The sequence below is a fragment of the Maylandia zebra genome, linkage group LG19 (assembly GCF_041146795.1).
Source record: "Maylandia zebra isolate NMK-2024a linkage group LG19, Mzebra_GT3a, whole genome shotgun sequence".
Classification (NCBI taxonomy): Eukaryota; Metazoa; Chordata; class Actinopteri; order Cichliformes; family Cichlidae; genus Maylandia; species Maylandia zebra.
This window is the reverse complement of record NC_135185.1, coordinates 12,696,463-12,768,520: the sequence shown is the minus strand read 5'-3', so window position 1 is coordinate 12,768,520 and position 72,058 is coordinate 12,696,463. Positions and strand designations below refer to the sequence as shown.

The following is a 72,058-nucleotide window of genomic DNA, read 5'->3' as shown; positions in this document are numbered from 1 at the left end:
AGACAGCTCACAGACTGCAGGGTGGCTCTTCTTCATAAGGGTTGAACGGGATGGCAGTAGGGACCTATGAGGACAGGAAGGGTCGGCCATTTTAGGTCACTTTAAAACAAAAAAGCTTTGCTGTGACTTTTTATTTACTGGTAAACTTTAAATGTAATTCTCATCTAAATAAGATGTTTATATATATATATATATATACATACATATATACATATATATATATACATATATATATATACATAAAAAAAAACACCCAGCACGCCCCTGCGGGCGGTTTATCCTTCAAGCTCGGGTCCTCTACCAGAGGCCTGGGAGCTTGAGGGTCCTGCGCAGTATCTTAGCTGTTCCCAGGACTGCGCTCTTCTGGACAGAGATCTCCGATGTTGTTCCCGGGATCTGCTGGAGCCACTCGCCTAGCTTGGGAGTCACCGCACCTAGTGCTCCGATTACCACGGGGACCACCGTTACCTTCACCCTCCACATCCTCTCGAGCTCTTCTCTGAGCCCTTGGTATTTCTCCAGCTTCTCGTGTTCCTTCTTCCTGATATTGCTGTCATTCGGAACCGCTACATCGATCACTACGGCCGTCTTCTTCTGTTTGTCTACCACCACTATGTCCGGTTGGTTAGCCACCACCATTTTGTCCGTCTGTATCTGGAAGTCCCACAGGATCTTAGCTCGGTCATTCTCCACCACCCTTGGGGGCATCTCCCATTTTGACCTCGGGACTTCCAGGTTATACTCGGCACAGATGTTCCTGTACACTATGCCGGCCACTTGGTTATGGCGTTCCATGTATGCCTTGCCTGCTAGCATCTTGCACCCTGCTGTTATGTGCTGGATTGTCTCTGGGGCATCTTTACACAGCCTGCACCTGGGGTCTTGCCTGGTGTGATAGACCCCAGCCTCTATGGATCTTGTGCTCAGAGCTTGTTCTTGTGCTGCCATGATTAGTGCCTCTGTGCTGTCTTTCAGTCCAGCTTTGTCCAGCCACTGGTAGGATTTCTGGATATCAGCCACCTCCTCTATCTGCCGGTGGTACATACCGTGCAGGGGCCTGTCCTTCCATGATGGTTCCTCGCCTCCCTCCTCTTTCTTGGGTTTCTGCTGCCTGAGGTATTCACTGAGCACTCGGTCAGTTGGGGCCATCTTCCCAATGTATTCTTGGATGTTCGTTGTCTCATCCTGGACTGTGGTGCTGACACTCACCAGTCCCCGGCCCCCTTCCTTCCGCTTAGCGTACAGCCTCAGGGTGCTGGATTTGGGGTGAAACCCTCCATGCATGGTAAGGAGCTTTCTTGTCTTTATGTCAGTGGCTTCTATCTCCTCCTTTGGCCAGCCTATTACCCCAGCAGGGTACCTGATCACGGGCAGGGCGTACGTGTTGATGGCCCGGATCTTGTTCTTACCATTCAGCTGACTCCTCAGGACTTGCCTGACCCTCTGCAGGTACTTGGTGGTTGCAGCTTTTCTAGCGGCCTCTTCATGGTTCCCATTCGCCTGTGGGATCCCCAAGTACTTGTAACTGTCCTCTATGTCTGCAATGTTGCCTTCTGGTAGTTCAATCCCCTCAGTTCTGACTACCTTCCCTCTCTTTGTTACCATCCGACTACACTTCTCCAGTCCGAACAACATTCCAATGTCATTGCTGTATAGCCTGGTAGTGTGGATCAGTGAATCGATGTCTCGTTCACTCTTGGCATACAGCTTGATGTCATCCATGTACAGGAGGTGGCTGACAACTGCTCCGTTCCGTAGTCGGTATCCGTAGCCAGTCTTGTTAATGATCTCACTGAGGGGGTTCAGGCCTATGCAGAACAGCAGTGGGGACAGAGCATCTCCTTGGTAGATCCCGCACTTGATGGTGACTTGTGCTATGGGCTTGGAGTTGGCCTCTAGTGTTGTACGCCACATCCCCATTGAGTTCCTGATGAAGGCTCTTAGGGTCCCATTGATCTTGTACAATTCTAGGCATTCCAGTATCCAGCTGTGGGGCATTGAGTCATAGGCCTTCTTGTAATCAATCCAGGCAGTGCACAGGTTGGTCAGTCTGGTCTTGCAGTCTCGGCTGATTGTTCTGTCTACCAGTAGCTGGTGTTTTGCGCCTCTGGTATTCTTGCCAATTCCTTTCTGTGTCCCGCTCATGTATTGACCCATGTGCCTGTTCATCTTAGCCGATATGATGCCTGAAAGGAGCTTCCATGTAGTACTGAGGCAGGTTATTGGTCGGTAGTTGGAGGGGACCGGTCCCTTCTTGGGGTCCTTGGGGATCAGGACCGTCCGGCCTTCAGTTAGCCATTCCGGGTGTCTCTCGTTAACTAGCAGCTGGTTCATTTGTGCTGCCAAACGCTCGTGGAGTGCAGTCAGCGTCTTCAGCCAGTAGGCGTGAACCATATATATATATATATATATATATATATATATATATATATATATATATATATATATATATATATATATATATATTCTGCTTTACTGTGATGAAATGGTTTTTAAACTCTCTATAAATTCAAGTTTTTATGTGTCTACTAGTGAATTTTCTGTGATATCAGGACTTTTGAGACAAACAGAGATGGTAAATGGCCTGTATTTGTATAGCGCTTTGCTAGTCCCTAAGGACCCCAGTCATCCACTAGAGGTGGGAATCACCATACATCCCACGATACGATATTATTGCAATTTCTTAAAATATTTTGCGATATTCAGATTCTGTACATAAAGGCAAACTTTATCAATATTCATTTTATCTAATATCAAAGTCTCACACTCAGTCTTTCTCTCATTTCAGTTTTATTGTTGACAAACTGAACGGTTTGTATTACAGTCTAGTCCAACTTAACTGAATGCAACCATCTGGTACAATTATAGCTATTCTGAACTATGCAATTTATGATAACTATGCAGCCCATTCAGCAACTGAAGAATTTGAAAGTAAATTAAAACAAAATATAATTTTACATTAAATAAAAAGTTTTAAACTTAATTAAAATAAAACATGTCTTAAATTAAAAGAAGTAAACTGTCATGTTTATTGCTGCCAAAAAACAAGTTAAACACATTTGGACAGTCAAGCAATGTCAGGATTCTTGCTCAGAAAAAGGATCAACATGCTCTGAAGTCAGAGTTCCAGTCTACAAAAACTTTTTTTGTAACAAAATATCAATTTCTGCTGTCCCTGTATCGATACATTATTAGCAAACAAAATATCACGATACTACACAGTATCGATTTTTTCCCCCACCCCTATCATCCACCCATTCACTCACACATTCACACACTGGTGATGGCAAGCTACATTGTAGCCACAGCCACCCTGGGGCGCAGTGACAGACTGCCGGACACTGGCGCCACCGGGCCCTCTGACCACCACCAGTAGGCAACGGGTGAAGTGTCTTGCCCAAGGACACAACGACCGAGACTGTCCAAGCCGGGGCTCGAACCGGCAACCTTCCGATTACAAGGCAAATTCCCAACTCTTGAGCCACGATTGCCCCATTTGGAAACAAACAGAGATGGTAATCTCTGCAGTGCAATCCCAGCCATGTTACTGCAAATACTGAACTGCCAGCTGATGGAACGCGTCCGTATCGCTCATTGAAGGAATTTGCGACTGTTATCTGAATCAACGCACTGATTGGATTCCTACATCAGCTGATGGGACTGTGGCTGTGGTAAACGGATGTGGATAGTTAGCTTGACTGTCCTGTTCACATTTTACTGGACATGCAGCTGAACACTCAAAGTCGTTTCAGCTCCACTGCCACACAGACGGATACAGAAAATCTTTACCACCTCATCATTTATAGTTAAGCTCCTTATTGTAACATAAACAGGTTATTCATTGTATCCTGTTTAACTGAGCCCCTTTTTGAGTGACATTTTTTTACCTTTCTGAACTGTTTTACTGTGTGATAATTATGTATTTTATTGACATTGAACCAAGTTATTTTTCATGCTCTGGCTGCATAACAGCTTTTTTTTTAAAAATTGGGACATCGAGTTCAAGAAGGGATTGCGTATGAATTCATGCTGTGCATGCAGCTGATTCCCTTTCACCTTCAGGAGAAACTTACTGGTTTTAAAAAATAAGCATTCCTTAAATCATGGTTAGTAGTCATTTTTATAAAGAATTTGCATGACGATCTTCACCACAGTGGACTCTAAGACTGAAGTGAAGACTTTAAGCTTTAATATGGTACGATTAACAAAAGTACAAAAATGGAGCCATGGGTGCCAGGCAGTAGAAGTAAAGCTTTTGATGCTGTAGAGATAACACATCAAGGACTAGACTTTATCCTCAAAGTTTCAAATGAAGGCACCGCCTGCCTTTATCACTCACCTGTGTGCGTGAATGGCAGTGAGTGTGCCTAGCTGACGTCTCCTTTTCACTTGTCCACAATAAGCAGCAGGTGCTGGGCTTGGCAAAACTCCCCTCCAAGCCTCGCCAACGCCATACATGTGCAGCCTGAGAGCGAGACATGAAGAAGAGATGAAGTCATGAGACCAGAGTGCACAACATTTTCACCCTTTGTCCTCCTGTAACCATTTAATGGTTTATAAAAGTGAACACAAAAAAGACGTGGCTCATAAAAGAATAAAGTGATACATAGACTCATCCCTACTAAAACCCAGCAAAGATACGAGACAGAGGAGCAACTGAAAAAAAACAAAGAGAGAACACACAACCATGCAAACACTAGAGTGAAATCTGCGATCTCGGTCTTGAGTGTTTTTACAGTTTGGCATTTCCTTAGTGCATCAAGATATTCTTGCTGTGTTTTACAAGTTTTACAAGCAGATGGATAAACCCCGAGCCCACTGAGTTCACATAGCATCTCCTATTCAGCTTGGTTATGTTTTGAACTTTTTGCAAACTCTATTCCAGTATATCTGAGAATTTAACTACCAAATATAGTAAAATATATCAATTCATTTGTGTGAAAACCTTAGAGAATTTAGTTGTGCTCCTGTAGAGAAAAGTCTAGAACTAAGGCACTTTTGGGAGTTTTCCTTCAACCTCATAAAAGTACAGAAAAAAAATGTAGCTTCCTTTTCTATTTAGAAGGCTGGGAAAGAAAATACAGGATATTTATCCTTCATATGATCAAGCAGACTGATAGGTGAACTGCCACTGTGAATACTGAAGGATTATAGACAGAGTTGTAGTCTTAACATAGTCATAACAATCTTAATGACATAAATAAAGCTTATTGACTACCTAATAAAGCTAATAAAGCTACCTGTGCATGATAGCTGATATCTGGATAATAGTTTGGGATGACAAATAATGATATATGAAATACTCAGTGGTGTAGCTGTCTTGGTCTGACCTTCCTACCTGACCCAAAATCTCATGGTACATCTGTGTTACTCTTACAGAGAACAAATGATTCAGCCTGTAAAACCGCAAACCTAAAACACAGACGTGTATCTAATATTAGCCTAACCAAGTTGTTTATTCTGTTTACCTCTGTCAGAGATCATTCTGACGTTCATGTCAGAGATACCAGCACACGAACAGAGACAAACAGGTTACCAGCTGGATGCGCTAATCTCCCATCCTTACCTTCTCCAAGCTGCCCACATAATGTTTCTAGCCGGCCCTAAACTTATCCCAGATGTAATTTATCTGGAAATATGGTTACCCGAGTCCAACACGAACTGCGGCGTGGTGATATACTCACCGTGATGAGAGCTGAGGAGATGGTTCATTGAGCGGACACAGGAAAATGTGACGGCTCCGGGATGTAGACACACCATTGATGATGATGCTGCTGCTGTTTTTCTGGGTCCTGGCTGACTAACGGCCCGTTAGCTTAGTGCTAACCTGCAGCGAATAAGAAGAAAACACGTCGATATTTATCGATGACTTCAGCTGCTGCGTTTTAGCTTATATGTTGATATTCCAATAACCAAACGCAATATGACTTTTAAAAAAAAACCGAAAAATAAACCGGGAAGCATGACACTTAACTAGGCTAATCACTTAAATACCTGTACGAGAGCATCCATGTTTAAAATTAATCTACACGGCAGTTACAGTTAAATTACCGAGAAGCCAGCTGGCTTTTTTGTTTTTTTAAGGCACACATAGAGCGATTATGACACACGCAGATTAAGAGAAAATGTCAGCATATTATTTACAAACTGTCTTACTGGACTAAACAACAGCACCTTCTGTCATTAAATGCTCCGCAAGACAGGTCAGTTAGAAACCAGGTCAACAAGCAGAATAAAAAGCAGGCTAAAACGCTCACCGGCTTTCAATAACAGCGAGTACAGTGACCTTGCTAGCAAACGAAACATTAGCCGGACAATAGCGACGACTATAGCGTAGATTTGAAACGCCCAGCGTGAACAAAAGCACTTACAAAACGAAGCAGTTTCACAAAATATCCAGAAGCTTCTAATAATGGACGAGAGCCTGCGAGGGAGACATGTTGCAAAAAAACGTCAAGTTAGCAACGTAGGACATGATGACTACCGGTCACCGTCTTTCCAAAATAAAACTGCTGAAGACCCATGTTCCGGTTTAAAAAAATGAAAAGAAAGACCATTATTCGCAAACTCAATGACACTATGTTGTTTTATATGAGTTTTGCTTAATTTAATGATAATCACTTACTCAAAACTGAACAGCACCTGTTGTGTTTGAAGAAATGTTCTCATTTCCAATTTGACCACCTTGTGAATTAGGAAAAAATGTGTTGTATCTGATGTATCTTGAAATTTAGAAATAGTCAGTAAGTCAACAATTTGAAAGAACTCAAAATTTCAACTTCCCTCTCTCTGCAATTTTTTTATTAATTCATTTAATTGTTAGAAACAAGTTTCCATTTTCTCGTCCTCCTTTACCTTTGGATATTTATCCATAAGAAACACAAACTCAATTACATTACAGACCATTAATTACAGACCATTATAATGGCTAACTGGTTTGATTTTATTTGACGACTTGCTCTTTTTGCATATTTAATTTAAGTTTCCTCCTGTGCAGAGCAACACAGTACAAATATATAGGAGTTAGCTCATGGCTTAGATGAACAAATTGTAGCTTTAATATCCCACATAACCAAATGTAGATTGTTTAATATTTATTTCTTCAGTATGTTTTCCTATGCTTATCATCTACAAAGGGATGATCATGTATTACAGACTAAATCTACCCACTGATACAAAAAAGTAACCTGAGCCTGAACAGCTGAGGTATGTCAACTTTTAAAAGCCAAAGGATAAGTGAATGTTTTTTGTTTTGGTGTTTTGTTTTTTTGGTGTATTTTGTCACATAGGCCATCAACAGTCACCTCGAGTCGCTTTATATTGTAGGGGAAAGACTAGGGATGTAGCTAGCAATTATTTTAGTGAACGATGAATCGATAGATTATTCCATCAATTCACTGAGTAATCCAACAAGAAATATTTTTGTCTTATTAATGAGCAATCATAAACATTCAAAGGAGAAAAAACACAGGTCTTTCAAAATGAACTGCTCGTTGTTTTCCATTTTAGAAATTGCAATGTTTTCACGTTTAACTACATATAACATCTGTCAAAAAAACACAAAAAACAACTAAACCCCTTTGATTGTATGTACATGTCATAATAAATTAGATTTTTTTTAAAAGAAAACATTTTCTTAAATTGTAAAATGTATAAATAATCTCAAGCACAGTCAAAAGTCACAAATAAAATAAGATATATATGCAAACTAAACTAAGGCATAGAAATGCACCTTTACTCTGTCTTCTTGGAAGGCTTTCTGACTTTAATAGGAAGCAAGTGCTGCTGAAAACAGATGCTATGTTAGTGTAGATATTAATAATAATTCAGTGTCCAACCTAACAACCATCAGGTCAGTGGACCAGAGTTTAATAGCCCATTTATATTTTTATTGGCTTGTGGAAAAAATCTTATTTCTATATTTTTAAATATTAATGGATTTTAATTAACACAATATTTGATATTATTTCACTTACAGTGTTAAAAATCTTACAAAAGCCTTGAAATTAATAAGGTCTAGGACACCCAATGCCCCCCTTTATACTCACCCCTGTTTGCTGCATATAAAACAGGACGGCTATTGTCAGCATTCAGCACGCTGTATGAATAACATTTCATCTGCATATTTTAATACAACTTCTGGACTCTTACTGCAGATTTTGACTGCGTAAAACAAACGGAGCAGCGGTGGATGGAGCAGCTACAGCGTTTGCTTTTGGTCGTGTCAGTTTGTTGATCAGGTGCTTTGACAAAGGACTCCACTAGCCTTTTCCCAGTAAAGGTTTTAATGGTGATCACAGGAACAGCTGCTGTTTTTTTCACTCTACCTGAGCTCACTGTCTCAGTAACAGCTCCGCCTCTTTGCTCTTCGCGGTGTGTAAACAGACTCCAGCTCCACGTTAAACTGTGCCAGCGTCATCATTTCTACTGCTGTGTTGTTATCAGTGTGTGTGGGCTCAATATGGTCAGACTTATTATTCACTGATAATAAATACGTGTCTATTGCAGGTCTGTTTTTAGTGGGTGTGCGTGGGAATGTGGGGGAAGATGCTACAATAATACAGAGAGAATTTCAACAATCAGATGACCACTCTGAGCAAGTACTTCACCATCGTCATCATCATCATCATATGTCCCTTTCTATAGATTTTGACTCCTTAGGGTATGTCTATGGTCTCCAATAGATGCTGAAAAGTTGTCATAAATCACCATTCTCCATATCTGCGGGGCATCTAGCCCTAACAGTCAGATGACTTAACAGTGGGATTATAAAACTGAAACAGATGATTTTTGTCCTTAGAACTATTGTTGGATAACAGACTCACATTTGCCAAGAAAACTGAAGGTAAAAAGTGGATTTTTGTTCAGAAGCAAATCCTGCTTTTCTTCTGTTAGTGATACTGTATGCATGCATGCTTCTCCCTCCATCCATCCATACTTTTCCATTCACATTCCACTGTGTTTCCTCACAACTGACACCTTTCTACCTCAACATTGTGTCTTATACAAAACAATACATAACAAATTTTAACTTAGTTCAGGTAAATTGGTACTTTATATTGTAAGGCTAAAAACCAGATCACAGAGCAATCAAACGTCCCCATTTGGCGATGCTGGGAAGGAAGACCTTTCTAAGAAGAAATGACCTTCAGTAGAACCATGCTCAGGGAGGTGCAGCCATATGCGTCAACTGACTGGGTGGTCAGGAGAAAGAAAGAAGGAAAGAGTTAATGGCAGGTAGGCTATGAACACAACGAGGACAAAACTCAACCGACAGAGTGATGGCATGCAGTAGTAGCATATAAGTACATCAGGAAAAGAGAGGAAGCGAAAGGCTCAGTGCATCATTGGAAGCCGATCCTGCAGCCCCAGTCCCCAACCCCCAGGGTTGGTTCAGACTCACCTGATCAGCCCTAATTATAAGCTTAGAAAGTCTGAAGGCTCTGCCTTTTAGATATAAGCCAGTAGTCTCAGACCAAAATGCTCTATTAAGATAATTTTGTACTATGTGGTCTTTGACAAATGATAGGGCTTGAGTGTTTAAGACTGTGTATGTATGGACTTAAATTCACGTCTGGATTTAACTGGAATACAGTTCATTATAATACATGAGTGTTACCATGATCTTACTGTGAATTCTTCCTACATGATCCAGAGTTGAGCAGCCAAACTTGCCAAACAGGTAAATTTTGCAGGTCTCAGGTCTCTGGGGGTTCTTATCTGTATTATGAAATCATTGTTGCATAACAATCACTGACAATAGGCTAAAATTACCCAGCCTTAGCATGTCTGCACCTGTAACACCTTACAAAAGCGTCCATCCATTCAGCTGACATGGGGCAAAAGGCAGGGTACACCGTGGACAGATCACCAATCTGACACTGGGCTAACACATAGAAACAAACAAGCATTCACATCTATGACCAGTTCAGAATAGCCCAATAACTTAACCCAAAGCAGGCCTTTGGACTATGGGAGGAAGCTGGACTGCAAGTTGAAAACCCCCAGACTGGATTCAAACCTGGGACCTCCTTGCTGTGAAGCATTGGTGCCACCTCACCCCCCCTTTGCATCGAAACATCACATTATTTTAATTTCACAACAACAACATCAAATTTATATGATTTTATGCCACCTATGCTATCATGAAGCCTTCCACCTATCAACTGGCCTGCAGAAAACCAGTATTCAGACAAAACCATAAATAAACATGTGATCATGCACACAGTTTTTTTTTTTTACCTTTAAAATAACTTATTAGAGAAAAACATGTATTTTAACTTCCTCTGTTAAAAAAAACAACAACATTTTTTTCCCCAAACCTAAATGTCCTGCTATTTGTTTTGTATGCAGGTTATTTCATATAAAATCTGTCAAATTGGAAAAAGGTTTCGACTCAGTCCCCTCAGAATCGATTTCACTCTGGTAATCTCAGCATAAGTAATACAATATACTATTTTTCCAAAATACAGTACCTACACAGGGTTGCACTAAAATTTGGGACCTTTTTCAAGAAGCGTACCTTTTCCAGCCCTCACAATGTCTTAAATAAAGAGGATATCCACATGGAAATTTCAGGGCTGAAAAACAGATTTTTGTTCTGTTCTGAGAAAATTTATTTTACCCTTAGTCCAAATCTTTGTTTGGTTTGTTCAACATGGAGAAAACCTGCAGTGAATATGGGTTCCCTGTTGCTTGTACTCTGATAACAGAGGCAGGCAGAAAATGCAAACTGTTTTTATGTTTTTATTATTAAGCACACTGAGTTTGCATGTAATGCAATGTACTATAGGAATGAAATTACAAATGCCAGTGTCACACCAGAAATTTAAGGAGCTTGGAAAGAAAAGCATCTGGACTTCTTTAAGTTTCTTGAAGACATTTCACCTCTCATCCGAGAAGCTTGGTGGAGAGTCTCATATTTAAGCCCTATGGGAGTGTCTTTCCACCAATTCAAGAAACTTAAAGAAGTCCAGACGCTTATCTTCCCAAGCTAAGATTATAATGACCTCGATGACTGAGAACCTTCACAGACAGACCGAACAGAAAGTTAACACTTATTATGGAAAATCACACTGGAGGATGAGACGGGCAAAAAGCAGGCTTTTCCTATACTGTAAACTGTTTTGATTAGCCACCTATCGCACATGGTTACACAAACTTGAAAGGTTTATCCAGATCAAAGATCCAGGCTGATTTCTGTTAATCTACTGTGTGTCACAATCATTAAACAGGTTGAGATAAACTGCTGCAATCTGCTCCCAACTCTGTTTGATATACTATGATTCTGCTAAGCTGTTTGCCATCTGAGGATATTTGCATTAGTTTCCACAAGCTGTCCGCATTCAGGGTGTGGCGTTTTCTCTCTTAGTTACTCTCTTCAACCCCCAAACACACACACACACACACACACACACACACACACACACACACACACACACACACACACACACACACACACACACACACACACACACACACCAGGCTTTCTGTTTGACATAGCTGGATGTTCTGTCTTCCTTCTCAATGAAGAATTTGTGTCTGTTGCTTTACTTATTTATAACGTGTTAGGTTACATGTTTTCTAGGGAGTGGAGTCTACGCAGCCGATGTTCATGTGTGCGTCTGTCATGACGTCGCTGCTGAATCTGGTTTGGCAGGCGTTCTGAGGAAAGAATGAGTAGACAGAGGCAGCAGGGGAAAGAAAGGAGCTGAAAAGCTGAAAGTAGCTTTTCCCTTCAGTGCTTAGTCTTCGCCTGCTGGTGTCGGCACACGGGGTGTTTAAGTGGCGTTTCACTTCCAAGTAAGTTCCTTTCTCTGTTTGGTTTTCAATAATTTTACTGTATCCTAAAGTCAGGAGTGAGCGGTAAACATGGAAACTGTATTCAGGAGTCTGTCATTTTTCCCCTGGCCAAGCTAAAGTATGTTTTTGTTCTTTTTAAAAGTAATGCAAAAGGTGAACACGAGTTGTTTATATGCTAGAAAAATAGGGAAACTCATTTAAAATAATAACCAGCTATGGAACAAACATTTCCTTTTGTTATGACTAAGTGTTAGAATATGAGGGGAAAAAAATGGTGGTCAACTCTAGGTTCATCAAAAAGACCGAGGCGTGGTGGAGCGGGGTTCACATTACAGTAAAAACTTTCCATGTAGCCACCGATGATACATAAAGTTTCTATTAAAGTGCCTCCTTTATGTCTTTTAGGTTTCCTCTTTGCTTTAGTCTCTTACATGACTGTAACCAAATATATGTCTATGGTACAAAACACTGCTGCTGAGGATCCTGGGATGGCTCGTTTGTATTTCTTTTGGTTCTTTCCTGCATCACTGACAAACTGTCAGAATGCCCGCCACCAACGATCAGCTGCTTCTCAGTCCACTACTGTTAAACTAGACTGTACAAGCTACGAACAAAGCACGTCCACAGTGGCATTAGTAGAAACCACTACTGATTCCTTTTATTAAACAATAATTGTCCCACAAAAATTGGGAAATCCCTTTAAGTTTAGTCTTAGCACAGACTAACATTACAAGCTGTTTGCTTCTGTCCTCTTCTCTGTGCTCATATAAACTTAAATACAGCTGAAATCCCATCAAAGCTGTTCTCATTTATGTTTTTCTGCTTCTGTTGTCCAACAGCACAACAGGTCCCAAAAAGCTTTCAAACCTTTCTTCACTTCCGCACAGCTAAAATACTGATATCAGTGATTTTGTATAACAAAAATGGTTATACAATTTTTAAATACAATTTTTTCTTTTTACAATTGTTAAATAAATTGTGTCATTTTAGCTACAATTAAATGTGAAATGATCCTTTTGGAGAAAAAAGAAGCAACAGAATTTCATAAAAAGTTAAAAACGTTTTCACTCTGGGAATGAAATTTGGCTACTCTACATGTCATAAACCTACTGGACCCTCAAAAAGTCAGAGCAATGGTTTAGCTAATAATGGCTGTGTGTTGGTCTTACGTAGAGCCTATGGACAGCTTTGCAGATTGTCACCTACATGTTATAACTGATTAATGCCACCAGGGGGCAGCGTCACAACCAGCTGCATGTCAGCTGCTCTCTTATGCTGTGGTTGATCGTTCAGCTAACTGTGCAGACGACAGAAATGATAACATACAAGTAGCTCAAGTGAAAAATGTCCACTGAAGAACTGTCTGTGCTTTTCGTGCTGTTTTTTTCCTGTTATTTCCTGTTTCTGTCCACTTTGCTGCTCTGAACATCTGCATTCCCTGCATTCCCACGCATGCCACTCCCATCCACCAGGAGTAAACCATTGGTGTTAAAGTGGTTGAACTGGAAGTTTTGGTGAAGGTGTCTTAGTGGCATTTTACCTGTCAAACGTTTGATTGTAAGCAGTGTTGAGCATCCAAAATAATGGCCATACCTGAGTTCATGGTCTCAGTTGGGTCACCGTTTTGCTGGTCTGTGCTTGTCAGAGGTCGACCGTACACTCCCAATGACAATACGATTTACACATGCATTGTATTATCGACTTTTTTGTTGCTTAGTTTGAATCTTAAAATACTTTTTGCCCCGTTTCTACAAAGATTTAACAGTTTCTTTATTTTTAAAACAATATTTAATTTGTCTTAAAAAAAAGGAAATTCATCCTGGAATACTGCCTTCAATTCAAAAATACTGACCCCAACATAAACAGCCTCTGCTGCAGGAGTTAATCTGGAGTTTAAAGTGTTAACAGAGAAAACTCCTCCAAACTGAGCCAATGCTCTTTCGTAAATTCCAAATATTTAACTCTTTTCTAAACACTGACTGACCTTCTACTGTGCCAGAAACCACAGAGGCCTGTGCGTGTTACAGAAACCATATGGATTTTATTTCCTTCTTCTGAACGACTGCAGTACTTTGAAAGTTCATCCTTTTCTCTTTGAAAGAATACACCCACGCCTTCCATTTAAGCTTCTTCTCCTATATTTCTGCATTTAACATTTGCCTGAAGCACATAAAAATCTAAGCAGAAATGTAGCAAAAAGCATCAAAAGCATGTTTTTGTCTTTGCAAGCTTTGGAAACTCTGAGAGTTCAGAAAACTTCACTTTGATTGCACACACTGAACAGTGTTCAGAAACCATAGCCTCGTAGATAAGCTGGGGTGCATGTCATTAGGGTGTTCACTGATAAATGTCATTCAGCAGCAGCAAACATGCAGACAGTTGATACTGACAGATAACCTGTGAGCACATAGAATCCAAGAGCACAGTGTTAATAAAAGACTCTCTAGGTGTTAAAATCACACAGACATACAGTCATGTTGTGCTCAGATTATATGTGTACATATTTAAGAAACACCTTCAGTTATTTACAGCTTCATATTTCTATTCTTGGACCGTAGTAGAGTAACTTTGGAGGATTCATTGCTCAAAATAAGTCTTATTCGGCTTATCCCAAGCCTTAAGGCAGCCTCTGAATTTATCCTCTATCTGAAACAAGCCATTTCATCTTTAAGGTTTTAATGCCAGAGCAGTGTGTCTGTGACGATCGTATTGGGTATATCCACTGCCACTGACATCATACACAGTCAAACTGAGAAGAGCGTGAGTCTTTTTCTAATATGAGAAGCTCAAATGTCTATAATAAAAAAGCATTAGCACAATAACTCTAATACAATTCAAGATTTTCACAAGCTTCCCTGCACATTTGTGTGTGATGCTTTGTTTTGTCCTTAAGAAAGATGCAATAATCCATTTTGCAAGAAAGAAATGTGTTGGTTGCATTTCAGGAGTTAGAGCAGGTCAAAGATTTACTGGATGGTTAGTGGTTTGATCCCTGCTCCTCCAGTCTGCATGCAAAATGTCCTTGGGCAAGATACAAACCCCAAGTCATTCTCCGATGCATCGATCGGAACATGAATGTGAGTGAATGTTAGCTAGAAAGCAAAAAACAATGCTTTTGTGAATGAGGCATGTTATATAAATCACTTTGAGTGCTCCATTTACATTTTGTAAGGTAAACAAGTGGTTAGATGCTCTAACCAGCCCAAAAACATTGCTGAAGGACATGTGACCATATTGCTTTAACACTTGCTTCATAAACAAGCTGCTTCTGTCAACTGCATGCATTCAGAATCAGATACTTGTTCTAATACTAGAACCAATAAAACTGGAACACAGACTTGTCAGCTTCAAAAGGCACCAATATGACAAACGACAAATGAGATAAAGAGCGTTAGCCACTTGTGCAGGCACCCAACTGTCAACCAAGGGAACCACGCCCACAATAATACATAACTTTAAGCCTTGTATACACTGTAAATGGGTGCGTTAAACAAAAGTTAATCTCCTGTAGATTTGTTATGAAAAGAATAAAATGAGCTGGCCTTAAGTGTGCTTGTTTCTGCTCCAAATTTGGGTTTTTAAACTAAGTCCACTAAGTTTGGCTGATACGAATGAATTCATGCAAGCCCAGACATGTATTTATGTGACCCACATTGCAGCTGATCCTTAACGATAGCAAGACCAAATTTGAGAATAAGAATAGAATGCAAAGCTAAATCTAAGGGAAGGTAATTAGTATTTTTGTTTTTCTTCACAGAGCATTTATCTCCAAGGCCAGTCCAGCAGCGACAGGGATGAACTGGTCAGGATTGGAGAATCTTCTGAGCGGAGTCAATCAGTACTCCACGGCGTTTGGGCGGATTTGGCTGTCCATGGTGTTCGTGTTCCGAGTGTTGGTGTTCGTGGTGGCAGCTCAGAGGGTGTGGGGTGACGAAAACAAAGACTTTGTGTGTAACACCCGACAGGTAAGGCTGTCACTAACCCCACCTTCCAATGTTTTTCAGTGACAGGGAGAAATAAGAGTTGTTGAGAATGTTACAGCACTGGTTCATAAGCCCTTCAGGGAAATCTGGTCCACTGATTTTCTACATTTACACTCAATATAGAGACGTTTTTAAAACTGGAAAGTTAACCTGCCCGAGTCACTTCAGAGGTGGTGATGGTGGTTGTGGTCTTGGTTTGAAAGAATGTGCTTTACAGTCCAAAGCATAGATAAATGAAAAGAAAATGGGCTGACAATTAATGTCAGCTGTCCTCAAAAGTTGAATTTGTGTTGGTTACTGATGCAGAAAACTATCACCAACCAGCAGTTGATTAAAGAAAAAGATTCAGCTACCAAATGACTTATTCACACATACAGTGCCTTTGGATGGTCTAATTGGGTCATTTTGGATTATAATAAAGCTTCTGTGAAGAAATTTAACTGAAAACAAAGATGTTAGCCCAGAACAGCTTCACTCCTCCTCAGGTTTGATTCACCAAGTCTTCCACATACAAGGTTGTTTTCCACCCACATAAACATCGTGCCTGATGGTTAATTACCTGTCAAAGCATCCTGATGTTCAGCCAAAGCGCTTCTGAAACCGATGTAGCCAACACATCTCAAAGTGGCAGAACATGTCTGTGAGCCATGGCCACACCTTGCCATCATATGAGACGTTAAGGTCACACAAATCGAGCTGTGACTGCATCGCTCAGCTCGCTCTTAGCTGTTTCGTCTTCGGGACGAACTTGTTTTTTTCTGTCCTTTCATCTCCTGACGACTCACAAACATACGCTGACATGTCCTTGCATATTGGGAGGGATCCAGGGTTAATTACCCCGTTACCTGAATGGACTGAAGAAACCTTCCTCATTTTCAGACGGCCTCTCTGCTCTTCATCCAAGTTTAATGAAATGTAAAATATATTAAGTATCATCATAAATCTAATGAAGCCTCTATTTCACCTCTACACTGACCTTGTATTTGACCTTCTCGGTAGCAGGAAATCTGTAATCCTGCATATTTTTTAAAGGATACAAAATTTTATTTAATTATATTATCCCATAAGTTGAACTTTTAATTCTTTCAGAACGTTGTTAAAGTACTATGACTCAGTGAATGCATCTAACTTTTTCTAACAAAGGTAACTGCAAAAGACGAAATTCCCTCTTAGACACAATATGTTGGCAGGCTGGGATCTACATAAATTCAGTGCAGCTTTCTGATATAATGTTTCAGTCTTCTCTATACAGAACTTTTTATTCTAAATTTGAAACTGTTATATAATGAAGAACGCTGAAACTTTGTCATATGAACTAAAAGATGAAAAATTGCCCAGCAGTGACTTCGGTCTGTCAGTGCAGCTTTACCTCTTTGGTCTCGTGTTGTGAGCGTTTTGTTTTGCATGTAGTCTTTATGTCATTTGACTGTGTTGCTCTGTGTGTGATGTGCAGCACGACACAGTCGAACACTGCGATGAAAGTCAAAACAACAGACAGATATCACATCGAGACAACACGGTTGAACCGAACATCAGGAAGACACTAACGAAGTGATCGTAAAAAAGTTCAGTCGACATGAACAGCGGTCGTGAACAAAACAAATGTAACTTCATAAATATGACTCACATCGTTTTCATACTGTTAATCCATCTCTTGTGTTCCAAGAATCACCGGACGCCACTAATGTAGTGATTTGATCCTTCCCTGTCAGAGTACAGGTGCGCCGAAAAATGCCACCAATAGGACAGGTTTATGAACTTTCACCTTGTGGTCTGTTTATCCTTACTGTTCACACTAATGCACGAGCATCACAGCCACTGAACGTGACCACAAAACGATTATTGATGACTTTTCCACACATCATAAAGGCAAACCTTCCTTTGCTCACTGTTCCTATTAAAACAGGAGCCAGTTTTGCAGCTTTTGTGCGCTGCGATTTATTTGTCTTCCATTTAATCAGTGGGATCTTCTCCTCTCACGATCAATACAGAACCTACCCAGCATTTCCAATGCCTGCCTTAAACCTCGACTGAATGTTAATTCAGTTGTGCACTTCGGTGAAAGCCTCTGCAGTCACTCGTTTATTTGAGCTTTTCCTTTCATTTTACCAAATTAGATTGTAAGACTGAATTAGTGTTGGTGTTACATTAAAAGCCTTGTATTAAAAGCATATTGTGTACAGCATATTATAATTATAGGATATCTTCTCAAATAAATGAAAGCAAGCAAAAAGTAAAGAAAAGCAAAATACTTCATGTCTCACTAACCTGGTTCTTTTTGTATCTTTTGTCTTAAACTTTATTTTTGTTTTATATTTATGCCCTAAAAGCAGAAACTGGTTTCAAAGCATCGTCAGTTTTTAGCGTCATACAGAGGCATTAAAACCTTCTGCATCAGCTTCTCATTCTGACACCACAACAGTCCCTCTGTTTGTATTTATCATCATATGACATCTGCATTAGCTGTACTCTAAAATAAAAATACAGCCACTTTCTTTTCTCCAAGTTTCTCTTTAATGCAAAAATCCTTTGCTCTTGCTGATTTTCTCCATCTGAGACGTGAGACGAGCTACTTAAGCGAGTTACGACCCCGACTTTGTTTTGCAGCCCGGCTGTACCAATGTCTGCTACGACCACATCTTCCCCATCTCCCACATCCGCCTGTGGGCGCTGCAGCTCATCTTTGTCACCTGCCCGTCTCTGATGGTGATGGCTCACGTGAAACTCCGTGAAGGAAAGGACAGGAAATATGTCGAGCTGCACCAGGGCTCGCACCTCTACGCCAACCCTGGCAAGAAGAGAGGAGGCCTATGGTGGACGTATCTGCTGAGTTTGATCTTCAAAGCTGGATTTGACTCAGCTTTTCTCTATATCCTGTTTCAGTTATATCATGGATATGACCTGCCCAGGTAATGCTGGTAACTTACTGTTATTAAAATGAACCAGTGTTGTTCTGAACTCGTTAAAACCTGCTGTACTCTTTTCTGTCAGGTTGTCCAAGTGTCAGCTGTCGCCGTGCCCCAACACCGTTGACTGCTTTATCAGCCGTCCGACGGAAAAAAAGATCTTCATGCTGTTCATGGTCATCTCCAGTGCGGTTTGCATCCTCATGTGTATCCTCGAAATGATTTACCTCATCGGCAAGCGCATCATGAAAATATTAAAGATCCGACATGAGAACGAGAGGCTCGTCTTCGCTGACCAGCACGAGCTCACTACCATTGCTCCAGCCCGCTCTCAGTGGAGAAGCAGGAGAGATCCGACAGTGACCGACAGCGAGCTGGAGTTAAGCAAGAGGAAGGATGCTAAAACTACAGTACTCTAGCATTCTGCAAGCTGCAATCATGGCTCGCCAACAGGAACAGAAAGTACCCAATAAGACTACTGAAACTGATCAAAAAGGGTTGTAAGCGATGGGTATTGTTTAGGTTTTATCCGATACCAGTACCAAACCGGTACTTTTGAAACAGTGCCGGTGCTTAAACGGTGCTCGAACCGGTGCTTAAAGAATGGAGAACACAAAATTGGTCCAGAAACCTCTCATGTTCAGCTGTTTTTTTGTAAAAAGATAACAATGTTAGAGTTTTCTGCAGCTATAGGGGATTTATAGTATCACTCTTGGCTGGAAGCAGTGCTTAAACAATGGAAAAAACAATCTTTGTACAAAAACCTCTCATGTTTAACGGTTTTCCACTTTTTCTTTGGTCATTTTAGCCTTTTTGGCCAGGGTGAAGGGAGTATCTGCCATCAAACAAGAAGACAGCCGCATGTAACTACGACGGTGTTTGCTAGTTCACCCTACATGCATTAATGTAATAACGTGGTTAGCCTACTCAACGTAAATTACACACGAACAACATTAAGCTACTCACGCAGAGAAGAACGGCTGCTGCTGCATCATCATCCGTCATCATTTCTGCTACACTGGCAGGGCTAGGGGCCAGGACTCTACTCTTCGGGTTTTTGGGGGATGTTGCTAACTCCGGGTCCAATAACAGGCACCACACCCGCAGTAGATGTGCTCGGTGTGAGCTCTTGCAGCAAGCTATCAAATACGGCGCATTTCTCGGCTTTTAACAAAATGCTGTACGTCGCCAGGTGTTTCATCAGATTCGAGGTGTTACCTCCTTTGCACAATATCAGCTTCAAGCACTTGTTGCAGGCTGCTGAGTTTGCATCTTTTGCTGTGAAGTACAGCCAGACTTTTGACCGCTTCGCCTTGGGCATTTCTAATCTGTAGCTCTGCTCTAAAAGAACGTACGTACCTGGGCCCACCTACTACGCTCGCAAAGGTAAAATGATTGGCTGGAATCCAAAGTGTATGACATCTCAGGGAAAAAAAAGCACCGAAATGTGCGCTGCTTTTCGGTCTGGTTACTACCGTTTATGACAGAACCGGTGCCATAATGGCACCGGATACCGGTACCCATCCCTAGTTCCTGTGGATTATGATCCTCTCATCCAGCTGCATATGAAACGTTCATGATGTCAGCTGCGTTAAAGAAATGGCACCTAGAGCTGCTGACCAGAAAACACTGCTGAAGAAGAGGACTGTCAGCGGTCCGACATCGCATTTTTTCACTGTTTATGTCACAAAGATGCGAGGACAAACATTCAGGTTATTCCGTATCAACAAGATAAATTAAATGGAATTTAATTTTAGGTTATTGATTTAAGAATCTGCAGCAAACGACTATTTAATTAATTGTCTCACACCATTGTAAATATTGCAGATTACAACACTTGCTATCTAAAACTGCACTGTTGAAACTGCACTGTGCAGTTTAACATCTTTACACTGACAGAAAGGGGTGTTTGGCTGGTTCGGACACTTAAGATGTGTCACAGGATGTGAAATGAGTTTGAGATTCCTGCTTTACACTAAGATACACCCGGCTTGTTCTGATCTGAGGTCTACGGTGCATTTAATGCACAGTTTTTGCAGTAAAACTGCAACCCTGACAAAGATCTAACAATTTTGTATACAATTCTAAAGATTAAAATAATATTCAGTGAAATGTGTGTTAATTATAGACACATCTATTTTTATCGTTTTGTTAGCGCCATCATCTGGTGGTTGAATCTTGTGCTTTAATAAGGCCACCGTAATGTCACGGGGCAGCAATGGAGGCAGGAGGTCTGTCCCCAGTTAAAAACATCAGGTGTGGTTTTTATTTCTGACTTTTCTGATACTTAAACAGAAAAATATGCCAAATGTAAACAAAGCTGTTGATTTACTGATCAATCTACACTCCCACCATCATCTATGGTCTCATCTATGTCCCAAAAATTAGATTGTGGAAAAGGCGCCTGGTCTCTCCATTAGACTAAAGTGCCAAGTAGGTGCCTTCTAAGTGAGGAGCATGAGATAAAACCTTGGGGCACACTGGTGAGATTAGAACAAGGGAAGGGACAGGATGGGCTCCTCTGGTTAGCTTGGAGCAGCAGATGGATGGATGGATTTTTCTCCTGTGCTTGCTCTTGATTATCAAATCTGGTGGTACCTAAATGGCAACAGATGGGTGTAAAAACTGTGCCTTGGGCCCTTTGACCTTCAGGCAAAAATGCCGGACTGCGATATCCAAATTGTGGCCACTACTGCAGTTGGGTCCAAGAGTTAAGTTAAGGCCACAGAATTTGAAATATGATCCTTAAGTCATTTTTTTATCCCACTTTTGGAAAGAAGTCAGTCGGAGTAGCTGTCAGGTGGTGGTAGCAAAGTTTTACAGTAAAGAAGAAAATATCCGACTCTCACTAACCGTTTTCAGAGCTGAAGTTTGGGAATGGTTAGAAAGCAAACACAAGTGATCTGCTGGACACCTGGGAGACATGTTTTAGACACATTTTTGCTGTGTGGCCTGTTAAGATGAGCTTTAGTCACCAGGTTTTAAAATTTACCTTTAATTACGGTTATTAGATTTTTACTATTTAAAGTGGAGAGTGTGAACCTTAGCTACTGTCTTTGTGTGATTTTTACGAGACATGTCTACTTTAATCTCTAGTTTAATCTTCGCACTCACTTCTGCTCTGACTATGAGTCAGCTGGAATGACATGCTGTGGTCCAAGATTATTTTTTATATAAATAACAGGCTGTTGTTGACATTACAGTGATATATTTATCTGCTTGTAATAAAAAAGAAACTGATTATAAACTGTTTGTGTAGACTGTCTTTTCTTTGCAGGAATGAAGCTGTATATGTGCAGTATTATCCTACAATGCTGCTGCGTTGTTGCTTAAACAGCAAATAAAGGTTTCATTTTTCATTAAAAACACAGAGTACTTCACAAATACACCATTTGTCATATTTATCTGACTGAAACCTGAGCAAAAAAAGTCAAAATGTGGAACAATAACAGTTTAAACATGTTACCACTAGATAGCAGCATTCTCAAAATTGAACAAATGTGACATTTATTTGCATATTTGCACACTTTATGAACATTTAAGTTAAAGTTAATATCAATAATGCTTCAAATTTGTTTGAACTACATACAGTTTTATTTGTATGTCAGGCAATGCTTCAGTATAATTGCCCGAATAAGTGACCAGCGGTATTTCATGATGATTGTGAAACTTTTAATTCTATTTCATGAAACACAGACAGCTCATGAAGTTAAAAACTCCAGCATGAAAAAATAAATTTTAACATCTTTTAAACTGTTTACTTTCAGTATTTAATATCATTGCATCCACATGAAAATAGACACATTACATGTTTTGTAACTAAAAACCTGTCAGGATTTATAAATTAATTACATTTATTATGTTTTTACTCATCTTTAATGTTGCCAGACCCAATAAAAGGAAAGCAATGCATTTAAAAAAAAAAGAAAAAGACATGACTTCACTATAGTTTTAGCACATTGCTAAGACATCCAGAGGGCCAAATTAGACCCTTTGGTGGGCCAGTTCTGGCCCTCAACCCTGATGTTTGACACCCCTGTTGCACAAGGAATTTAAAAGACAAGAGTAATGCGGTTTTCATCCAATTTTTCAAAGCAGTTTAACAAAAAAGCCAAAAAGGGCGACAGATCTTTTAAAAAATTTAAATGTCTCTTTACTTCAAGACGGAACGTGTTGTTAAAAAAGGATCCGAGTCGAACTGTCACACGGAATAATACCCATTTCAGGTTTTACCTACAAAACATTCACTGCGACGAGGATGGGATTCGAACCCACGCGTGCAGAGCACAATGGATTAGCAGTCCATCGCCTTAACCACTCGGCCACCTCGTCTGTGAACCCGCACGAATATTACTGAGTCTGGACATCAGCGGGACCAGTATGCAAACATGATACATAGATAAACGGTGGGCAGCGTTTGACGCCATGTTCGCTTTTGTTTCTGCGCCACTCTAACAGTAAATACGGCTTTCACTGTAAAAAGTCTGCAAAAAAACAAAAAAAAGTAAACGTAACAAAGTGGGCTGAGTTAAATTTAACTCAACTTAGCAACTACCAATAGGAGCGAAGGATAATCTTGATTGACATATGAGTGGGTGGCAGCCACTGTGTAGACTCGTCGATGTTCGACGAGCTGATCGGTTTAAATCTGTGTGTGCGTGTGGTTAAAGGCTTACCAAAGCTGTGAGGAAAAGGAGGCTGCAACTGCGATTTATCATCAAACACCAACAACGTGTAAACGAAACGTTCATGATTAACCGGAAGGCAACAGGCGGCACAGGCACTTGCAGTACAGCAGTCGCTCCAGCAGAGGGAGATAAAGACCACCAATTACAACTAGAGGGTCGCCAAATAAATGGCCTCTAGTGCCTGCGTATCCCATATGTTGCGTCCTAACGTTAATTAGTTATTAGGATATATGTATATTTATGCTTTGCTTTGCTACACGTGACTCAGCATGCTTTATGACCACATACTGGACCAGATGAGGTCGTGCAGCTCTTGCATTAAGGTTATGTTTGCATGACAATGATGCTTTAAATCTTTCCTTTTGTTAATAATTTAATTTCTCAGGGTGTCTACTGCTGTCATGACCTGTACATGCACACCTGATATTTATTCATGTGGTGTCAATATGCCATCATGTGTTTGAATCCAGTTTATAGTATCCCATCTATATGTGGTACTGCAATCAGTCCAGATTGCAGGTTTAAGCAGCCAGATTTTCCGGTCTTGGCGAATCACAAGGCAGAAGACAGACAGAGGGGATCAAACATTTATTTACCCTTATTAATTAAAAGTTACAGTAAAACCATTAACATCTTCAAACGATAGCAAAATAAAGAGAACCAAAAATATTGGCCAAAACATATTTACAGAGACAGTTTGCAGATAAAAAGCTCACATTTTTTTGTACACAATCCCAACCCCTGCGCCATAAATTCTGAAATGTGAACACTGCAACACTCAAGAAGCTCGAATGTGGTTTTAGCCAGAAAAAGAACCAAAATGCACGAACAAAGACATCTTTTTCCACCTCCCCTCCTTGATGTTCTCCTCCCTATACATGACAAAATACTTGAAATTTGGGGGTAAAACATAGGAATGTAGAATTCTAAAAATTAATAAGATGATCTGAAAGGTTTATGTGTCCATATATCAGTCATTTCGAGTGAAGGAGATGGTCTGCCCCACTCCGCCGACGGTGACAATTTTTAGATCCCAAAAAAAGATGAGAAAGAAAAATAAGATGTTATAGGGCTGCCACGCTGTTTAAAAGGATGCTTCTCCATGAATTGGGAAAATAAGTCAGTATTCCTGATTCGCTCCACATCCAATCCATTACCTTCGCCGCACGCCAGTCCCTGTGTGTACCATGAGGGGGCAACGCCAGCCAACGCTTTCATCATGAGAGGGCCCGGTGAGTTTCCGTCTGTCGAAGAACTAATAAAAGGCAGTGAACTGGTGGTTGAATCAGCAAACGTGATATATCCTTTGTCTTCTTTTGTAGTTTTGTTTATAACTTTATGAGCGTGGCACGAGTCTCTCATATATATTTTTATATACTTTAATCTTGGAAAATCAGTTCAGGTGCCGTGCTGGAGTGCAGTCACTCTGCCTTGGCCTCGCCCTCGGAGGCTGCGGGTGTCGTGTCCTCGGCAGGGGCCTCCTCGGCGGGTGCGGCCTCTGTTGGTGGGGCCTCCTCGGCGGCCTTGGCCTCTTCCTCGGGTGCAGGAGCGGCCTCTGCGGCCTCGCCCTCTTTAGCCTCGGTGGCCGGCGTCTCCTCTTTGGTTTCCTTGGCTGCATGGCCGTTCTCCTCGGGCTTGTCCTCGGTCGTAGGGGAGGTGGCCTCCTCCTTGCCCTCCTCGCTGCCCTTCTTGTTCTTCTTCAGCGAGATGCCCTTGAACTTGAAGGAGTTCTTCAGGGAGAACTTCTTCTTCTTCTTGACCTCCTTGGCAGCCTCGCCCTCCGCTTTGGCTGCCTCGCCCTCGGCCGCAGGAGCAGGCTCGATAGCGTCTCCGGCGCTGGTCTCGCCCTCCTTGGCTGGCTCCGCGGTTCCATTTCCATCCGCGGCCGCTGCTTCCCCGTCGGGTTTGGCTGAAACATCGCCGTTGGTTTTGACATGGCCGTTCTCCTGCAGAGAGAAAGAGTCATAGATTAAAACACTGGAGGTGGGTCAACGCAAACACACTGCCTGCGGAAACGAAGAATTATTTATGCATAATGAGATGAGCGCACTGTAAACACATTAACATTAGCCCATTTATGCCTACAGTTAATCCATGTTATTCTTCAGGAGAGCAGCTCTGACTGTGGTGGGGGGGGGGGGGGGGGGGGGGGGGGGGGGAGATTTAACAGCTGTCTGTATTACTCTGAGCTGGCACACGGGGGCAGTAGTGCTACATCAAAAACATCAACACTACCAGCAAGTTGGGGAACAAAGGAATCCCCGTGAAACCTGCTCTGCGCTCTCATCCTACATCTACCAGCTCCACGCAAGAGCGCAGACAGCTCACATCAGCTTCAGCTCAGACAAAGCCACAATCAGTCCACGCACTCGCCAACAGCAGCAACAGGGACGTTTTTACATGTCTCGAAGTGGGTCACATGAGTTCATCTGGGCATCTCTGTAATAACGCGTATCCTGACCGGATCAGTCACACACCACTAATCGAAACGCACAATTCACTTCTAACATATTTAAATTGTTCAAAGTTTACGCGGAAACCCACTCCACAGTGTGTGTGTGTGTGTGTGTGTGTGTGTGTGTGAGAGAGAGAGAGACTGTGTGTGGGTAACAGCCGGGGGGGAAATGGGGTCAGAACTGGCGCCTGCACGCGCTTTGTTTGCAACTCCGCAAAATGCGCCTCCAGCAGAGCGCATTTGCATCCTTTGCGCCGCTCGCCTCACATCTTTTGTTCGACGCTCAGAGCGACTATCCGCTCAACTCATGACAGAAAACACGCTCAAAACTCACACGGGGACCCAAATCCGACGCTCTCGGGTGAAATGTGCGCGTAAATCTCCCCAGTGGGACAGCAGGCGGAATTAACAAAGGCAGGCGGGCAACTGCGCGCTGCTCGACGGCTGCCCAGCCGGAGGTCTCCCGATGCCCTCATTTTAGGCTAAATTCAGTTTTAAGTGTTTTCCCCCCACAGCTATGAACGAACCCTGACACGAAGGAGCGACCGCCAGCCCCCCATCGCGGCACCCATGCCGCCAGTGGGCGTCGGGTGCCATGTGGCTCCCCGCTGATGCTCGGGCGCACCGGGCCCGCTTTACTCACCTGGCCGTTGGCTTTAGCAGCAGCAGGGTCGGCGGCGGCTTTGCCCTCAACAGCTACTCCACCCTTGGACAACTGGGCTCCCATTTCTGTCTTTCCTTTAGTTTTTATGAACAAAAAATAAAATCGAAAAAGAAAACCCTCGAGTTTTTGAGATTTAAAAATCCAGTTCTGGGATAGGTGAGAGCTTTCCGCCTAAAAAACAGAGGTGAAAATCCGACAGGATCTCCTTCTCCCTTACAAAGGTTTGTCAACGAGAAGACCCCCCCTTAAGCGTGTGTGAACCCCACGGAGGCTGAGCTCAAATTAAAGGATGTCAGGGAGACGGCTGTGAGTATTTCAACCGCGCCTCAAAATCGACCGGAGACCCCTCCCCTGGGCGTGGCGGCCGGGCTTTGTCCAATCTGCAGCGGGGGGATGGGCCTCCTTCTCCGGGCTGTCACTGCCACAGTCTGCCACTCAGCTGGAGAATGAGCAAGACTTTATTTTCCAGCTGCTTCAGATGTCTGGAAGATTGTGGACACATTTTAAACTTTGTTCTCTTGTGAATTGTTTATAATTTGGCACAAATTGAAAAATTCATTCATCTGTTCAGGAAAACAAGACAAGTTTTAGAAGTCTGACCCGAACAGGTGAGCAGAAAAGTTAAGTGAAGGTAAGAACAAGCAGTGGAAATAATAAAAGTCCTGAGTACATGCACAGCATCACTGCTATACATAAAGGAGTTTAAAGAAGTGCATCAAAGCATTTTAAAGAAGACGTTTTATCTTTTATTTGAAATGAAAACCTAAATGTGCACGTGTCTCTTGTTTTGATTAAAAACTCTAATATATGACACCCATTGGATAGAAAATTATATTCTCCTCAAATAAATAATGTCTAAGACGTGATCAGTAAATCATAACCATTCAATAAACTGTGAGAAAAAATAGAGGTAGCATAAAGGTCAACACTAAAAGTATTTTTTATCAGTGTTTGTGTGCCTGAAGATGAAAAATGAACATAAAATATGTCTTAAGACAAAACACATGAAAAACAGATTCAGCTTTAACAGTTAGATGAAAGAAGAAACGAGTAAACATATAAGCACGAACATGTAAACACACTGCATTTCAGTCATTTTATTCCATCACAAGCAAGTAAAACTGTTCCTTTTCATCTGTAGCGGTGATGAGTCGTTACAGTTGTAGCTAAAATGCAGACGTGGACTAACAGTGGATGTTGTCAGTTAAGGATAGAAATATGGAGTTGAAGCAGTTGTGTTCACTAGCATACTGAATATCTGGTAAATAGAGTAGTAGCCCAATGGTTGAAGTAGTAAGCCATTAGTTATGGATAAACATTTTGAATCCCTCTAAAAAAGTTCGATCATTCCAAACCTAGGACTTCCAGCTCTCTGAGGTGTCCCACGTTAATCTGCTGTTCAGCCTCCCGGCAACATCCTTTATCTCAAAGAGGCCCTCCGCAGAACTCGATGATCACAGAACAACAGCACATCAATGAGAAGCGAGGAATTTTAATGGCCTCCTCTGGAATTTGAGTGACAGGGCCCGGCTTTCCAAGAGAAAACCTGTTACATAACACGCAGCGCACTCAGAAGAGACTTTGAGATGGCACTGGGGCTGCTTTGTCACCAACACAGACACCGAGACAGTGAATCAGACTGTCGGCTATTAATGAGGTCTCGTTGGCTAGAACCGTGCATCCCACGGTCGCTGCAGTGACACTGCGTTTTTTTTTCTCCGAGAGGTCAGGGGTCATGTGTTTTAAGAGTTATGAAAGCCAGTGGAAAGCTTCTATATCCTGCATACATGCTTTTGTATACCAGCTTCTTCCTTTTAAACCTAATTGTCAAATTTCCTTTCCCATCATTTATCCCTCATGGGACCCCACGTTAACAAAAACACGGCGCCGAGCCCCCTTCTCCTGCTTCATTAAGTGCAATTTATGATTTCCTCCTTCTTTTAGAGCATCCCTACGTGGGTCCGTCTCGTTCCCCCTGTTCACCCACTAGAACAACCCCCCTCCACACAAACACACACACATGTCACAGCTGTGGTATGCAAGGCATGCATACACCACCCAGAGAATGATCCCCAGCCATTTGCGGGCCAAGCTTCCCAGAGTGGAACACACTCCGAGGGGTTCAACATCTACACCTCCCCACCCCTCCTGACCGACCTCCATACATTCTCCCAAACTGAGTCAAGAAAGAGAAACACATGATGTTTTTAACCCCCCCGGTCTCACCTTTCAGTGGATTCATGGCTCAATTATGGTTGTGTGGTTCCTTTCAGTGCTCTGATATGGAACACTAGGATAGGTGTACCCGTGAGGTGGTGCTGTGGGAATTATGTTCAGTCTGGCATCAAGCATTTGGAACCAAAGGGAGTAAAAATTATATTAACAATAAGAAATTTCTTAGGTAAGAATATTAAAAATGAGAAAGACACTGGGAAGAGGCCCTGAGTCCTCGGCACAGGAACGATATCCAAACAAGTCCCTGTCAGGCAGCTTAGCGGGGCGAGGTCAGCCCAGATTTATTTCAAAAGCAGTGAAGGTCAAAAAGTCACTGGCTGGAGAAAAAAAGTGTTTTACTGGGTGACAAACTTAAAGGTCAACTTTAATTTGAAAAAACTCAAACAAACCTCAAATTTCCAGATTCTTCTGGCCTGATTTTTGCAAGTGGGTTTTCTGAGTACACAGGAATGCTTTAAACTTTGGGGATACTTTGATCTGTAAACTTTCAAAGATGGTGGGGCGGGGGTATAAAGGCAGGTTAATTGCCCCTTTGGGCCTCCTGCTCTCACACCCCCTCGCAGTCTTGCCTACATCAGATTGATAACAGTGTCTTATCAGCAGTGGAAGCAACAACTATTGTTACAGCTACTCCCATTATTGTAATGATTATTTTAATTAACATATATTTAACCTTCTTTTCTCTTATAGAGGGCGCATGCCCCTTAATGAGTATTTTATTTCCAAGTATGAGACGTTACTCTTACTTAGTATGTAGTACACAATGTAATCCTGTTCACTATTTATAGAATCAATATCCAATATCTGAATGTTTTTTCTGCATTTCTGTAGCTAATAAGATTGTGTAATTGCAAACTGTTACAGGAAAATAAAACAAAGCCGTATTTAATAGAGGTTGAATGCTTTCAGTGTTGTTTGTTAAACAGAAATATAATCACAAACCAACTTGTGTTTCAATCCAATGCTGAGGTGGTTTTCTGATCCCTTGAAGCGTTTCCCAGCAGACTTTGCATGTCACTCTGGCCCTCCTCTTTTTGGTATCACATGACAAACCACTATGACCTGGGTATTAGAAGAAAGTGTATACAAAAGTTTAATATTACGTTAATACAGGGATCTTTCTACTTGTATGTAGATGTACACTGGACATGCATGTGCAGGTGAAAAACAGGAAGCAGACTGTTGATCGGCAGTTTTAAAAGTGACATAAGATTATAAGGCGCTCTGTACTGACTGGGAGGCTTTTCAAAGACTGCAAAGTGACATCTTAGAGCTGTACTAGGAGTGTAATTGATTGCCAGAGAAAGCCTTGGCAATGAGAAAGAAGAACCCACACAAAACGGCTGAAATCACTAAAGGTTCTTGAGAGTAGGTGTAATATTTTGGTTCCTAGTCAGGAACCAAACATGAGCATTATTGCTTTGAAAAGACTCAGTGTTAGTGGGTCTTATAACACCAGGGTTCAGCTTTAAAAGAAATAGTTTTCTCCCTCTAAAATCCTCTGCATGCTTTCTTTTACACCTACTTGGCCTCATTGCCCCCTTAGCACTTAAGGCTTTGCTTAGCCTACATCTATACCTTTGTCCAAAGGTAAAGGTCCCTGCTCACAAAAAAAAAGAAACAATAGCTGCGGTTGCATGATGAGAGTTTAAGGATGTGGGTCCTTATGAAACCACTTGTGCAGAGGTAAAACAGGACATAAATTATTAGGCAAATTTAAAAGTGACATTGGAGTGTTTTCAGGGTGAAGAGAGCTGCGCTGGCTGTTTCCCCACTTTTTAAAGTGCTCGTCACTCTATATTGGTTCGCAGGTTTGAATGTGGAATCAATCGTCTCATCTCATTCTCAGCAAACGGAAAAGAGACACAACTCCCACAGGTAATGAGGTGCAATGGCCTTCCCCAACCACCCATTTAAAAATGAAAAATGGTGCCGTTAAGAGTGCAATAAGCACAAAAAAAGCCAAGGCACTGACATGGAAGCCTTACTATTTATTAACTATGCAGAGCACACATGCACACTTGTAGGATGCACACTGTGATGATAACAAGTCCTGATTTCCTTGAGAAAAACGAGAATGTGGCTGAAGAAATACCCCTGGTCTTGACCTGTCTGCTTATTTCTGTCACGTTTAATGTGGTGCCCCCCCCCAATGAGCCGGTCAATGCCCCTGTTTGTGCTGCTGGCCATTTTTCATCCCCTGACATGGGATGAGTTCTCACCAAAAAGCCCCCATTGTCTCTCTCGCTCCCTGCAAGCCAACTGTGCATTACAATTAGAAAGAGAGAGGGATAAAAAAAATAAAAGAGAGAGAGGAGGACTGGAGCGAGGGAGCAGCATCAGAAACACGTCTCTGGAGTTCCTTTTGCTTCTGGGAGGAGAAAAAGTTATCTTTATGACAGTCACCTTGAACAGATTACTTGAGCAGATCAGCATGATGAATATGTAATTTCCCAAGGTTCCTCAGCTTGTCAGCAATCCATGCATACAAAATCACAAAAACAAGAGTGCAGGCTGTTTCCTGTGTGCTTTCCTTTGGTTTTACTTCACGTTTGTCTCACAGCTGAGAGCTCGAGTACCTAAATAACTGATGCAATCGTACAGCACCTTTCAGAGTAGAAAATAATATTATTTAAAGCATCGAAAATGCTAATGCAACACTGAATTTTGCTCAAAAGTGGCGTCCAAGCGGCTTTGTTTATACGCCGAGTTGTAAATGCGATTTTATGTCTCTCCTAAACACAGCATTTGCATTGCCAAGCACCTAATTACAAGGACAATCAGGTGCACAGCCCTCTTCACTGCCATGAATACGAGCGTGTCGACTTAAAAGAAAGCCCATTGTAATGCTAATTATTTCGATCAACTAGCTTATTGACTGCAAAAAGGCCCTCACCAGCAGGCAACCACAAAGCTGCACATGGCAGCCATCTTGGCCAGGGGCTTGTGCAGGGTCTGGCAGTGGCTCTCAGAGGAGACGGAGGAGGAGGAAGGGATGCAGGAGGGATGTCCAGTGCTGAGCCAGGCTTGCATGTTTGACTCGCCTCATTGATAAAACAGTCGTTCACATCGCAGGGGGAGCCTGGAAAACAACACAAGCTCTAAAAATGGAGGGAAAGAAACAGTGGATGTGTTTACTGTAGATTTCCCTTCAGACACACACACACACACACACACACACACACACACACACACACACACACACACACACACACACACACACACCTCCCTGCCTAAGGTGGCAGACATGACGCGACAAACTCCCCCCCCTTCCCAATCCACCCTACATTTCTGTATGCGTGCAGACAGGGGGCCAGAGTTGGTTACCATGGCAACTGCTGCTTCTATCAACATTTCTGGCCGATGTTACAAAGGCACACAGTTCAGTGGAAAGGCAGGAGAAGGGAAGGCCTTGGCGTTCTGTTTGTTTGTTTGCCTTATCATTTTGCCGAGGTTTGCTTAACTGAGATGACTCCCACAATTTAAGCAGGCAAGACTCTCAGCCTCTCTGTGACTACAGGGAAATTAAGCGTGGTTCCCTTTTAACATCTACCCTCCCCACCAGGCTTTATTTTGGTTTTCCTCATCATAAATTCTTTCTGTCTTTGTTGACTCCTGTTCATTGTCTCCCTGTGTTTGTCTCTGATCTCGAGGCTTGAACAGTTCTTGGCAAATTCCACCAACGGTGCCTTGTTTCTGTCTGTTGTCATAACATGCAGGGCAGGTACGACGGGAGCGAGAGATAAAACAGATGGTAGGACAAGTAAGAGGAAAGGGTGAGAGGTTAAGGAGAGCAGAAAGGCTTGATGAGTGAGGCAGAGGGAAAAATGGCTGTGTGTATCAGACAGGGGCGTACAGTAGTAGTAGGGCAGCTTACCCCCACTGGCAATGAAGCTGCTGCATTACTAGGTCAGTGTGCCATCATCTCATTCATCATTATCACAACCTGCTCTTCCTCCTCCGCTCTGCCTCTTCATCCCTCCCACATTATGGTTCGATTGTTCTCCTCGTCCAAGCTTCAGAGACAAAAGGAAAATCAGCCTAAACAGACCAGGTTGATCATTTCAGAGTCTGTAATTAATTTTTTATTAGTAAGTAATTTACAAAAGCAGGACGTACAATTGATACACCATAAAGAATACGGTTTGGTTTATAAGATTGCAGATATTCACATTTATGCTGAAGCTGGCTAACTTCAAAGAGATGTCCACAAAGGAAGCATGTGCATTGCGAATAATCCAGGCTCGGGTTGCCTAGTTTACCCTCTGGTGTTTTTGCCTCCCTGTCATGTGTCAATCAGTATGAGCTCTTATTGGTAGTTGCTTAAACTGCTCAGGAGGCGCAGAGTTAACTGTTTATTCATTACGATGCCGAATGTCATTGACATTGACAAAAAAGCCAAAAGAAAAACAATTGACATTGACACCAACACCTGGATGATTTACCGTTAAATCCTTGCAGTCAACTTAACCGGATCCATCCATCCAGGTGGGCTGGGACCTATCCCAGCTGTCATAGGGCGAGCAGCAGGGTTCACTCTGGACAAGTCTGCAATCTCTTGGAGGGCTAAAATTTGTCAGTTTGTATGCTACTGTGTTGTGATAAGAAATAAATCTTAGCAGGGCTATCACTGCAAACTTGAACATATGAGCACGCTAGCGTTATATTTTAGAGTATATTGGTAAATGCTGTGTTTGTATAACTCCTGATTCTGAACTGATTAGACAAAAGCACCTCTCCAAAAACTACTCAGTGATCATTCTTGTAAAGATACATGTATATGCTGTTTAAAACTTTCAAAAGATTTCTTTACGTTTGGGATCTGAAGTAACCCAAACAATGCAGGGACATAATAGTTTCTTCCATCTTCATTGTTTTATTCTTTCTATATGATGGTGTTTGTCTTTACCATGGATGTTAGCTGAGAGCAGTTTAACCCTCATCCTGCATTACTGTCCCTGTGTTAATATGTTTATATTAGCCTAACCATAGACCTGTAGCTTATCACTGTGTAGCAGATAATACATCAGCTAACCGTGTGTCAGCTACATGAAGTCCCCATAAGGAGCTTGGACGGATGGTCATGAGAACCTTTCCAGACTTTTTGAGACAGCCTTTGGGTCTTAGTTGATGTTTTTCTTTTGGCTTTTTCCCCCGTGATCTTTTGTGATGTGGGTTGCACTCGGAGTGGCTGATCACTTTAATTTATGCCATAATCCAGTGCATCACGTCACACACTCCAAACAACTCCTTTTGGATAAATTATCCATGCCAGCGGCCCTATTTGATGCTGTGGATATGTGCATAATCAGCACTTCTGTGACTGATTATGGCTTGTTTGTCACATAATCTAATCATTGTTTTAGTGCCCAAGTCGGACCCAGTACCATACTCATGTCTCCTTTGGCTTTCTTGCAATTATTTTAATGCAATCTGAGCTTTTGTTACGACTTCAGCAACATTTATATTTACCCTGTATCAGCGACTTACATACTTAAAAGTGGGCTTTCTTGGAAAGTTGAAACCCCTTTTCAAGCAGTAATCAGCATGAAAATAGGAAATAAAGTTCAGACATGAAAACCATTTCAGCTGAGCTGACAACCATTTAATGTGTCAGCCTCAAGTGTGAATAAACACCCTGCTCTATAAATGTCACAGTGCGGATCTTATTAGAAGGTCTCACCTACTAACAACAATTTATCACTTTAAACACTAAACAATTTAGAATGAATGAAGTTCTAGTGACAGGCATGCAAAATTATTATGTATTAAAGCTTTGACAGCATTACATGTCATCTTTTGCAGTATAGGCATTACATGGCACAAGCCTGTGATGTCTAGGCTTGTGCGTTAGATGTTAAAAAATTGGGCTATTGTGTTTTTTTATTCTTGTAATGGCCCTTGTGTGTCTCAGAAAAGCTGTCAGTGTAAAACAGGCAGAAGGCAGCTCGATGAAGCTTTTGAAAAGTCAAATCCACACCTCCTCCTGTCAAAACTGCAAAATGTCAGCTGACCTATGACACTCAGAAATCCCATGAGCACAAGCATAGACATGCTGACACACTGCTGAAAGTGGATAAATAAAACATGATAAGCTATATTATGTGACAGCTTTCGTGCATATCATAAAAAAGGGCTGCTTTTGATACAAAATCAAACGGACATCTTCCCTGCTGCTCAGGAATAGCTGACAGCACAAGTGCAATTTGTTTGCTGCACACAAAGAAATATATATGACAACAACCACTTGCGTGCAGCCACATGCAAATGAATCTACCCCCAACTGCTAGACACCCAACACACACACACAGATACACTCATTAGCTCAGTTTTGGGTTAACCGCTATGTGGGGCTTTTTTTCGACCAATCTGTGAGATCATCACTCTCTCTGAGCCCACCATCAGTTTTTTTTCTCTTCGTCGGCTGCTAAAACCACCCCCACCTCCTCCTTTCCTCTCTACCATCTTCATTGTAATGCAGATTTAAGAATCGGGTGGGGGATGGTGAGAGAGGAGGTTTGTGGAGAAGCTGTGGTTAGTGTTAAGTATGACCTGGCAGCCCGCTGTGCCTCAGCGGGCTGCCCGGCGTGGGCTGGGGGGAGGGGAGCCCAAGAGAAGAGAGAGAAAAGAGATGAAGAAAGAACTTTGAGGGTTTCCCCCTCAGCCTCTACGCATGACTCAGACATTAGAGATCATCATTTTGAAATAAAAGATGGCAGACACGCCCCTCCTCGCATCTCCATGCAACACTAATCTCATCCAGAGAAGAATAGGATGTTCAGCGGCGTTTAGTTCTGTCTAGACATAATGAGCTTAATGTCACTGAGGTCATGTTGTTGTTCTCTCTGTCATAGACTAATACCATGTCAAACTAACTGGAAAATTAATAGTGATCGTTATTTGCAAATGGCTCTTTATTAATCCGTGTGGAAGCCGTAAAACATCAAGCTCATCAATGTCCCCACAAAAACTGTAATACCGAGTCTGCTATGTTTTTCTGCAGGTTTGCCAAGTGTGTGTGTGTCTGTGTGTGTGTGTGTGTGTGTATGTGTAGCTGTTGTTACTGCAGGTTCAACTATGGCCACACTCACAGGGGCAAAAAGTCAAATCGTGCTGCCCACTTCTAACAATATACCCCACCCTTCTTACCACACACACACACACACACACACACACACACACACACACACACACACACACACACACACACACACACACACACACACACACACACACAGCAGGAATGGTAGAGATGGCAGAGTGCAGAAAAAGGCCTGCAGCAAAAATAAATAAATGTCTAGAGTCGACCCTGGGCCATTGTGCTTTAATGAGCCGCGTGTGGTCGGATTCATTGACTTTGCACCTCTTAAAATAAAAGGAGCTCACTTCTGTTGTTGACTCCTCATTCGCCGTTTAATCACAATCAACTACGCTCTTAACCCATAAGAGGAGGTTTGCCAATTGAGGATTATTACCACTGTTAACTTTCATAAGCCAACATTTGTAAAAACAGGATTAATTATGTAAAAATGTGCCTATCCCGTGTGCCCACCCATCACAGACATCTAAGTGTGGGTACAGTTACGGTGACTTGGTGGCATGCTTTCCTCCTCTTTTGCTTGCTTGTTCCACTTTGGCACGGTTCATTATTTGGTTGTCATTTTGCTCCACTTTTCCAGTTTATCCATCTGCCATTGCAGCTGGGTTGTCATGGAGCATCATTGCGGCGTATTTGTGAGTGACCTATTTATAACCCGCCCCCTTTATCTCTTGCCCCCAATTCCCTCTCTTGTCCCCGTCCAGTTTATCAAAACACGGTTACATAAAAGCACATCCCTGTGAACCGCGAAAGTCCTTGTGAGTTATTAAATAATTCAGGAGAAGAAGTGAATTGTTGAGTCTGGGTTATTCACATTTCGGTCTTAGTTTATTCTGAGCATATGACTTTTTCCTGGTACGTACACGTGCGTTTGAATTATTCCACTCAAACAGAAACTAGAGTGATGATGCCTTTTATGTTATGTGCTTCTGAAATCAAACATAGGAAGCTTCTGCCAGCTAAGATCTGAACATACACCTCCTACAGTTTGATGTTGTTCTAATGGCTGCTTCAGTGTGCCAGCTTCTAAAACAGACTGAATGAACTGAAAAGGTGCACCAAGGCTCAGTGTAAGCCAGAGAACAACGTCTAATGGAGTCCAAGAATAGAAATATGGAGCTGAAGAGGATTACATTAAAACCAGTTTAAATGTCTGGTCTATCTGTAGGTTTGAGCGATTGCTCTTAAGACCTCAGATGTGAGTTGTGTAAATGAGGTTAGAAGTCTCGAGCTTGAAGGATGTAACAGTGTACGGCTCCCTCTCCTAATTAGATTAACGACTCCGAGGCTACAAAGACAACGGCTGCCACTTGTCAAAATCTCACCCTGCCTTTTTGCTTTGACCTCAAGCCAGCCTTCACAGCTCTATCATCAGACTGGAAACCCAGTTGCATTAGCTCCTGCTATACCAGCAGACATCTTCCCCCTCGACTCGTGAATTAATCTAGAGCCGCCTGGCTGTGCGTGCTGATCTCATCTGCACTGGCCTGCTGAGGCAGGTAGCATTGATCTGTGCTAGCTTGACCAAACTGCCCAGTTGAGTCTGCATTAACTGTCTGACAGAATGGTTAGCCTGTAACTCTTTGCTCGTCCTGTGACAGCGATTGCGCGTGATTGATCGGGGATTGATTGGTTGAAAGAGGGGACAGGGAGGAAAGTGTAGTGAGGTAAGAGAGTAGGTGCAGTGGGTCATTATTTAAGTTTGGGTATCATTGGAAAATGAGTGAAAGGCTGAGTAAGATTTACTGTTACTGCCCATATTATTCTCTCATACATTCGGTCACTGTCAGAGGCTGAGATACCATCCATAAAAAACAAAATGGTGTAAGTATATCTCCTTATGACAAGCACAATATGAAAGACACCTGCTTCAACAACAGCAGAGGGAAGAAAAGAGCATTTGACTCCCCCAAAGGGAGATCCTGTCTTTGTGTGATGTCCCTCTGGGGCTTGCTAACTAGGTTATTATTGGTCAGTGATGAGCTGGGAGTGGAGATCAATGGTTAAGCATTTAGAAGACCCTGAGCGTCTGTCCACAATAAAGCTCTTAGCATCAGGAGAGACAGGGGTGACAGCAGGTGTGGTATTTGGGCCAAGGGCACCAACTGCACCATTTGATCAGGCGCTGCGTAACCCAACATATAAGCAAATCGGGCATCACTCGGGACTGTCAGAAATATAATCTGCTTGAACATAATAAAAATGATTGACACCTTTATATACGTATACCTACGGAGAGTGAGATAAAGATAGAAAAAAGATAGAAAAAAGCTCATAATTTGATGAGATTGTCAGCTCTTTATTGATGTCACGGTTGGATTTTGGCCTCTAGATGCCTGCAGCGATAAGCACATGTCACAAGGAGATGATCAAACAGCAGGGGTGGATTTGATCGCCGTGCATTGTGCGCTGATTTTTTGCTTATAGCACCCTCAGGGTCAGTTGAACTGCTAAGGCTATTTGATGATGGATGTCACTCTGGCTAATGGTGGAGCGGCTCCTCTTTCATGCGCTTAAGAATTTGCCCCGAAGGGACTCATTCCTGAAACATTCCATGGTGTCAGATTATCTCCCTGAATTTAAAAGTAACCAAAACCATAATACTTTTATGATGCAGTTGTGTGAGAGTGGGCAGAGAAAGGAAATCAAGCTGACTGACACCAGTTGCCGAGTTATGTTTAGCAGACAGAAGCGTCTTCAGTGCAGCGGAGCCTGGGTTTATGCTCTCTGGGATTCTTTTAGGGAGATTTATGGGGGTGTCATGGGAAAGTTGCCTGGGTGGAGGCGAGTCGCTCCTCGTAATGGGCTGTGTGACCCTGGTCTCGTCAAGGTCAGCGTGATCTGGAGTAATTAATGACTGGCAGCAAAGCGCTTTGACTGGCTTTATCTCGGTCCCAGTGCTATCATTAAACGCCTCAAATCTTCAGAGGGTCCTGCTCGGATCCAGCTCAATACAAAGACTCACTACGCACCTGTGTGTACCCCCCTCACACATCACTGCACTAACACAGACACACTCAAGGTTGGCCAAGGACACTTTCTTCAGCTTGATTGACGAGCGTGTCATTTGCACGGGTGTTTCTGAATTTGCTGTGTCAGAGTGTAACAAGAGGGTGTTTCAGGGCCGTAATGGCTCGCCTATGGGGAGAAATAAAACTTAACGAGCTGAATATCTCAGCATTTAGAGCTGGACACAAACAAGAGCTCTCAATGATGGGTGTCTTTCTAACGTCCCAACCTATAGACTCATCTTCTTCCCTGTCCGACCAGAGACTGAATCACCTTATAAGGGCTGAGAGAGTTTGGAGTCTCGAGCAGTTTGGCAGCAAGCTAGTGACTGCTAGGCCTGATGTATGGCCTTGTTATTCCAAATAGAGAAGAGGGAAACGGCTGATTATTGATATCTGCTAAGTGTCCAGGATGAGTAATGTGGCTGTCCAATTGAGCAGCTGTTCACCAAGCTTTTGGCAGGTGGGAGAAATCAATAGCAAGATGCACCTTTCAGATGAGGATAATGAATGAGAGCAGAGTGCCGTAATGGAAAGATACCTGTCTTTGCTTTGGCCCGAGCCTCTCGTGCAGTTACGCAGACAGTCATGTGGCAGTGCTGATGAAAGCCAGTGTGGGAGTTGTGGGATTTTAAACAGACTACATGTTTGATCAGTGGTGTTTGTAATGGTGTTGAGGTTTGGAAACAGACGCAGCGGTTTTACATATTGCCTTAAACCCAGAGTGTCGAACTTGGTTTGACTAAGGGCCACACTGGGAAATGAGAATCACATCAAGGGCCAGACATAGTACGCTGCAGTTTAATGACAAGAAAATCCATTTCACACTTTGCATATATAATGAAGTCCACAGAAAGCTCTCAACCAATCAACAAAGCTGCAAATCCATCATAACTTTGGTTTTGACTGTCTGAATATGACAGTTACTAGCATTACGCCTTTTCATCAACAAAGATATAAATTTTGAACTTTGATCTTGTAGAAAAATCTTACAAATTAACATAACGAATATTAAACAGCGCAAGATTGGGAAATATTGTTTGTTTTTCTGGTAAATTTCCAGTAAAATAGTAATATAGTAATAGTAATAGTCATGGGCCATATTATAAAGTGTTACCTAAAAACATAAAAAGGAGAAATTTGCCTGTCTCATACATCCTGGCCTTTTGCCATAAAATTTATTGCACATAAAAATCCTTTTCAGCCCCATCACTGTGAGATTTAGCTTGCTGTAGCTGCATGCCTCTTTAGCTCAGTGACTTTTTAAGTCTCTGTTCAGTGTTTATGGCTGTATATCTTGGCATAAATTCCCTTCTTGGAAAAAAGATATCTTGTGGGTCCCACTTTACACTCTGTTATCAAATACTGAGTCTCAAATCGCTCTTGAGATTGTCTCCCTTCAGCACCAGCTTTTTGGTGGCATTCTAGGTTAACAGGCATGTTAACTTGCAGGTATGTTTGAAGTGTGCCTGTCATTTTGGTGCATGGGACCTATGTGACTGTGTGCTGACAGCTAGAACCTAAATTGAAGGGCTGGCTGGAAGGAAATTTTTAAAGGGTGTATTTTGCCCACAGGCCTCGAGTTTGACACGTGACAAAACCCAGACACTGTCTGAAGTGCAGCATCAGTGTTCGGCTTATAGGTTAGTTTCATAGTAAAAGAGAGAAGCCTGTGATGCAAAATGAAGCCAGAGCCTTTTAAAGCGTTTTTCTAGCCAACACAATTAAAAGCTACCACCTACGTGATGTGACCAACCAGTCAGTTATATTACGGGGCAGATAGAGACATTACGTAGGCAATGCTAATGAGGGCATTTTCTGTGCAGCTTTAAAACGTCGCAAAACTCACAATTAAAGTCCATTGATATGGACATTGTTGGAACATCACCAACACAGGCAATAGGTCATGGCACTAACAACTAATTTCAAGCTAATGTTTTGGTTATTAATTGCTCGTTTACTTCCACACTTCATCCTGACACTGGAGGAAGACAGTGTGTGGGATAAGTGTCTGATATTTGCTTCATACCCCCAGGTCTCTTTGGAATTAGAAAGAAGTCATTCATTAGTTTATCAGTCCCAGCGTGTCATGAGTTCATATATCCATTTGTGCACCTTGACAGGTTTTTTACTCTTTGCTGTTTTGTAACTATTGCGACATTAAATGATGAGCGTGGTGCTTTTAAATGGTTATGCATTACAGGCTGTTAATTGGGCTTAAGGGGTTGTTGTTTATGCTTTAATTTGTTGTGTAACTTGTGAAAGTGTACAAGCTTAGATTAATTATATAGAAATGTCTCCTGCTTTGCTAACTTCATTGCAAATTATTGTGCATCTTATTTATAACTTCCGGTTTACTGGCGTGGAAATGCAAGAACAAATGTGTACGTAATAATATGCTCTTGTATCTATGCCATATGCAAGTCACATAGCTGTTATTACATTTATAATCAGCTAGAATTAATTTGGTTTAAATGCCTCTCTGTTATAGCTGATTCTTTTTCTATCTGGCGCTGACCCCACTGAGGTGACAACCCAATTAAACTCCTCAAAATCGAATCAGCCAGTGTAACTTTTTCTCTCCAGTAGCCTCATATAGAAAAGACAGCTCTCATCACCCTTGACGCGCTCCCTGCAGGCATGAAGCACATTCGCGTTTCACTTTTTCATCAGCTTGCATCATTACATGTCATATATCATCCACTGATTCATCAAAGAGCAGAGGCCATGCAGGCCTTTGCACACACAAACATCTTACTTACTGAGTTAATAATTGTTTGTGTGTAGAACATTTATGAGCTACGACTTTATTTCTGACCGTCTGCGGGTGCACCTTACTCTCTCACAGCCCTTTTCCTTTCCCCTTTCTCTAGATGTTGGTCCCTCTGGTCGCTCCTCTCTCCCCTCCGCTGCTGTGCAAATGGATTATTCTTGTAGCTCCCGGTCTGAGGGGAGGGAAGAGTGGCGTTCTTATGTCACGACACAAGTGAAATATGCATATGAATGTGTAGCTACATTTGTGAGCTGTTGAAAAACTAAAACAAAGCCAAAAAATTAATATAAAAGAGATTTGTTTCATTATGAGATTGTATGAGTAAGAACTGGGAGCTGGGGGGAATGCAAAGAAGTAACAGGAAAGACAATTTGGCTATAAGAGCAAGCAAAATTTGATTCTGTTCATGTTTCTGCATTATGAACGATGAGAAGGAGAAGAATGAAACCCATGTAACCTGCATGATATAAGCTGAAGTCCATAATCCGGACATTTTCTGCCCTCTAAGGCAATCCTTCTTCACATAGAGTCCAAAAATAGAGTCATAATCATTAATAAACCATGTACCTGCTGTGCATCCCAGCTTTTTTCCAGTATTCCTGCAGGGGAAAGAGGTGGGGACAACATTCATGTGAACAGAACAGGATCTGCATAAGTCACTAGCATGTCAGCCAGTGCTCGCAGGCTCCCTACATTATTGAAAATGTTTTAATGGTCAGCTCGCATCAAATATTTACTCTCATCTTGTCATTTACTGTAAATCTCCCAGAGTTATTTCCGACTCCACATTTTCCCCCTTTCGACCTCCTCCTGCCATCCTTTTGCATTTCCCCCAACCTCAACTCTCTGTCTTGTGCTCACTTTCCCTGTTGACTGAGCAGCAGCGTCAATGACAGGCATTTAAGTGGTTGCCAGGACAACACCATGACGACAGTGATGGAATTCATTCGGCATGGGGATCACATGAATGGAGAAGTTTCAACCTGATGAACTTCATGTCTGCTGGCTTTGAATAGATGGGCAAAGTAGACCAGCAGTCTTTCAAACAAACACACACAGATCTCCATCATGAAACTTCCAAGCTGAGGTTGACTCACGGTCGCCTACTGAGTCACAGAGTCAGCATTTTAACTTTCAAACTTTCTGTGGCTTTTCACTGCAGGAAGGCTGCATCTTCATCTGGAATCACAGGAGGTTTCACACAACTTTTTTTTTCTAGCAAAAAAAGTGTCTTTTTGGCAGAAGATTGTTTTTTGTGTTGGAGTCTTGCCGCATCTGTTAGCAATATTGTAAGCTGAGTGCTAATGATCCATTTTTCCTGCATAAGAAACTTTGCCTCCCATCTGTGCAGATAGCGGTGGTAGTATCATGGTTTAGGCCTGTTGTACTACATATGGGCCAAGATGGCTCAACATAAGTAAAGAGCTACAAATTTTGAATAGACCTGCAAATTCAAAAGGAAAGTATCAAAATACTTGTCTGTGAAATAAACAGTGGTTCACAAAGAGAGACAGCTGCACTCAGCACACGAGAAAAATAATGAGGTCTCTTCCTCGGGTGTAGTTTAACTCTGTTTTGTTAGATGCCCCCTTCTTATGCACAAAGTGTCCTTTGGTGTTGGTGTCATGACACAGCAGCTACAGCAGTAATGGCTTTGGAGAAATATCTGTCATGTTAAAGGACAGGAATGCCACCAGCATTTTGGAGATTCAACACCAACACCTTCAGGTTTTGTAGATTTTCACATTTTCATTTTTCACTCCAGTCTTTATATTAACTCAGAGATGCTTTTTTAATATTAATATAGGGAGTGGTTCCATATTGCAATGGTTTGCTTGCTATGTAAAAGGTTGCTGGTTTGATACCAGCCAGAGATGCAGATCCGCCTTGGGGTAACCAAACTATCTAACTACTAGCTATGTTGCAGCTTCAAAATGCAGAGTCAAATCTTTTATATTGTTCATGGTCAGTACAGAGACCAGATGACACTTTCTGGATAAATAAGAAAACATGGCAGTAAAATGATGACCTAGGAAAGAGAGCAGAGTGGGATAAAGATGTTTTAGAATATTCAAATCAAAGTGTTGACCACAATATAACACAAAAGGTCAGGAAGGATCCTAAACAAACAGTTTATGTGAGGAAACCAGCAAACATCTTAGAGCTGAAGCTGTTCTGTACAGAGAAATTGGACTCATTACCTGCTGCTCAAAACATTTACGTGCATTAGGCAACTGGGTCTAATCCAATACATAACATTGCATCACTTCCCTGCATCATACACTTTTTCCCAGTTACCTAGTTCAGAGTCATGGTTTGGGTGGAGCCTATAAGTCATGGGATGCATGGCAGGGTACACTTATTAACCTTACCCTAACCATGCATGTCTTTGGACTGTGGGAGGAAGCTGGAGCACCTGGACAAACCATCCAAACTCCACAGCTGGATTTGAACCCAGGACCTTCTTGCTGTGAGGTAATAGTGCTAACCAACCGATCGCACAACCATGCACCAGCATGCCATTTACACTTCATGTTTTTTTTGTTTTATTTAAATTTTCCATTAACATAGGAAATTCCACTTGCATCTTTATGCAGTAGTACTCTAAAGTATTTGATGTTTACAATTAGTGCACCCCACCTTAAAGCAAAGTAACAAAGCTGCTTGGCTGTGATCACAGTAACATGAACACGTGAGTCAAATATTTCTTTACATTATGATCAGCAGAACTCTTTACTTTGAATATAAATTGTGATTTAGGATTTTCTATGATGACGGTGTCAGGCTTAAAAATGAAGGATATGATGAATGCTGCAAAGAGACACTGAATGGGACAGCTACGATGTTTTGTTCTTGTTAAACAAACAAATAAATAAAAAAACAAATAAATAAAAGAAGAGGCAAAAAGCTGTGGATGATATCTATGCTGCAGACACTCACCACTCATTCTGCCACCCTCCCTACTCTCCTGCAGCTGACAACAGATGAGGAATCATGGGAGGTTAGAGTGGGCGGGAACTGTGATATGATATCATATCCATTATGGCCGCCACAGGCTCCAGCTGCCACCAGCTGTTGTACATTAAGCAAAGTGCAGCAGGCGGATTTGGCTGAGCCTGTTATGGGATAACTCAATAACATTACTGTGTTAGTGGCTGCCTTTAGCTCTTTATTTCATAATGCATTGTGGTTTTACCGCGCAGCCCGCCATTTGACTCTCAGGCGCTGTCACAAACTTCTAAGCTGATTAACGCGCCCCGCGCTAAGTTTATGGCTCATTATGACTGGCTTCTGCGCATCAGTCAAGTCTTACCACACCTCTGAAAACAGTACTGACAGTATACTAAAGTAGGCATGGAAGTCCTGCATCTCATCAAGCAGGACCAAAAATCAAACCTGGTTTTTCCTGGCCTCTGGCTTTTCGGGACTCCGCTTTAATGCGTTCATGAAAGTAGGTTCAAGCGCCCCACAGCATGCCTGTAATTATCAGAGCTGCCACAAGCACCATACAAGTGCGCCTCGGTAAATCGATGGAGTTTACAGAAGGTTTCCTGGGCTACAGTGAAAGAGGGTTTAAAAAGTCAGCAGTTTATAAAATGTGTGGCTTCTTCTAGAAACCGCTGGAAGAATCCTGAATGGAAAACTATGGGAAAATTATGTAATGCCAAACTGGTTGATGCATAACACAAAAGTCATTTCTACCCCCTCAAAAACCCAACAGGGAAGGATCTAGCCAAGCATGTTACTACTTAGTGTAACAGTGAACCTTACTTTGGGGCAAAGTTACTAAACATTTATTTTATTTATAAATTGACTGGTGACTCTATAAATGCATGTTTTATGTCCCGGGAACCCTTGAAATTGCCGTTATGGCTGTCTCACCATTCTTTTAAATAAGGCCTTGGTTTTGTGTTTGGCCAGGGGCATTACAAAAGTGGCTGCCAAGTGGTAAAACTGCCTGAGGGTTGCTTTTTCTAGAAATGCCAACATCTTTCCATCCTCTACTGGTTTGTTCTTGGTCTGGGTTTGTGCTTGATGAGCGTGAGCAAGAAAGGGTGTGCAGTAAGTTACACGGGCTTCTGACAGTAATTATTTAGGATGGAGGTGGCAGCTGTGGGAGAGCTCGGGGGCAGAAAAAGGTGATAGTTTGACCCTCTCCCCCCTCTGAGCTCTGCTGAAGCCATGTCAACAATAATGGAGATAAATTGGAAACAACATCTTTTTCTCTGCATTTTGGCCTCCATCCATACAAAACAGACCTCCACCACCACCAAATACAAAGCCTCTCAGAAAGATTCACCACAGGGAATGCATTAAAAAAAAACCCACTCTACACAAGGAAACCTTAACTTCTTGAAAATACTTACTTACATTCTGAAACCATCACAGACATTGCTGTATCTGTCTGCATAGCAATCAAGCTGCCTTGAAAACTTTGTGTCCTCTCGAGCCCTCACTTATTAAATCCAACCAGGCTTATCTTAATGTGTGCTAATATGCTGTCAGATTTTTCTCTAAGAGCCCCACATGAAGATGAAACAAAATCAATCCCTCAAAGCCACAAAAATGACACAACATTACATATTTGATATTATTTTTGACTTATTCTGTCAAATGCTTATAGCTATACTAAATGTAGAGCTCCCTATATTCTCCAGCGAATGGGACTTTGTTGTTATTTGCTGTCGCAGTAGTCAAACACCAGCAGTAAATCAGCTGGGGAGGTGTGATTGGAATGCAGAAACTTGTGAGCAGTGTTAAAATAACACGAAAGGTAACATCTACAGGAATAAGGGCTAATAGTAGCAAAAACATCATAAAAATAATGCTATTGCAATGGGCAGACAGCATCCTGGGAGCAGCGGAATATTTCCAGGACAAGCAATAGTAGAGCAAGCAGGATTGAGCCAAAGCAATCCATGCACCGAGTCTACTCCTCCTTATTAATATAGTCTTTTGAACATTTGAGTTAATTCTGCCTTTTATTTTATTTCTAATATGTGCAGGATAAGTTCGTTTTAGTCAGTTTATGCTTGTATGTTATATAATTATAGATGTGCACCTAGTAACCTTTTGTAAAAGCACCCATAGCCTTAGCTTATGACAGAGACAGTTTGAAACTTTGACATAGACACACACTGAAGAAGAAATATGCTGTGCTTCATTTGAATTCAAGTTTTTCAACTTCTTATTAGAATGAATCGAGGGGCGGGGCGATCATGGCTAAAGAGTTAGGAGGTCGCTTTGTAATCGGAAGGTTGCCGGTTCGAGCCCCGGCTCGGACAGTCTCGGTCGTTGTGTCCTTGGGCAAGACACTTCACCCGTTGCCTACTGGTGGTGGTCAGAGGGCCCGGTGGCGCCAGTGTCCGGCAGCCTCGCCTCTGTCAGTGCGCCCCAGGGTGGCTGTGGCTACAATGTAGCTTGCCATCACCAATGTGTGTGTGAATGGGTGGATGACTGGATATGTAAAGCGCTTGGGGGTCCTTAGGGACTAGTAAAAGCGCTATATAAATACAGGCCATTTACAGCTTGCTTTTATCATCACCGGATATTCATTTATACCTTTTATTGGTTATTTGAGATGCTATTTTTGTGTTAGTCGTCTTTTGGTATCAATAAGTATGCATGCATAGGCACATGTCCTCTGGAACCATGGCTGAGCAGATTTTCAGCCAACAAAAATCAGGGGCATCTGCTTACCTTATACACAAACAGAGTTAGCGTGCTTAAGATGTGATTTCACTACTGAAAGGACTGCATTTAGATGAGCGTGCTGCCTGGATAGAGCATGAATGAGGCAGGAGACATGGTGACTGCTCCTCTGTTGCGAGGAGCAGTCACTAAAAAAATGATCAGCACTAGTGTCACGTGGAGCTGGCAGGTTAAACAACTTTTAATGTCCAATCACATGATGTCAGCCTAACCAATGAGCCGTTTGTTGGTCAGACCCAGTATACCAGGAGCTTTCTTCTCAGGTAAACATAGTGGCTAAGTTTATAAGATAGCCTGGTTCCCCTCACATATATACAGATACATTCAACCTGAATTATTGTTCACGTCTACCTCTAGCTATCACTCACCTGGAGGCTTTTTTAGGTGCAGTTTATGTTTCATCACAAAAAATGCAAAAAAACGTATGTTTCAGTTCAACTAGAACTAATTGCAGTTTCCATTCAGCATGTGTAGAGGGAGCCTGGAGTGATACAGGAGTAGTTTGTTGTGAGCTGCGCTGTTTTTGTTGCTTTCACTCTTCTGTGATTGTCTGGAGCGTCCTCATTGGTTTCAGCTGTCTTTGATTGTTTCCAGCTGTGTCAGATTACCTTTTCCATCCGCGTGTGTCTGTCTCTCATTTCTTATGCTTCTCTCGCTCTGTGTTTGGATTTTTATTTTGTTTTACTTCCCCCCCTTTGCATTCATTTATAAAAATGTCCCTATTCATTTAGTTCTTCCTGCCTGTGTGTTCAGCATTTAGGTCTCTTTTCCAGCACGCCTTAACCACAACCTATCCATTTCATTAACTGCTTATCATTGTCATAATCGATACAAAACTCTGATAAATAGACTCCCCCTCTTTCTATCCTAGTTGCTTCACTCTGCAAAGGATTCTACCCCCCCCCCCCCCCCCCCCAAACTCTACCACCTAATAAAATAATGCATATTTACCTCTCTAACCAAAATACATGTTGTCACCTCTTTCACCTTGCAGTTAGAATTTGCGCATCTATGTGGCTGCTGTACTTTTACAACGCAGACATGCAAGTTCATGCATGCTTGAGGTCCATCTGATTTAAAATGAAATTTTCTCACACTGTTTCCTGTTTCCTTTGCACTCCCCTCGCCAAACAGTTCTTGATCCCCCACTGTGCCACCCCATTTAGAAAATCCTTAAAACATCCCTGCTGAAAATCTGAAAGCAGGGCTTCATCTCACAGGAATTGGATGCTGGTTGTTACTCATTATTGCCATCTACTCAGAAGAACAGCTCCTTCTGTTAACTCTCACCACCTCCCTCCACTCTGTATCAGACAGCCTTTACTTGCCCTTTGCTGCCAGCTGTTACACGATGCCCGTCTTTGCTTTAAGATCACAAAAGCTTCTTCAGGCGCCTAAAAATTTCACCCTTGATGTTTCCATCTCCACTTTTGATTGCATACCGTCTGGTTCAGCCACCTGGCCTAATACCTCTGCCTCGTTAATGGCTGAATGCTTGTTAGTCTGCCTCGCTGTCTGTCTCTTGACTCAATAGGAGGGTATAAATACCTTCTCCAGGCTTCCTCCAAGTATCTTTCTTTCCTTTTCCCTCATCCTGTTCTTCACATCCTTCTCTAAACTCGATTCTTCTTTTTTGTCTGCCTTCCTTCCTTTCAGGTCTCTTTTTATGCAGGGGGTTGCACAAAGGATAATAAACATGCTATATATATTACATGGCATGTTTTTGTGTGTGTGCATCCTCAGAAGCAGACTGCACAAGTTGACATTTATGTGTCGTGTAGCAGCTGTAGCATGTTGTAGCATGTTGTAGCATGTTGTAGCATGGTGTAGAATGGTGTAGCAGCCATGTGTGGATGACATTAGTGATTACGGTTAGTTGTAGACAGTGGAGTAGTGCACAGTGAGGGTTTCACAGTGATAAACTCACTATAAGAACAAGTAAAAAGAGGCGAGTGTGTGGCTCACATGTGGGCCTGGGGGCCACAATCCCTTGATGCGGGTGGAGTGGTTTTAGGGGTTGGGCCAGAATCTGCTTACAGCAATCTGGGTCACTCGGCTGGGAGAGAGAGAGCCCCTTTAACTGGATGACCTCATTGTTCCTGCATTATCATTATTTTCCCGGTCAGTCACGATACATGGAGACTGTGCACCAGGAAGTACATCCGATTCCCCCGCGACGCACACACACAAACATTAACCCAAGGGAGAGGAAACGTAGTTAAGACAGCCCAGGTCAGAGGTTACCATTACAAATGGCTCACTCTCACGTTCAACAGGCAAACTAATCACATTCTCTATTACACACAGACATATGTGACCCCGAAACCCTCTCTGCTTCCATGCTACAAGATCAAACATCTCATGGGTGGAATTTCATTTGTGCTGCGAAGAGGGCCCCATTTTCTCACCATGTAAGTGTTTCCACTCTGCTCTCTCTTTGCTCTGTATCAGCAAAACCCCACAGCCATCAGCGAGAGAAGAAAAGGAATGTGCTATATACTCTAAAGCATGTCAGCTTAGATTTCTAGGACACAAACTAGCAACCTTTTCCTCTTTGATTCACTCACTCACTCTCTCCCTTTCCTTTTTTGCTACCTCCATTTCTCCCCAGTCCATCTCTGCCTTCAGAGCCCGGAGCTCCTGCCAATGGCTGTCAGAGGAATCTGATTTGTGTTGATTACATGAACATTCTCCAGATGTTCATAGTCAGAGATCTGACGCCTCTGTCGCACAACTGTCTCATCTTGGAGAGCAAAGAGATGCAGGGCTACATCGTGGCAGCGCTGTGAGGGAATGCTGTATGTCAACAGTGTGAGCAGACACATGAGATGAATGTGGAGTGGGTTCAAAGGAAATGAGGTGTGAGCTTTAAGGAGAAATATAGCTGCAGTGGACGAGAAGGAAAAGACAGAAGGAAACTGGATACAAGTGAGGCAAAAAGTAAATGAACCTCGTGAAACAAGCATATCAAGCTGAACAGAAATGGTGAAGTGAAACTTTGATCAAAGGAAATGTGAGTCTGCAAAGAAGAACAGCAGAAGAGCTTCAGTTACAGTGGAAATTCATTTTCCTGAACTGTGTCGAGTCCATCTGTTTGATCTGGCCTTTACAGGGTTTGGCGTTTTTGGTGCTTTCTGGATGGCCACAGGAAGTGGTCCACCCCCCCTTCCCCTGTCCCCTGGGTCATCAGAAGGAAACACGATCCCCTTAATATGGTCTGATGACGTCCTTCGCTCAGTGCTGGTCCTTCGCACTACATGGGGGCTCAACAGGGGAGCTGAAGTCAACATTGGAAACAAAGATAAAATGTAAGAGTTAGAAGCTGCAAAATACGACTGATAGCTGCAAGATCAGCAGTTTAGTATACTGCATGGTTGAAAACAAAAAACCTTATTAATAGATAGAAACATGAAACTATTCCAGCCTAAAATAGATATGCTTTTAATGTGTTTGTGTAATATTCAGTCTAGTATAGGAAGTGCTGTATTTACAGAGTGTTCAGAATAAACTTTACTTGCTCGTTTGCAAATTTCATGATATTTATTCCAGTAGCTGTTGAAACATTTCACTCAGAACCACAAAATGACTATCTCATGGTGGCACCGGAGATCATTCAAAGTCACCAGTCTCATCTGATAAAACACTAAATTCTGGCTAAAACTTTGTGCCAATCCATTGTTTAGCTACAGAGATGTCACAGTGTCTAACCTTGAAATGCTAATAGAGAAAAGGTTAGAGGATCACCAGATACAATAAATTTTATTCTCCGAGTGGAAAAAAAGTCATGTACAGAATTTTACAGACTGTGTATAAAAAATCAACACAGCCACCTTGATGTCACCAATTGGTTTAATATTCCACACTTTCAGACACAAAATGTTTAACAGACTAATAAAGAAATTCACCCACCAAAACCGGGGCACAAACTTCATGGAGGTGCTATTAGCACAATTAACCACCATATTATCTGTCAGATAATAACATTTAAAATGCTCGAAAGCATCAAAGGTGAGGCTCTAGCAGCCTGTGTTCAGACAAATGTCAAGTGCCAGTATCCATTATCCTGATAGGTAAATCCCATCTTGTAGATTTCTTATAAAGCTGAAGATATCCACAGTTTTTGTTTTGTTTTTTTAAGCAGGTTTTAAAAATGCCTTTTAATCTTGTAAAGTTGACCAGCCACAAGTGGCCACTAAAGGAACTACAGTTTATTAAACTGCAAAGGCTTCACTTGTTGGAGTTGTTACTCATTGTTCTGAACCAAAGCCAGCGTTGGCACACCAAGAGCATTTCTCCCACGTAAGGAGGAGATGAGACTGACCACTCCACATAATCTTAATAAAACCACTTTCACTGTTATCTTGGACAGAGATGCAGGTGACAATGAAGATGTTTGATGAAATCAGATCACGTTGGATAGCTCAAATATATGAATGTTGCAGATAATAGTTCAGTGAGTTTACTGTTAGCTTGGGGTGCATCATGTGGAAAATATCCTGACTAGGAAAAGCAAAGGTTTATGAGAAAATAGCTAATTTCCTCTTTTTCTAAAATCTCTGCACGGGCAGTATAAAAAGGGGAAAATAACTAAGGTTGGCAGACAGTTCACTGCATAGTCCAATGACTGCATGCATCATCCTCACTGCTGCAGCGTGCAACAATGTCAAATTTGTTCTAAGCAAGAAGCTAAATTTAGATTCGGATACAGATGCATTATGTAAATAGGCAAATCACCAGATGTTCTTTAAAAGGAACTTTTAATGTAGACGTGACACTGATGGAAATGTTTATTCTTCCTTCCATTACTGAGCTGGTGGTTTCATTTTTCATCATATTCAAGTGGTCAGGCTGTAGCGTGACATTACATGCACCGTCCTTAATGACATTTGGCATTTCTATAAAATGAGGGCCAGACCACTGTTTTAGAAGCTCAGCATCTTTTACATGTTAAGTTCCAGATCAGAGGTTTAGTCTTCCCAAAAGGTGCCACTGATAGTCACAGTCCGCTATTGTCCCGTATGCTACAGAATCTTTTTTTTTTTTTTTTTTCGTAAAATGGAGTTCAGTGTGAAAGAAATTGGTAACAATTTGAATGCATTACTGGGAAAAGATACGAGCAGAGCTAGAATATGATATGATACACTGAAGCTCAGAGTTTCTGTCATACTCATGAATATTTTGGAAGGTACTGCTCTAAATATGATTTTTTTGGGGCTTTTGGGATTTCAAGCAGCTTATCGAATGGTGAGAGGGAACAATTACGCCCATTTAAAGCTTCTCTTTTCCAACTTGGATTGGACACAAACATGTATATGGGTTTCTGTGGAGTCCTGTGATCTTCAACTAAAACAGTTCTACTCCCTCCTGTGCACAGAGAATCATAAAGAAGCAAAACTTAAAAAAGGTTAATGATGGAGAGATGATGATTAGAGAATGTCTTTGAGAAGGGGATGAAGAAAACTCTTTTTTTCTGTTAAATGTCTTCACTATCCAACTCCCAGCATTCCTCCAGCTTCATCTCAAGATGGAGGAGGACAAGCAGAATCTGTATCAGCTGTTTGTAAACATGCAAAATCCGAGGAATCTGAGTTATGAGAGGTATGAGCGAGGTGCTGTTTAAACATGCATGCAAAACGCGCATAAACTCACCACACCACTGATAACATTGTAGTGCAAACAATCCAACACTTTTTCCGGGTGCCACTTTTCATAGAGGACATGTGCGTGCCTGACTGCATTCTTCCTCGGGTTTGAGTCAGAATGAGGGTCATTTGTGGCACTTCCTCGCTAAGATTGGAAATCTGTAAACTTCACTTACTCAGTGAGGATTTTCTTTTACAGCAAAGAGGAGTAACCATGTAGTAATTATACTGTCCATCTGTAAGTGCATTCTTTCTTTCTTTGGAGTTGCTGTAGATGACGCCCGAATGAAACACTCACAGTTTGTAAACAGTGGAAAGTGGAAACTCCCTTGACAACCCTGAAATCCTACATCCTACTCTTAATCCCATTAATGTGCAAAAAATCACCTTCATCATTTATTAGTTAGCGACCTTTACCAAAGAAGAAGAAAATGAGGGACAGACCTGAGTTTGCAAGCTTTGGCAGGTTAAACAAAGGAAAAGGAGGGGCAAACTGTAATGTGTCATTATAAGCCACATGAGGGGCAGGGATAGCTCAGTAGGTAAAGTGGTCGCCCCATGATCGGAAGGTCGGCGGTTCGAATCCACTTAACGGCTACCCTGAGGTACCCCTGAGCAAGGTACCGTCCCTACACACTGCTCCCCGTGCGCCTGCTTAGTGGGCTGCCCACTGCTTCACTGAGTGAATGGGTCAAATGCAGAGAAAAACAAGTAATTTCCCCATGGGGATCAATAAAGTATCCATTATTATTATCATTATGAGCATGTTCAGTGTGCTTACTGGTCAGATGTGTCTCTGTGGGGACCAAGTAAAGGAAATACAGGAAATACAAGAAGTTGCTGTGCTCGGGACTTTTGGAGAACATGGAAAATGTAGGTTTTATTTCACCGCTAGTTACTAGACCCTAATGACCTTTGCTATGGGACGGTGTATATAGCTTAAACCTGCAATGTACACCTGGTAGTTGGGTTGGATCGAGGAGTCACACCATACACAAACTGCACCGAGACCCTTCAGAGGAGGAGGTTATTTTGGTCCAGTGCAATTGCCGCACACTAAACTGCACCAAATTCAGTTCAACGCACCAATCATTGCAGGTATGAAAACTCCCTTTGAGTCAAGCCAGGATATGGATCCAGGAATTAGTGCAAGGATCTTTTGTACATTTGGTGCCATGTCTACACAATAATCAAATAGAAAAATAGAAAAGGTTACAGAGACAAGCGCAGCCCACGGTGCCAGTTAGTGATTACACAAAGAGCAAAGTATATAAGCTTCTTTATCTTAGAGTTAGAGTTGTTGCTGCTTTGCAACCCAGTTCCTCCTTCTCGTGAGTTTGACTAAATCAGTGTTTTGTCTGTTGTCACTGATGCTGTCTTGCTGGGTCGGCCCTTTTTGAACAGTCAGGAGGAAGTCAAATATAAGTTCCTGCTAAAAAATAATTAGTCTTCTCTAAATGAAACTAAATAAAGGTCTAGAGTTAATAAACTTGAGTGAGCAGTTGCTGTTTATTAATTTAGACAAAAGGCACTGATGCATTTTTATTTTAAAATATGTCTATATGTAAAATATTGTCCCCTTATTACTCCATTTCCCAGTGCTTCCTCTGGTAAGGGATAACAATCCCACCCAGTGCTGCTCTAATATGACGCACTATATTAGAGCAGCCTGTTTTCCACTGTGATTATAATCTTCTGTTAAACAGTTTTACCTAATCGTCACTCAGCCAGTTACATTTCTGTTCTTTTTGTCATTGCTGAACTTCAGCTGATCCTTTGTTTCCCGTTTACAACTCTCTGTTTATCTTCTGATATTTGCCTCCTGCTTCACCCAGATTTTAGTTTGACAATCAGCTATCAAGTTATGAGAAAAATAATAAAGCTCTAAATCATTTACAACCAGAGATTAGATGAGAGAGCACTATAACATTGTTTATTGTTCTGTTAAAGAAGTCGCCCCGATTTTTATTAGGTTTTCAGGAACACCCCCTGTGCTCATTTTTGATTTATTTAATTTAAGAGAACGAGGAGCTGAAACAGTCACTAGGGAACCGAGGCAGTTTTTCCCCTCAATCATTGCCAAACATAATGGCTGCAGCTGGAGACATGCAAGTGCCGTTTGAGGCTGGTTCTGACTAAGCAGGGGGAAAGGCCTCAGGAGGATGTTTCAGTCATTGATTTTCCCTAAACATGCATTTCATTCCTGGTGTAAATGTTCATCTTGCTGAATAACTATCAGCAGTACACAAACAAAGTTCTCTAAGCAGAAACTAAAATTCCAGCCTTTGAAACAACACGACATGATTACTCCAACTTCCTGGATCATTTTTCATTGTTTAGACACCAAGCTCATAAAAATCCTTCCACCATATTTGCTGCTATTGAACTTATTGTGCTGTTTCTCTCCGATGATGTAAACACAGTTAAAACCCTTCAGTAAACTATCTCCAAATCCTTTAATGGGGCCTGTTATGTTAATTTCCAAGTCGAGATATTTGTTCTTGTCAGAGTAGCTTTGGAGCCTTGGTGTAGCACTTTAGCCATTATATCCCCTCTTTTTTCAGCTAACTTTCTCGCCATTGCTTGTCGAAAACTGCTTGCTTACTTGCTCACCAAGGAAAACTGTGTATCTCCCAGCCAGTGGCAGCAAAGAGTTTGGCAGTAAGCTACACAAAACCTCCTTGCGATGTCTGGTCGTTAGCAGTGTTGCTTTGTAGTGAAACTTGAAAAGCTGAAGGTAAATGGTCTGGTTTGCATCACAAAGTAAAAGTTGCAAAAGAGCAAGATGTTGGTTACATCAAGCATGACAGTTTCTTAAAGTTTAACAGAATCTCACAAAGTAGTTGGCAAATGTTTGGAGTCAGCATCTTCCATGCAAACTATGGGTGAGCTGCTTTCACAAGAAGGGTTTTGGGTCAGCATCCACAGAAATGCAACCAGGTGAAATTGCTTACAACCTGTCAGAGGAAACACATTTTTTCCAGTGACCAGGAGGTTGCCAACTCAACTGTAGGCCAGGGTGACTGAGGCCTTAGAAATATCCGCCCTCTCTGACATCACAAAGCACTCAGATTTGGAAACAGCTGTTTGAACCCAAGCATTCAGGGTGACTGAGTGTTTTGCTCATAGTTATTACATGTATGTATGCTGGCCTCATTATTTAAAACATCGGTCATGATTCATTTAAGGATACACCAATGCAACAGTGTGCATAAGACAGATAATAAGAAACGTATAAAAGGTCCAGTTGAGGCTTTATCATCTGTCTGTGAGTCATGCCCCCACTATATATACATAGACATACTGGATCTGCAAAGCACATTGCAATGTTATTTCAACCCCTGAATGTGGAATTACTTTATTATTTTTTCATTTTAACTGGTTATAGCACATTAAGAGGGTACTTAGTCAATTATTACTTGCTAAAATTAGTATTTTTGCTTCAACAGGAAGCAAGTTCTTTCCATTTTAAAATAGCTTCACCGCAGCTACAAAGTGGGACAAAAGCTTTGGATCTGTTCCTGAATGAAAATGAACAACTAATGAGCCACTGCATATTCATTATTTTCCCTCTCAGCCTCTTTGGGGATTTTAAAATGATCCCTTCATCATGTCATAATGAAGATTTATATTTAGGCGCGCACAACACCTGGAACGCTGCTCAAACCTTGAATCACATTTAGATTGTTTTTACCCTCTCAGACACTTTTGGTTCACTTCAGCCCTCTGTGCCCTCAGGTCATGCAGGAAGTGACAGTAACCCGCTGGGCGGCGGAGCACACACAGGATGCTGGGTCAGTCATCTCACAGGAAGTGCCTTTACACGTTTTCCCCAGAGACGTGACTGGATGACACATGTGTAAAAGATTGTCAGAGCGAGATAGGGAGAGATTTGAAGAGTTGGAACGTCACGCTGATAAACTCCCAAAGAATTCACAACGTCGGCAGAATCTGAGAAGACCAGAGAATATTGGGTAATAGTGGATGTGCTGACGCTGAGTCACAAACTGATGAGACTCTGAAGAGCAAACACAGGCCATTTATTCTCTGCGACAAAACACATTAACCACACAGATAAGTAGGGTCAGTGAAGTTGGAGATATGAAAGATGAGGGTATGTGGCTAAGATTGCAGACGCTGCGGCTCCTTAGAGGAAATCCTTTCATGACCAACAAGCTTCCACTTAATACTAACAGCACAGTCTCATACCTGAACGGCAGATTAATCATCTTTCATCATCATTCCTGAGTTCGCAGAGTTACATAAAGCACATAGAACATACAGACTGTCTTAGTATGGATGCTCTCTTGTCTGTACTTTTTTACAGGATATTGACTTTTGTCCCTTCAGGTTTAACACCTCATATAAATCTAGATATTTTTGTGAAAGTGTTAATGGCCCTGTGACACACTCCTCCTGGGGGGATATCCAGTCAGTGTGTTTGTCTGCTCCTACCCCATTAACCCACCCCCAGGAGAGATCAGAGGAGTCTGCGTCATGAATTCGACCCCATCCCGGCTGCCTCATAAAGGCAGCCTTCAGCCAATTAGGACCTCGTAAATAAGAAGAGGACAGAGGATGGGGGATTGTTAGTCTTTAACACAGCGTGTTAAGGTCCTAGCATGTTACTGCATTCGTAGTCTATAGTTGCCACCAATGACCCAACTCTGCATGTTGTAGCTGTTTACTTTCACTGATCCTGCTCTTGCTTGTTGTGCTGAAGTGGTTGAATCTACACAATCCTTCTCTCAAGGTTCAAGGTTCTTTATTTGTCACATGCATAGTTATACAAGTATAACACACAGTGAAATGTAGCCTGACACGCTCCTCGACATGTGCAAAAATGGGGCGTAGAGGAAGAACATTATATATTCTCTCTGTGTCGTATCAAATACGGGCCATGAATTTCTTTCACTTATCCATTTCAGGGTAGCAGGAGCCAATCCCAGCTGTCATAGGGCAAAATGCAGGGTATACCCCGAACTGGTTTCCAACCAGAAGCAACTTAGAATTGCAAGTTAGCCTTACATGCATGTATTTAGACTGAGGAAGACTTGGAGAGAGCCCATGCAGACACAGCCAAAACATTCTATCTTCACCCAGCCAACCACTGGATTTGAAAACTGAACCTTCTTGCTGTGAGGCAACAGTGCTAACTACCATGTCTCCCAAATCTAGCACGAGGCTAGATTCAAATAATCGAAGTTTTATCACTCGTTTCCAATGAACTGATAGTATCGAACACGGAGACTTAATGTAACGCTTGAAAATCATAAAGCAAAAACTGCACAAGCAAGAAAACCCCAACACTCAGATGATATAATTTTACCCAGTTTTTGTTTTGCACTAATTTATTTATTTTTCACATTTTTAAAATTAGTGTAATTTTTACTTTGCTTTTCACTATAGTTGTTAGACTTTAGATTATTTGGGTTTTGGGGTTTTGTGTTTTTGCTTTTAGACACCTGGAATGTTAACATGTTTGTGTTAACTATAAATCACTCAGTCAGATACTGTTGTTTTAAATGTGCTTAATAAATAAAAGTGACGTGATCTGACTCTTTCAGCTACAACCCCGTCATCATAATCAAGTCAACCAGAAGTATTCTTGAGCCCTGTTGGAAGTCACTTCAGTCTCTCTCCTGAAAGTTGAGAACTTGGGACTCACCCACTTCATGTCTCTAGCAGTTATTTTAACCACAAGTTGCCAAATTCGACCAAATTGCTGCTAATCTCTAACTATGTGGATGCGCTTTTTATTCTTACATATAACTGCATTGATTATGCTTTTCTCTTTTTTCTGATCAGTTGCATTTTTTATTTTATAATATGTTATATAATAACAAGACATTATTTATGATACAATATAACTGTTCCTAATGCAAAAAAGCCTGTGCATGCACGTACACGCTGGTGTAGAGATCTAAATGTTCAAATATCTGGTCATACGTCACTGCACTCTGTGCTAATAACACTCTGAATCACAAGGTCTGTTGCAAGTACTGCAACAAATGCATGCATAACTTGGCCCTTCATCAGCTTGATCTCTAAAAGGCAGCTATTCATTCTTTCACAGTGAAAATGAGATGACTATCACTCCAGCTATCTCAACACATATACACATCATGTTCTTCGAGTGGGAGCTGCATTTTTTCCTGAAGACGCAACTCTGGGGGAAAGGTGAGAGATCAGGGGGGTGTTTAGTTTAACAGAAGCCTCAAACAAAACAACAGTGCAGCTGATATTTTTTATATATTGATATTGGACATATCCATTTAAATTTCTGGAAATTGAGTGGCGTGAAGCTTTGTTGCTTCATACTGAGCTGTTTTGAGAACTGAAGCATTTAAGCCATCTCCATCCTTCATCCTGTGTATCTTTACATTCCTGGAATGCTTCAGTACACCAATGAATGCCATGTGCTTTTGAGAACGCTCTGTCTGTCTTTGTCACGTATCTCCAGGAGTTCCAACAACACATGGAAAACAAGCAGGGTCTTGAAAAGAGAATTAAATGAGGTATCTTTATTTCCTCCTCATGAAGAATTTCTTCAGAACAGGAACGTCAAACTTCATCATATCAAGTGAGTGATTTTTAGCTTCCTGTTAGTATTCCCTATAGCAGAGGGTGTTTTCCCAGATTGCCTCACAGCCTAGCTGTGTGAGCATGGGAAATCACACATCTTTTCACAGGAAGTTCCATCCATCCACACACACACACACACACCAGTGAGACAGGAAACTCTGCCAGGCTTTGGTCCACCAATTCATTCATAAATCTTGCAAACACACAAGAGCAGAGCATAACCAGAGAGCTGGGCAGATGAAGTGCAGTGTTTCAGAGATAGAACAACTTCTGGAAGGATATGTGAAGGTCAGAGGTCAACATAGCGCTAAGTGTAAGTCAGGATCTGTGCGGCTGTTTTTAAAGCTCGACAAAAATATGTACTGGATCATTGTTTGACTTCGGATGAATCCTCTTCATCTTCAGATGGAGCTGAGATAGGCTGTAAGATGGAGAGGAATTTCCTGGAAAGATGCGGATCACATTGTGGGTATCTCAGTTTTTCCTCTTCTTCTGTTCACTCATACACAGAGAAAGAGAGAGAGAGAGTAAATGCTTAAGGTGACCCTGAAGATAAAATACATTTTACTGCACATGCAGGGCAGTTGATTGTAATAATAAAAAGATTCTTATCGCAAGGGCCCTTTCAAAGTTATAGCACATTCGGGAACTCTTCTGCAATTATATTTTGACCAGAATCCGACCGGCTGTTTAGAGAGTCCATAAAGGACACAATAACCTCCAATGTTAGTGAAGAAATATCTTTGAAGAAGTCCTGAACCTGCTGCCTTGTACATCAACACCCACACACAGAACATCATTAAAAGCTCACACAATGTGTTTCACAGAGTTTTGCCCCTGAAGGGAAGAAGCGTAAGACAGACAGCGAGAAGTGTAGCAGAAACATCAAATGAGAGGCCTGCCCGGGCTCGTGCCTCACATTGCCTGTGGGTAATGAACGGGTTAGTGTATGTGGCAGTAGATACAGTATGTGATCATACATGAGTCACATCTGTCCCCCGTCACCAGTTTCCAACTGACAGCTTCCAGGTAAGAAGAGACGTTTGGTGTCAGTTGGAAATCTTATGACAGAGTTAATGACGGGAAACAAACAGGAAGGTTCACTTCATCATCGTCCTGCCTCATGACCTTTACTCATCCTGATGGGGTTATAGACTGTGGCTGTTCATAAAGGATTCCAGTCATTTCTGGTTATTCAAGAAGTCCTGTGCTGATTCATCATTGCACTTATTGTCATTATCTCTTGGTGTCTGCAATGGTGAAAGAAAAGTGAACATTTGAATGTTTTGCTATTATTGGCTGATGTAACATGGACCCAGTGGCCTTATTCAGTAAGAAAGGTACACAGTACGGTGCAAAAGTCTCAAGCCGCCCAACCTCACATTATATTTTGCTTGGATAATATGAAATAAATTCAGTGATTTAGTGAAACATATTATAAAAAATGAAAAAAAGGAAATAAAGTATAGAAGGCAAAAACTGAGTTTGCACAATTCTAATGAGCTTGGTTAAAAGTCAGTATTTGGAACGACCACCTTTATTCTTCAGTTGTGTTGAACTCTCTTAGGCAGCTTTCTTGTAATTTCTTGTAAGTAGATGAAGGGCCATATCCATCTGTCAGATTCTGTGTTAGATCTTTGCTCACTTTTTCTTTTCCAACATTTCATAAGAACATGACTTTCAGATGAACTATGCTCTTCATCTGTTATCAGTAGTTTTTGCTTAGGCCTGCAGCTTCATTTGTCCAGTCTCCTCAATTTTTAAAAGGATACACTGCACACTATACTGAGATATTTCAAATCTCCAGCTAATAGCTCTTCGTAGAAATGAAATCATCACGTAAGCATGCAGTTAAAGACACATTTAATGTTTTTTATCTACCTGGACATAGACATTGGGACCAAATAAAAACTGTGTTGCACACTACGTGGCACAGTACGTGGTTAGGTCACCTTCATTTAAGCCTTTGTGTTAAACTATTTGAAAATAACATATTCACTCTTATGCAAACAAGCCCTGATTGGGTCTCGCCACTTATCTGAGGTCCTCTCCACTATTTCCTGGGTCATCACCCCCTTCTTCCACCTCACCCAGCTCTTTGTGACCCTTCCCGCCCTGGATGCTCATCCTGTTTCCTATAGTTTCCTCTTCCCTGCGGACAGGAAATGGCTGGAGCCCATGAATACGCACACAACAGGGAGTCGGCAGGAAGTGATCTCACAGCAGCACCTGCAACCAGGAAACAGAACAGCCCCAGCAGGGAGGTGGAGGAACAGGCCACGTACGCTCACACACATGCAGGTTGTGTATATATACACAGACAAGTGCCGAAGCCACAAACACCCTCTGACTTCCCCTACAGCTGTTGGCATTGGAACCACAACACAGGAAACAGAATGTGAGCACATTTCTCAGACGCATAAGCATAGCTCCTCATCACCAGAGTCTGTTAAACATTCACACACAGGAACTAAGATAAGTCAAGAGGCTGTGGTGCATCTTTACGTCTGCTTTGTCTTTGCCTGGCTTTCTCAGGGTTAGACAGACTAGAGGTAAATAACTTCTTCATTAAAGTTCTAATTCAATTTGAGATAACGGGGAGGTCTGGGGGCGGGGAGCGTGCGCATATGCCGGTAATTGTGTTTGTGCTGGGGGGATATTCCCCCAAGTGCTGTTGATAATCTAAAAAGTTTTAAATTTCATTACCTATTGAGGAAATACATTCCAAGGTCTCATTGATCGCACAGACGGCCGGATAATTGGTGGTAACGAGGAGTGGCGTCCCATCTCTGAATCTATGAAGTGGGGATGAATGTCCCCTCTGGCTCCAGTGTCAGTGTACAACAGGATGCTCCTTGTTTTTCAATATCCGCTTTGAAATCTGCTCAAGGGTTTGGAACAGTCTGGGAATAAAAATTAAAAGTGAAGGAAATTTTGTTGTCTTAGCATAAATAATGCTTGCATGGCTTTCTATATATTACTTACTAGCTCCTTGTTGTTAGAGTAACCCAGTAACTGCTGCTGGTCAGGAAAAGAGACAGAGCATTACTGAGTCCTGATTCAATGACCTGTTAATGTGTTGCAGTCCCTCAACTGTGTGCTCGAGCAAAAGACATAAAAAGTAAAAGAATGCCCTTAAGTTGGGGCCAGTATGTTAAAGAAACCAGAACTTGGATTTCAGAATTCCTTCAGTTTTCAGTAACTAGCAGACAGAAAAACTGAGCTTTTAATTTGACGGGGCAGGCACTAAGAATGGGCCAAACTGTGGGAACCTGGTACTTGGCTGTGGGTGGATGTGGCTCAGGATGTAGACTGGGTTATCCAGTAAGGTTGATGCTTTTGCCTTTAGAACTGCCTTAATTCCTCATGGCACAGAAGGAACAAGATGCTGGAACCATTTCTCAGAGATTTTCTCTGTATGGACATGAGAGCATCACACAGTTTCTCCAGATTTGTGTTGTCAGGTGACAGGTACACTATGGTCATAATGGGATGGACATGGCCAGAAAAATGCTCAGGTAGGCCCATTTGGTACCATGGAGCCCAAGTGGTGCCCAGAGAGACCTCTTCAAATCCATCCATTAGCCAGTCGATGTGAGCGTGCAGTGTGAGCTGTGCAACAGTGTGGAGTACGCACTCTGAATATGAATTGACTGCATTGGCAACAGACTACTGTACTTCACTGCACTGAATCAGTCTTTCTCCCAAAGGCTTAGAAAGTGGAAGCGAGAGATGTGGGCCAGGCAGATAGTGCAGCCTACTGACATACATTCTCCAGATGGAAAAAAAATGGAGATTTACTCCTTTTCTCTCTCTCTTTTTCGCTCTCTGCTTGCCTGCCTCCCCCACCATTTAATCAGACTTACTACAGTCTGCTCATTCCTGAGTGTGAGTGAACCGTTTAGTATTCTGCGCAGGGAAAGCTTCATCTCTCTTGAGTGTTATTGCTTGTCTTGTATGTTGGAGAACCTCAGTGGAAACAAATCCCAGACTCTTCTTTTTTTCCTAATTTCTTTCTTCCTTCACAATCTGCTGCTTATCTTTCCGATAAATCTCTTCCATTCTCCCCCCGCAGCATATTTATTTTCACCACACAGTATTAAAAAGTGCAACAACGATCCTTCTTCATTGCTGGAATAGTGCATTCTGGTTTCATCCCATCCTCCAAACTCCCATATCCCCTCTGCAGTGCTCTCCTCTGTTATCTCAGGAAGGAAGGAACCATGTGATTCCTGAGATTCCTGCATGGCAAATACAGAAATATTTTTCCACTAGTGCTCTCGTATATTGGTATGTATATATTATAAACATGCCAGTGTTGTTTTTAAACTGCAGGCAGAGGAGGGAGAGAGTACTTTTGTGCTGCCAAATAAACACACTGCAAAATATTTACAAGATGGGTCACCCAGTGTGTTCCCCTTGACGTCGTACGCGGGATTAAATACAAACACACGAGCGATGCCGCATCAGGAGAGTGGGCGATGTACTAATCTGCTGCCTTTGAAGGCTTAGCACGCTGGGGCTCTACTTTACAACACTGTAAATTTGTATTAGCTGCAGTTTTTCTCACAACTGTTTAAATTTAATACCAACTCTCGTTTTGCCGTATTAGCTATGTAAACATATATTGTAGCTCAGCATCAAAGTCTTGCTACTTGATACTTTGGGTCAGACCACCCGAAAGCCCACCCGAACCTGCTGCAGTCTGTCTTTCAGCAGAATGTTGAGTGAAGCAATGCATCTTGGGACTTCTCTTGCAAACCACTCCATGTAATGAAGACTGTCCTCTCAGGAAAACACAGCCCTCCCCAAAAATGGGTGCACGTCTATAAGTCTGCAACCAGTACTGAGTTATTCAACACACACATGGAAACACAGCTATTAATTTCAAATAAAATGCACATGTTTATACATCCATGACAACCATACATTTGCATGCACACTTTGCTCCGCCCCCTCTTTCACGCTCTGATGTGTTTAGTTGTCCTGCAGTCACATGACTCAGCAGCAAAAAGAAACGAACTGATGAGGAAGTAAATCCCTTAGACACACCCAGAGCCCAAGCACAGAGGTAGAGGTCAATGTTACAGAGATCCAAAGATTGACCTCTCTGAAGATATTCTCTGAGAATAAGAATAATGCTTTTTATTATTTGAAAGTACTGAATTGGTATCTGCAATTCTGGCCCTAAATTGCAGCATCAACCACTACTAGCAGTGAGTGGTTGTCTATTTTCATGTTTTTGGTTCTTCATGTGAAGCAGTAAACTGTAGCACCATGCCCTGAAAATGAGCCAAGAAGATGCAAACAGCTGGTTCACATGATTTCTACACCTGAATCTAAATTATTACCATTTAATACTAAATATGCAAATGCTTCTGGAAAAATGCCAGCAGTACATGTCGTTTAATTGGAGGGACTTGTTTTGGGGGATAATGACTTAAATGCAAGGCTTATGCTGTAGTTTTGGACACAAAATCCATCCGGTGATTATTTTATTCTTCCTGTAAACAAACAAAGGTCAATAAAATAGAACAGTGGAGTCAGAGACACTTGACCAGCTCTTCGAGTGTCATGAAACAGGGCCGCCTGCCAAAAGAAGGCAGGGAAAGGGACGGAGGGTCATATGACTTCTTTAAACCACTTCCAGTGTGGCCAAAGGCAAAGGAACTGAATACTGTGAAAAACAGAAAAGAAGTAAAAGTAATCTCTCAAAAGCGAAAGGACAAAAGGTTGCCTGGCACACACTTGCTCATGCAGTTGCTGCGTGTTGCTGCTCCACTCCTTAATGTTATTTATCTGTCACTATTATTGATTTCTTTTGCAACTTCTGCAATGTTGTGCGCAGTCAGAAAGGTGATATTGGAATTTTTGACTTGTGTTGATATGTATTGACCCCCACTCTGCTCTCCCTCCCTCCCTTTCTCCCCGCCGCCATTTATTTTCCCCTCTTTCTCTCTCCCAGCTGTCAGCATTGGCAGAGGGCCACACAGACGCTTGCCGCTCGGCTAGTGACAGATGCAGCAGCAGTCAGGCAAAGAGGAGAAAAGGAACAAGAGTTAAAACAGACAGAGATCGAAAAAGAAAGATGGAGAAAGGGCGAGGTGGATGGGTGGGAGGGGAGCGAGCAAAGAAAAGAGGTAGAAGAAGAGGGATGAGTGACACAATAGAGAACTGGCCCTCCCCATTGTGTGAAAAAGGGACACGGTGCAGGATTAGGCCACGGCCAATAATCACAGCCAGATGGGCTGTGGAGGGGTGTGGACAGAGAGCGAGATTGAAAAACAAGATAGCCTGGGACATTTTCAGAGTTGGGTTACAGAACAACTTTATTCTGACATTTCCATTCACAGCCTTGTGTACAGTCAGGACACAGAGTGAACAGCTTCCAACACAGCCCTCCGGTTGAGAGCACTACAACTCATTTCCTTGCAAGATTGCATCACCGATAGGCCACATCTGTGTGGCATTTAAATCATGTTGCCCTTTTTCTCTCTTATTAACATTCCTGAGCCCATTCCTGAAGCACTCACACTGTGGGATTACCTTGACCAAAACATGGCTGTTTCTCCCCAGCTCCAACGCAAAGGACTGCACTTATTTCTGTTTTTCTAAATAGCAATCTGCTACTCGTATAATGTTTATGTATCAAGTATCTGGGCGCTAGGGTCACTCTGAGCCTTCAAGAACCCCCACAGGACAAGAAAGTTTGCAAAGTGGGATCAGAGGGGAAAAACGTGATATTAGAAACAAGTTTTGGGCGAACACCAGTGCGGTTGTTATTTCTTACTCACATGAGGCACCCTCTCCCTGAGTGCCAGCGGTATCTCCACCTTTTCAACCAGAAAACAAAACACAGTTTAGCATGTTTGACCAGCTTTGCTTTGCACAACACATGTAACATTACCATGAAAATGAGAGGTGTCACACATGAGATCTGGACTCTAAATGAGTCCCCGAATGGGTGTAATCACAGTTGACAGGCTCGTGAACTTGGCCAAGCTCTGCATTGGCCCAACAAAGGCTAAAACACCCACAAGCAAACAAACAAATGAGCCCAGAAGAAATCCTCACTGCCCCATCCCCCTACCCCTCGCTGCCTTTATGCCATTGTTTTTCTCCCCCAGTTTCTTTGTCTCTCCTTCTACCCCCATCTGGTGCATGTGGACGAGGCATCTCGGTGCTAATTCACTTCCTTGGACACCATCTGCTGTGTGACTTTCTTCAGTAAACTGAGCCTGACTGGCCATCTAAGGGAGGGGCCAGGCAGTGTTGTCACCTGTTCTCCACACCGCCTTCTACCACCCGGCATCATTTTTCAGTGAGCAACATTAGAGAGTGTGACGAAAAGGGTGTTTGTCAAGCATTAGCACTTGACTAATCAGATTTTTTCTTTCTTAGTCTTTAATGATTACCTCATTTGTCACAGTCAGCGTCATTTATTAGTGTAAGCTGATATCTTTTGTACTCCTGCATGGACTCTGACTTTAAAGATAAACTTTGGTATAATCGGTCTCATGGGGAGATGGCACTACAACTGGCAGTTCTGTAATTAATGACCCTCTTTACCTGCAGGTGCCACCAATCTTGGGCAAACAAAGAGATTGTATCTGACTAATCAGTAACTAATTCAGACATTCAGAAATGACATTTGGCATGTACATATAAATTTTCATCCATTTATGTTACATAGTTTAATAATAACAGCCTAATAAATTTAATGCTATGATATTTGTTATTAAATAGATACACTTGGTCACATGACTGGCAGTTAGTTACAATTAAATGACAGTTTTTTCTTGCGCGCAAGGAAGGTCCTGTCCTGTTTCACTCCAGGGTGACCGAGCAATTAGAGTGAGAAAGAGACTTTGTGAGACGCTTGGTGCAGGATTAATTGGAACTCCTGGAGACAACCCACACAAGCACCATCAGAAGAACCCTGCCTGGGTTTGAACCCTATACCCTCTTGCTGTGAGGCAACAGTGCTAATCACTGAACCACTGTGCTGCCAAAAAGCTGCATGTACACGCTCAACATAAATTGTAATGGTGCTTTCAGAAGTGAAAATTTAACTTTGGAGGAGTCCAGCCAATGGATGGAGTCAAGTTACAGTAACATATTTTCAAAATGTACCATGAAATCACGCTTCTCCGAGCTCTCTCCGTTTTTCCTTTCACTATGTCCCCGCCCAGATGTGCACGGATATTTTGTTAAAGTTTTTTTATGACTTTTGTCCGCATGCAAACTTTTTTTTAGCTTTTAAAAAACTCCTTCCAGGGTAAAGAGTGTCAGAAACGGCATCTCTGTGTGTGGGATGCCATTTTTATCAGATTGTGTGCCGTGTTATTGTGTGAAGGCTTCTTATTGGCCAAGATTGCAGTTAGGGTTATTTTGACGTCCTCTTGGTAGAGCCTCACATAGTTTTTGTTTTCATTTGGAGGGAAATACTTTTTAAAACAAAGGTGGAAAATCCTTCATTCAAACAATACCAGTGCCCTTGTGAACCTATAGCTTTTTTAAAAGCACAGTTGAATCATTCGCCTCCTGCTGCCCTTCATGCCAACAGTGAAGTTTTCCAAATGCACCTCATTCCAAAGACTTTTATGTGAACTTACTGTAACATGGAGAGGTGAGGTTTTGGAGCTGATGGCACTGAAAAGTAATGTATAAACTTTTTTTTATGACTTCCCCAATTTATTGCTTAATTCACTCACACAGGCTTGAGACAGGCCAGACTTTTGACTAGTAGGGTAACTTACTGCTAACACGGCTCAGCACCCTGCCTTTCTTGGATGTGCTTGATTCTAACACCTGGCAAAACAGCTACGCTAATCACTCTGTTGGAGATGAAAGAATTAAGGCACTTTTTAATCCTTAGCGGTGCCTCGGTGTTTGTTTACTTTTGGGATCTGAAGGAGTCTTTGGCTCCGGAAATGGCTCTTACTTCAAACTTAACAAGCAGATACCGAGGGGCCATAGATTAAGACCAAAAGGGATAACAATGAAACTGAGATATTCCTCTCGACTATTCTCTGAGAATTTAATTATATATCAGGTCCCTAATCAGCTGACTTAATTAACAAAGACTTCATTATTAAGCATGTCAGCGTCTCGAAGGTGAACCAGGATAATAATAGAAGAACAGAGACGTTCAATTACCGAGCTCAGCAGGTGATTTTCTCACAGTGCAAAGAGGCCAGACTTTAGTTTAAAAATGTCAGTGGATTAGATGCTTTTCCCCCCTCAAAGGTGCTTTTCATTGCTAAGAAAGATGTCTAGTCTAGGAACGTTTTGATCTTAGTACCACACATCACTGCAAAGTCAACACTGTCAAAACTTGAGCCTGAAAATTATGAATACGCATGAAAATGAATATGCTTTGAAAGAATATCTCATGATCTGCAAAGCAATAAAGATTCTCGCCTAATCCTAATGGATGTGTTCCAGTGTGTGAGCGCTGGGTTGTGGAAACAAACGGCCTGTCTCTGCTCCGTTTCCTCACACATTTCTAGCCAGATCCATTTCTTTTTCCCCTCTCTCTGCCTTTTTGACCTTCTAGCTCTCCAGCTCTGAACAGAGTTGGATTTCTCCAAAGCACGGCCCAAGTTCTGCCATCTGTGGCTTGTGCTTTGACCCTTTTCCATGGCTCAGGAAGTAAAGGATCCGAGCCATAGCTTCGTCTAGGGGAAGAATACTGTTGCTGCTTCGCCGGCTGACTGACTGGCTGTCTTTTGACGTGACAGCTGGGTGAGGAAAACAGAGCTGTTCCCCGGCGAAAGGACTGGCTAAGGACAGACCAGACAGTGCGCTGGATTGTATGATTTGGTACAGGGAGCAAAAATGTGAGTGGCACATGCATATGTTCAGAAATGAATGTATATGCAGTTGCAAACGAGCAGACAGTAGCAACTGGAGTCTTGCAGCTGTTGACACCGATGCATAAGAAGCTTGTGTGCCTGGGAGCATGACCCAGTGGCAACATCCCTGCTGATAGTGAGGACAGAAAGCGACTGTCTGCTGAATATCTATCAGTGGAGGCCTCAGCACTGTCCCCCTAATCCTCCCTCCCTCCTGCTGTCTTTCAGGAGTTGATAGCAGCCCTTCATCCAACCCTTGTCCAAGCAGCCTGTCGCTGGATTGCTCTTCTTTTCCCTTTAATCTTTTTTTTATCGGGGCCAGCAGAGTGCAATTTATGACGCTGCTTTCTTGTTTGGCACTGCTTTGGGCTCTGGCTTGGTTTAAGGACGGGATTGTGAACAACTTCTAATGATGAAGCAATACTTTTGATGCTGTGGATTAAATTGAAATATTTCATTGGCAGTTGTGCTCTGAACTGCTGTGTTTTTATAAGGGACAGTAAAAGTGTGCAAAGTTGTCTTCTCCATCATATGGTACATCTGTATATAAAAGATGGCTATAGCCACTGTGAAGTCACTGTCATAGTCCTCGGGTTTTGTATGTATCCTAGGGTCTTATAAGAGACCGCAAAGACAGTCAAGATGTCAGTTTCAGTCAATTTAGCGGAAATGAGGTCTTACAGACAGCTGCCTGTGTTGAAACCAAAGTGGCCACAAGCCTATATTGCATGACTCTTAGTACAATTTAAACAGTTATGAATGAGAGTGTTGGCTAGAGAGCAAAACTTTTTGTTTTTTGTGTTGTATCAGGCTGTGATACATGTTTATTTCTCATTTAAACACAACAGTCTGAAGATTGACTCACTTTTGAAGCCAATAGATGAAAAGCAGTTTTTGGCCCTTCCATGTTGGCTTCATTTTTCAGCACCAGTTTGAATATCATAGTATAAAATACTCTTAAGTATTATTGGTTGACCTTCCACAAACCTTGTGCATTTACAAAGAACCGCAGCATCCCGGGGATCTTTAAATAACATCCATTTTCCCTTTTTTTCCACTCATTATACCGCTATCCATGTCTGTCCACATGCTGTGGGTTTGCACAGCGATGTGGAAAATATGCGTCTTTCTTGCTGTGGTAGCACGTGACTGATTTACACAGTAGTCTTGAATAAATGGGAACACTCTTGTCTCTTTTTCTGCTCACTGAGAACAAGTGTATAAAAGTACCACGTGCCTGGCCACATGAGTAATAACTCATTTACCATACCCTCCTCCTGTCGCCAGCGATCGATTCCCAGTGCTCATTTAGCCCAATCAGTTGTTATGGAGAATCAATTGACAACTGATGCTGCACTGATTCAAACTCATCCACATCAGGAATAACAGTAAGGATTCTTTTATGGCCATTTCTCACACATTAAATGGATCGGCTGATCTGACAGACGCTGGCTGGGCCGAGTGCGCCGCCGTATGTGTGTTGAATTTGCGTGATGTTACATGCCTTCTGGGTGGGTGAGGCTTGTTAGGGTTGGGGGGTTCTGATGTGCCCTGGTGTGGTGAGTTAGGAGTCAGGGGAGAGTTAAAGCAGAGGGATGGTCTCCATCTGTCAGCTTGGCTCTCTCTAAAGTGGCCATCACTCAGGATTGATTAGCCACAAGCCCATTAGCCCCCTGGCTTTTTCTCTCTTTTCACTTCTTTCTTTTTTTCATGCTATTTTCTCCCCTGTAACCATCTACCGTTCTCCGTTTCATTCAAAATCATCTATTTCTATTTTAAATATCTCTCTTTATCTTTCCCCTTTGCTTTCTAAAGTCTCTTAGTTCACAGTGGTGCCAGGCCACTTTGTTCATCTGCTCAAGGTTCCAACTTTGTCCCCTTTTCTCACGTTTTCATTTTCACTCCCTGTGTCTGTTCCTCTTTCTTTCTGTCTTGCTATGCTGCAGGGAAATGCTTCTCAATGATTTAGTCTTCACCTCACTTGTTTCATTTTCTCTCTTGAAACCCACTGGTGCCATCGCACCTCTTTTCACCCCTCCCTTCTTCTGCTTTTATATCAATTGCCTCAATCAGTTCAGCAGGCAGACGCACCCCGATAGTCACAACCATTCTGCTGTCATGACAACAAGATGCTGTGGGGCATAGAGACCATTACTAAGTCCACCCATTTAGGTCATGTCCTCTAGGTCGTGGAGGGATGTGGTAGCTGGAGGGGTAGAGGATATTTATATAAACAGAATATTGGGTTGGCGATGGGGGGATTGGGAATGGACAATTTAGTGATGAAAAAAAATGGGTATGGGGTCACTGTGGTATATCATGTGTGGTTATACAACAAGGCTATGTGTCTGTAAACATTTCCTTTACCGCCTACAAGATTAAAATAATAATTTTAGCTGCATGTATCTGCACCTTTGGGTTAATACGCCCTCACTTGGTCCACCACGCTGTGCCACTCTCAAATATCTCAGCAAATACGACGGACTACCTTATTACTTTTTTATATTTCATGGTCCACAGGGGATTTACCTCTACTAGTTTTTGCTCTTGTTCCTAAATAACTGCAGTGAAGATCAGGACAATTTTTTAATTTGTTCAGTACTCTGGTTTTTGGTCAGATTTTTGCAAACCTACAGAGACACAACCTCT

The 72,058-nt window shown here is 42.1% G+C and overlaps 3 protein-coding genes and 1 non-coding gene across 6 annotated transcripts in view; 1 reads left to right on the top strand and 3 right to left on the bottom strand.

Moving 5' to 3' along the window:
* LOC101482707 (protein tyrosine phosphatase type IVA 2) overlaps nt 1-6,498 on the bottom strand; it is a 10,952-nt gene extending 4,454 nt beyond the window's left edge. Inside the window, exons 1-4 of one of the 3 annotated variants that reach the window (XM_004574741.3) lie at nt 6,372-6,498; nt 5,685-5,827; nt 4,340-4,465; nt 1-64 (exon numbers count right to left, since the gene is read on the bottom strand). The exon at nt 1-64 is cut by the window's left edge and continues 527 nt beyond it. The gene's annotated coding sequence lies outside the window, so the exon portion shown is untranslated. The other 2 variants (XM_004574742.3, XM_004574743.6) reach the window with 2 other exon arrangements.
* A 4,989-nt stretch (nt 6,499-11,487) lies between these two features.
* On the top strand, nt 11,488-21,939 carry LOC101482426 (gap junction beta-3 protein). The gene is made up of 4 exons (XM_004574740.4): nt 11,488-11,802; nt 15,560-15,767; nt 18,393-18,694; nt 18,777-21,939. Exons 2-4 carry the CDS (start codon nt 15,597-15,599, stop codon nt 19,108-19,110), a joined length of 807 nt encoding a protein of 268 aa, XP_004574797.3. The 5' UTR covers nt 11,488-11,802; nt 15,560-15,596; the 3' UTR covers nt 19,111-21,939.
* Nucleotides 21,940-22,941: 1,002 nt separating this feature from the next.
* trnas-gcu (transfer RNA serine (anticodon GCU)) lies at nt 22,942-23,023 on the bottom strand. The gene has a single exon. It is a non-coding gene; the product is annotated as a tRNA-Ser (tRNA).
* Nucleotides 23,024-23,952: 929 nt separating this feature from the next.
* marcksl1a (MARCKS-like 1a) lies at nt 23,953-26,798 on the bottom strand. The gene is made up of 2 exons (XM_004574739.4): nt 26,478-26,798; nt 23,953-25,325 (listed from the first exon to the last, which is right to left on the bottom strand). The coding sequence occupies exons 1-2, from the start codon at nt 26,559-26,561 to the stop codon at nt 24,801-24,803; spliced, it is 609 nt and encodes a 202-aa protein (XP_004574796.1). The 5' UTR covers nt 26,562-26,798; the 3' UTR covers nt 23,953-24,800.
* Nucleotides 26,799-72,058: the final 45,260 nt, after the last annotated feature.

Coding starts and splice junctions, on each gene's coding strand:
- LOC101482426 (XM_004574740.4), top strand. CDS start 15,597: ATGAACTGGTCAGGATTGGAGAATCTTCTGAGCGGAGTCAATCAGTAC. Junction 15,768..18,392: donor TTGTGTGTAACACCCGACAG/GTAAGGCTGTCA, acceptor TTTGTTTTGCAG/CCCGGCTGTACCAATGTCTG. Junction 18,695..18,776: donor CATGGATATGACCTGCCCAG/GTAATGCTGGTA, acceptor CTTTTCTGTCAG/GTTGTCCAAGTGTCAGCTGT.
- marcksl1a (XM_004574739.4), bottom strand. CDS start 26,561: ATGGGAGCCCAGTTGTCCAAGGGTGGAGTAGCTGTTGAGGGCAAAGCC. Junction 25,326..26,477: donor CTGCTAAAGCCAACGGCCAG/GTGAGTAAAGCG, acceptor TTCTCTCTGCAG/GAGAACGGCCATGTCAAAAC.